Source organism: Alnus glutinosa, chromosome 2 (genome assembly GCF_958979055.1).
Source record: "Alnus glutinosa chromosome 2, dhAlnGlut1.1, whole genome shotgun sequence".
In the NCBI taxonomy this organism is placed as follows: domain Eukaryota; kingdom Viridiplantae; phylum Streptophyta; class Magnoliopsida; order Fagales; family Betulaceae; genus Alnus; species Alnus glutinosa.
Genome location: NC_084887.1, coordinates 18,442,727 through 18,514,815, shown reverse-complemented (window position 1 = coordinate 18,514,815; position 72,089 = coordinate 18,442,727). Strand labels below are relative to the sequence as shown.

The following is a 72,089-nucleotide window of genomic DNA, read 5'->3' as shown; positions in this document are numbered from 1 at the left end:
GGGATTCCACTATTCAGAGTCTGCAAGTCAGAAGAATTCAAGTTCCCTGTCAGCCGTCCGGATGATCGAACCATCCTGTCCGGACGCCCATTTGTCCACTGTTCCATCCGTCCGGACGACGTGTCATCCCGTCCGGACGCTAGACAGACCAGTATCATCCGTCCGTACGAAGTGTTCATTCCATCCGGACCCCATACTGTATCGAGAAGTTTCTGTGCCAGCTTGCATCCGTCCAGACGTTTCATTATCACGTCCGGACGCCTCCCGGTACTCGATCAGTTTCTGATTTCTTTCCAAGTTCCAAGAAAGGGAAGATCAATCAACCGTCCGGACGATGTAGTATCCCGTCCGGACGCGCGTCTCCTTAAGGCAAGAATCGTAATTCAAATATGACCATCCGGACGTCTGACAGCTATGGTCCGAACGCACTTGCATCAAACAAGGAAATTGCCGATTCGACTTCAACCATCCGGACGACTGCCTACCATGGTTCGGACGCGCGCATTGCATATATGGAAATTGCATGTTGAAGAATAGCCATCCGGACGCTCATCCCCCATGGTCCGAACGCTCTAGAGCCTTATAAGGAAATTACTTGCAGCGGACGTGTGACCGTCCGGACGATATGCCATACCGTCTGGACGAGGCCCTTAAACAGGAAAGATTTCCCCGCGAAATTTTTAGAAAATCTTGTCGCACAGTTGCCCGTCCGAATGGCCCATGTCCACCGTCCGGACGGTGCCTAGGTATATTTTTCCTGACGCTCATTTCAGCCCCCAGCCTATAAATAGAGGCCCATGGGCACTGAGAACTGCAAGAATTCAGTGTGAATTCCATTAGAGCTCAAAGAAGTCATCAATCTCTCTGAAGCCGTTTTACAAGTGTGCTGTGCTATAAACCGAAGTCTATCTTAGAGGTCGGCTCTAAGGTAAGGAGTTCCATTGAAGACCCCTTCAGGTAGGAGAACCTGGTTGGGAAGCATTCTTGTTGGGTTACACGTCAGAGATCAAGGTACGACCACTGCATCGGTACATGTGAGTGTTACTGTCTTGTATCTAGCTATGTCTTCTGAATAGTGGAATTCCTGGGTTTGGCTGCCCCGGAGTGGTTTTTTTCTTAATTGAGTTTCCACTTCGTCAACAAAAATCTGTGTCATTTACTTTCCGCTGTGCTTTAATTTTTGTTGACACTTATGCACACACTTTCTTTTTAGACGTCAATTTCATTTTTCAGTTACTATCTTGTATCTAGCTTCGTCTTCTAAATAGTGGAATTCATGGGTTTGGCTGTCCCGGAGTGGTTTTTCGCTTAATTGAGTTTCCACTTCGTCAACAAAAACTATGTGTCTTTTATTTTCCGCTGTGCTTGATTTTTGTTGACACTTGTTACACACACTTTATCTTTTAGAAGTCAATTTCAATTTTCAGATATCTTCAACCGATCGGAGCAGAGGACTAAAGCTCGAAAGTTCTCGAACCCTATATGAAAGCCAAAAGCCCAAGCTTTAGTGCGAAGCCACGGGACGAAGGATAGTTGCTCGGAGAGTCTCCTGACTTTAGCTTTGTAATAACGATACTTCCTTCGAATCCTTTGGTATCAGCCTTCCGCTTCCTCTAGCTTCTTAAGAGTTTACTCCCTCTCGGAGATAGCTTGGTCTCTGGCAGTCTCGGCAAGGTTCTTCTCGGACACGGCCTTCTCCAGAGCAGACGAAACTTTGTCCTTCTCAACTGAGACCCGGTCCTTATTGATCAGGGCCTGCTCCTTTTCTGCAAAAGCAGTGTCCCTTTCAGCAGACAGTTGATTCTTCTCAACAACTAATGAGTCTTTAGCAGGGATCGCTGAATTGAGATCCGCCATGAGAGTCAACTTCTCGTCTCTCAAGGAACCCAACTCGGCCGATAGGCGCTCTGCTTCTTTACGAGCTCTATCTGATTCGGCGTGAGGCAGTCCCTGACCTGAAGTAGTTCCGGAGACTCGGGCCCTGGACTTAAAAGCCTAATGCCTTTCCTTCAAGTTGGACAACTCTTGGGTCAGGCGGGCAATGACCTCGTCTTGAGACACCACGGCATGCTCAAGACGATTGATTTTAGGACGGAGGACAGTCTCGACGTTGGGATTCACACGCATACACTCCAAAAAGTTAGACCAGGCAGCGACGGCTCGAAGGGAATCCTGAAACGGAGAAAACAATTAACAAACAAGAGTAGGAAAAGAAAGCAAGTACTAGTAGAAGGCAAAAGAAAAATACCGCGATTTGGGATTCGACGATGTCTTGGGCGAATTTGAAAGGCGTAGTTCTCCCGACATCCTCAAAAAGCCCGTCAGGGAGAACGGACGCTAAGGCTTCCAGAGGGTCACCGAGTAAACGAACACCCAGGAAGTCGAATGAACGAGAGGCACTGGAAGGACCGGCCTCGGAAGTACCCGAAAAAGAGGTTCCTCTTAAGGGGGTGTCGTCGGGCACCGAGGTACCCGGGTCCACGGTTGTGCGTTGCTCGGGCTCCTCACCTTGGAGGTCCTCTTCGGATCCCGGGGTAGGGCTTCTCAAGAGAACTTCGGGAGAAACCAACCTAAATGCTTCGGTGAACTCCTCCTCATGTGCTTGAGTGCTCGAGGAAGGCGGATATACGGGCAGAGAGTTGTTCCCCTCCCGAGTCCCATAAGAAGCATTTGGAGGACAGAGAGGCTCACCCCGCAACGTAAACTCGGGGGGTCTAAAGTTCTGGGCGGCAAGAGATATCTCGTTGAGCAAGAAATCATCCCCCTCTTCGACGGAAGGCCTTTTTAGGGCTTTGCCTTTTTGGAGTCCACTGGCCTTGCGTTTAGTACCCACACCTTTGCGAAGACGGGTCATGTCCGGGAGGGCGGTCTGCTGCGCCTCGGACCCGAGAACACCTCCTTGGTCCGGAACCCCTGGCGAGGCTGCCTCCCTCAGAGCCTCGGTAGCCGTAGCCCCCTCCTAAGAGTCGGCATTTGGTCTGCCTGCTTAGAGGGACTCCGAAATGCCCATCTCGATCACAACTCCCCCTTTTCCTCAGAATAAGGGGACCTCGGGTTCTTGGACGATTCTCAAGTCTGTAACAGCTCTGCGCGCATGAGATTTGGAGCTACCGGGTATGTTGCTCTGGACTGCTCGGGTGTCGGGCCGAGGGATTTCCTTCCTCGGAATGTCCCTGGGAGTACCGCCGACTTCGGGAGCCTAAAAGAAAGGGTTCTTGGCTCTCGAACTCTCTCTCTGAACCCGAGATGAAACAGCAGCTGCTGGGGCCTTGGCCTTCGTAGCCTTGGGTTTCCCGGGCTTAGTAAGTGGAACTTTATCCATGGGGATTTTGTAGCCCAAGTGGTCGTTTAATGATTTGCTGGTAACAATCACATCAAAATCATTTTACACCTTGTGATGGTTTTTGCAGAAGTCAACCATACGAGTCACTTCTTCTTGTTTTGCATCCGAGATGTCGGGAGGGTTGGTCAAGTCACCGTCCAAGGCTCTCCATTCCCGAGGAATTCTCTGGGATTCAGGAAGCTTCGCAGATTTGGGGCATTCCCACTCCCCCGAGACTCTGAAAACTTGCCTCTCCCATTCCTTATTGTTTTAGCAGACGGGCTTCAAGAAAATAAACAAGGTACCTTGTCGGGTCCGTAGCTTCACAACCCCCTCGGAGTCCATCGTTGGTCGGTATACATTGAGAAATTGCTGGATCGACATCCTTGTCCCGACTATGCTTCTCCAGAGGATGAACGAGGCAAACAGATACCTCCAGGAGTTGGGGAATATCTGGCTCGAAGCAACCCTCAGATGGAGCAGTAATTCCCGAGCAATATCGGGAAAGGGGGGCCTTAACCCCGCCATGAACATCCTTTCAAACAAAGAAACATCGCCACCCCTGATGTGTAACGAAGACAGATCTTGAAAGTGAAGACGGACTGAATTGCCGATGTCGTAGTTTACACGTAAGACCCATTCGTTTTTCACAGACAGAAGGGACACATATCGATTCTCGAGGGGGATCAGTGTTGGAGGGTTGTTCCCGAGATCGATCTCTTCGTCTTCCCCGACCACATTTTCTTCGGCCTCGTGGATGTGGGTTCGGTCGAGGCACCAGCATTATCCTTGGAAGGCATCTTGAGAAGGAGAGAAGGAAGAGATAAGCGGAGGTGTTAAAAGAAGAGCGGAATGGCAGGGAAAACATGAGAAAGTGAAAAGTAAAAAAAAAAAAGAGTGACGGAGGGTATTTATAGATCTCACAGTGACCGGATGTTACCGGTAATTACAACCGGGAATCTGGATGGGCCGTCTTGGTTAAAATAGTCCCATGACCGGAAGACGGATCGACTCGGTTAGTACGCGTGATGCGAGCATTAAAGAGACAACAATAATTACCACACCTGGTGCGGCAGTCGAGGCATCAGGGGCATTTAATGCCAATGTTAGGGCGGCAGACATTAGAATTTGAAATTGAAATTTTCGAAACTCCCCAGCGCCAAAAAAAAAAAATGGGGAGCCGTCTACTGCCTTTCCCGACAAGTACAATCCAGTTTAGCTAGGGAGCGGGATTTCTCGATGTCGGGAATGACTGCTCGGGCAAACGCTAGGAATCAAAGCTGTACTTTGAAGATCCGGCTAAATGATAGCTCCAAAGATCCGGTGGTTAACAAGCATATGAGTATAGATGATTCAAGTATTATAGGGAACAGAGGACGGCACAAAAAAAAAAAAAAAAAATCTTTAGTCTCACATACAAGACAAAAGAATGGGGGGTAACTGTTGGGAAGCCCACCTTTCCCTACAGTCCCATTCACCGACCATGAATCACTCGAGCAATCCAAGGCTTAAATATTCGGACAATCGGCGGGAGTGATGATTATGGCAACTGACCGAAGGACATGTTTAGGTGACAAGTCACTAGGAAATCCGAGATTCAATGGATGCCCATGCTTCTTCGCCAGCAACAAGTCAGCCTGCCAGCCACTGTTTGAGGCGTACACGAGCACTGTGTGTGCCAAGAGGGACCATACCCCTTAAAAGCGGGAAGAGTTCTACTCGACCATGATGGTTGCAGCCTATAAATACCAAGAACCCAGGTATTAAGTTCTAAAAAAAGAAATTATGTAGACAATCTCTCTCTCATACATATCTAACTTAAGTTTCGGAGGAGGATCGCTGGGGAAACCCACAGTGTGTCCTTGTCACTCTTGTAGGTACCTGACGTCACTCCCGAGAAACAGGGCCTCCCACGTCACCGGTTGGAAACTGCATCAACATGTATATCACTCATACATAGCAGGTATTTCAATCAAAATACTGGAAAGGATTTCCAAACCTTAAAACAATTGCGGATATTTGTTTATTATATCATGCTCAAATTCCCAAGACGCTTCCTCTATATATATATATATATATATATATAATTCCGTTAAAATCTTCACCAATGCCTAAACCCTTGTAATTTTTTTCTTTCTTTTTTTTTTTCCCTCTAAAAAAGTGAGGAAAATTTAAAAAAGTTTGACAGGATTTAACGAAAAATCCTAATAGATGAATGAAATTGAAAATAATTGAAAGATTAATACACTAAATTGAGAATTTTTTAAATTTAAGGGGTCATTGTAAATATGATGAAAGTTTTAAGGGGTTAAGACTTAAGAGAGAGATGTTATTGGTAAATGGTTGTTGTCACATACCTAAACATGCAGTTGAGTATGGACATGATCGACAAACAAATTTAAACGTTCTTAGCCCTAGTATAATGGAATAACCGAAAGAAAACTATAACAAAATCAGAAAATAAGAAAATCAAGTTAAAAATATGACATTAAACCATTAAAAAATTAAAATAAAAATCATATTAACTATTTTGATATGAAAAGCTAAGGTTGCTATAAAATGAAAAAAAAAAAATTACATGTCATTTTTTAATTTTTGAAAGCACTTTTTTGGTTTTGTTATCAAACAACAGTAATAACTTCAAAGCTCTTCTCTCTAGGTTTCGTGAGTCTCTCTCTCGCAAGCTAAGGGTGAAGTTTTTTTCTCGTCTTTCGGGATTGAGAGTTTTCTTCTCCATCGTCTGTCTCTTTGTGGTGTCTTCTAAATCACCATGAGGACTACAACGAAGGAGCTATCAAACCTATGGGGGAAATTTTCTCTCATGGAAGAGGAAAGTGTGGAGGTGCAAATACAGGCTTTAGATACTTTGGTGGAGGGGACAATCATGTCTGGTAGGCAAACTCCTTGCCGATCGGGCTGTTCCAAAGGATGTTTTGAAGATTCCAATGCTGAGAGCATGGCAACCTTTTGGGGGAGTTTCTTTTAGAACTCGGGGAGAAAACATGTTTCTCATTGAATTCGAGAATGGATGGGAAAGGTCCAAGGTGATGTAGCGGAGACCTTGGGTGTCTGATGGAAACCTTGTTTCACTGGCTTATTTTGATGGCCTCACCTTCCCCATCTGTACTGGATTTTGACAAGGCACCGTTTTGGGTACGTATGTTCAATCTACCTTCAGCGTGCATGGGAAAGGAAATTGGTTATCAGATTGGGGGAGCTCGGTTGGTATGGTTGAAGAGGTGGATGTAGATGAAGAAGGTGTGGGGTGGGGTGAATTCCTTCGTGTCCAGATACTTCTTGACGTAACCAAGCCTCTTTCTAGGTGTTGGAAAGTCTGTCTTTCCCGACAGTTTCAGTAACCGACCAAGAAAGATCCGAGTGGCCCAAGTATCGGATGCACTGTTAATCGACAAGAGGCAGTGCGTATAAAGCTAGTGGAAGGACGCGATTAAGTGACCAAACCCCAGGAAATCCGGGATTCACTGAAAGCCCATACCATATCAGTAATGAGTTAGCTTGTCAATCATTATTGGAGTGTACATAAACACTGTTCAAGTAAGAAGAAGTGATGTCCCTTAAAAGCCGGAGCACCCTTACCTAGCCATAATTACAATGACCTATAAATAGTAAGACCCAGGTACAAGGTAAAGGACTCTCTCTATCGGTTATTTTCTCTTAATCCCTAGAAACCTCTCTATAAAGATTATTGTGAGACTAATTTGAGCTTCGGAGGAGAACCATGGGGAAACCCACAGCGTGTTCTTGTCATTTTGCAGAGTATTACCCATCCTTCCTTAGCAGTTGAGGTCGTTACGTCTTCAGTCAGGACTACATCAACAGTTGGTGCCGTCTGTGGGAACGCTTGTCGTTCTTGCGAAATATATTTGTACGCCCGGCATGGTGACGACGAGGTCGGAAGCACTGAGAGGTCCGTGGGGGAGTCGGACCAAGAAGCACCAAGAAAGGGGGGAAACTTCCTCCCGATCTTCCCAGACATTGGAGATCCTCAATGAGAGGATAGCTCAAATGGAGAAGGAGATGCAGGAGTTGGAGAAAAAGAACGATGCGCTACAGCAACGCAATGTGGAAGACTCCCATTCGGCAACTTTGCAGCCCAGCAAGGACGGAGAGCAAGATGGAGAAGAACGAGCTGCAGATCAGAGAGACATGGAGGTACAGGGGGAAAGAGAAAAGCACCGTGGTGTCGTCAGACAAAGGTCCTCGAGACGTAAGTCATCAAAGAAGGCGGACAAAAGACTTAAAGAGATTATCGAGAGACTAGAGCATAGGTGTGATTTGCTCTCAGTAGCGGTGCAAACCTAACCCGACGGGAGCACGTCTAAGGCGGGAGACTTGTTCCAGAAATCGGTTTCCCCGTTCATTGGCGACGTGGTCTCGTTTCGTCTCCCCGAGATGTTTAAAGTCCCTGACATAAAGCTTATACCAGGCAAGAAGATCCGGTTGAGCATTTGGATAACTATCGTGCTCACCTCGAGCTACAAGGCACGCCAGACGAGGTGGCGTGTCGGGCTTTCCCGTTGACCCTGTCGGGAAATGCCAGGGATTGGTATAAGAGGCTTCCACCAAAGTCTATCCGGAACTTTGATGAATTCGGGAAGATGTTTCTGACGCAGTTTATGGCCGGAATAGCGAGAAGGAAGCCAGCAGGGACCCTCATGTCACTGCAGCAGGGGCGAGATGAATCACTTAAAGAATTCCTCCAACGATTCAACCAGGCATGGCTTACCACCGAGAACCCTAGTGATGAATTTGTTCACTCGGCCCTTTACCAAGGGATCAGAAAAGACGGACCACTAATGGCCGATATGGCACGGAAACCGACACGTTACCTCCACGAGTTCATGGAGAGGGCCAACGAGTTTATCAACTAGGAAGAAACGCTTTGGGCCCTACTCAGGAAAGGGGCTGATCGGGCTTCCAACTCGGAAGAAAAGTCAAAGAAAAAGAAGAAGGAATTCTATAAAAGGATGGATGCAGCGGAACATGGGAGTAAGAAGAAGTTCCCTGAATATAATTGGACTCCTCTCAACAGGCCTATTGAGGAAGTCCTGACGGCAATTAAAATGGATCCCATGTATGAGAAGCCGACAGAGATAGTTGGGACTCCTAACCCAAGGACAGCCCATCGTTATTGTGCTTTCCATGAATCAAAGGGGCACAGTACAGAGACTTGCATATCCTTACGAGCTTTAATTGAGAATTTCATTGAAAATGGAAAACTAGTTCGCTTCCTGGTGACCCAGCGAGGCCAACAAGGATTCGGCAGGAACCCTCAAACCGAAGAACAGAGGAGTCAGCCTCAAAGATATCGGGAAAAGCGTGGGGAAAGGTTGGAGCGTCCCCGAGATTGTGATAGGGAGCCTAAAGACAGACCTTCTGATCGGGATAGGAGGGGGAGGAGTAGGAGTCAAGCGCGACAGCCCGCTCGGGAAAACCTCCTTGAAATACACATGATATCTTGTGGGTTTGGCGGAGGAGGCGAGTCCAGTGCAGCACGTAAAGCCTACGCAAGGTACCTGAAAGATTTCAAGGTTTATTCAGTTCAAAGGCCACCGAAGATGAGGAAGTACGAGAACCAAGTTATTAGCTTTTCAAATGAAGATCTTGCTAGAGTATCATTCCCGCACTCCGATGCTTTGGTGGTAACCCTGGCTATTGCAAACCATAGCATACACAGAGTTCTGGTCGACATCGGGAGTTCGGCCGACATAATATACAAGTCGGCCTTCAAGCTAATGAGCATAGAACAAAAGGAGCTAGCCCCTATAAGGGGTCCTCTAATTGGTTTTACTGGCAAGCAAGTCCTCCCGATTGGGGCCATTGAGCTCCCGGTCATGGCAGGAACTAGCCCTCGACAGAAGACAATCATGGTGAAGTTCGGTAGTGGATGGATGTTCAGCCTACAACGTCATATTAGGAAGACCGGCCTTGAATGAGCTAAGGGTCGTGACCTCGACTCCTCATCTGTGCAGGAAGTTCCCGACAGACGCAGGAGTCAGAATGGTTAGAGAGGACCAGAGGTCGTCCCGCCTGTGTTATAACGCCACATTGAAGGCTGGGTCTGGACGGGAAGCTGGGAGCGAGAATGATAAATAGCAATTACAGTCGGCGGAGCCGATCGAAGATCTGGAAGAACTTGAAGTTGGAATTCTAGGAAGAAGAATAAAGATCGGCTCCCTACTCCCTGAAAGCTTAAAGGAAGAGTTGGTTGTATTTCTCAGAAGTAATAGTGATGTATTCGCATGGAATCATGAAGACATGCTAGGTATAGACCCCTCGGTAATCGTACACAGACTAAATGTAGACCCTTGTTCTCGGCCAGTCAGACAAAGAATGAGGACTTTTGCACCCGAGAGGAATCAGGCGATCGCTGAAGAAGTCTCGAAGTTATTGAAGGTAGGACTTATCCGGGAGGTTGATTATCCCAAATGGCTCGCTAGCGTAGTACTGGTAAAAAAGGCCAACAATAAATGGAGAATGTGCGTAGATTTCACCGACCTGAATAGAGCCTTCCCGAAAGACAGTTTCCCGCTGCCTCACATAGACTTACTGGTTGACTCAACTTTAGGGCATCAACTCCTAAGTTTCATCGACGCATTCTCGGGCTACAATCAGATACAGATGGCAGAGGCTGATCAAGAAAAAACCTCGTTCATTACCGATCGAGGTTTGTATTGCTATAAGGCTATGTCGTTCGGACTAAAGAACGCGGGTGCAACGTACCAAAGGCTAGTGAACAAGATGTTTGAAAAGCAAATTGGTCAGAATGTGGAGGTGTATGTCGACGACATGTTAGTAAAAGTATACAGGCTACCGACCACGTCTCCGATCTGAAAGAAACATTCGATACTCTAAGGCGCTATAAGATGAAGTTGAATCCGACCAAATGTGCCTTTGGGGTCTCTTCTAGAAAGTTTCTGGGCTATCTTGTATCTCAGAGGGGTATAGAGGCAAATCCCGAGAAGGTACGGGCTGTGTTGGAAATGCAACCGCCAAGGACTACGAAGCAGCTGCAACAGTTGACTGGGCGGATTGCAGCCCTGAATCACTTTATCTCTAGGTCCATCAACAAGTGCCTCCCCTTTTTCAAGATTCTAAAAAAAACGTTTGTGTGGGATTCACAGTGTGATGAGGCTTTTGAAAACTTGAAAAGATATCTGATGAACCCCCCACTTTTAAGCCGACCGGTAGAGGGGGAAATTCTTTATCTTTACTTGGCGGTGTCAACGTCGGCGGTATCATCGGCTCTTGTGTGAGAAGAGGCCGGAGTCCAGAGACCAGTTTACTTCATTAGCAAAGCACTTTGCGGGGCAGAGGAAAGATATCCAAGAATAGAGAAGTTGGCTTTTGCTCTGGTGATATCCGCTCGGAAGCTGAGGCCCTACTTTCATGCACACGCCGTTCGGGTACTGACTGAATACCCTCTGAAGAAAGTACTCTAGAAACCGGATTTGTTGGGTAGGCTTGTCAACTGGTCTATGGAGTTGGGACAGTTCGACATAGAGTTCCATCCGCGGACGGTGATTAAAGGACAGGTTCTGGCCGACTTCTTCCTAGAGTTCTGCAATGTTCCCGAGTCTCAAGACCATGCACAGGTTCCGACATGGGTTATTAATGTCGATGGGTCTTCACAGGGCCAACAAACTGGTGCCGGGGTGGTGTTGCTAAGCCTAGAAGGGCAGAGATTTCAGTACGCCGTCAAGTTAGATTTTGCCACTACAAATAATGAAGCAGAATATGAAGCAGTAGTGGCAGGGTTGGCAATTGCTCGGGAACTAGGGGCCAATAATATAGAAATTCGGAGTGATTCGCAGGTAGTTGTGGGCCAGATCTCGGGTGAGTATGCAACGCAAGGGAGTCGACTAGCCAGATACCTGGAAAAGGTGCACTGTCTTCAATCCAATTTCAGGAGCGTGACAATCGTAAAAATCCCCCACGAGGAGAATACACAGGCGGATATATTGGCTAGAGCAGGGTCGGCCACAGAACAGGAAATCATGAAGATGAAACGGCAAGTCCTTGTTCAACCCAGCCCTGCAATATCCGGGGTCTTCGATTTAATGCAGATAGCCCTGGAGGAGCAGCCAGAACCTGAGTGGGCCTCGGATGTCATCAAATTCCTAAGAGACGGGAACCTACCTGATGACAAAGTGCACTCGCGCAAGGTACGGATGCAATTGGCTCATTACACTATGATTGACGGTGTGTTGTACAGGAGGGGATACTCTCATCCCCTTTTGAAGTACCTTTCAGCCGCCGAAGCTCACTACGTTTTGAGAGAGATTCACGAAGGGGTTTGTGGGAACCACTCGGGTGGTCGAATGCTAGCCCACAAGGCAATGACGGCCGGATATTACTGGCCGACCATGGGAAAGGACTCGAATAATTTCGTCCGAAGTTGTGATAAGTGCCAGCGGTTTGCTCGGATCCTGAAGACCCTCCCGAGAAGCTGAATTCTGTCTTATCACCATGGCCATTCGCTAAATGGGGAGTCGACTTAGTCGGCCCAATGCCGCCTGGGAAGGGCAAAAAGAAGTTCTTAGTGGTGGCTGTGGACTACTTTACAAAATGGGCAGAGGCGGAGGCACTGGCATTTGTAACTGCCAGCAATGTCATAAATTTCCTCTGGAGGTCGGTGGTCTGCAGGTTTAGGATTCCACACGCCTTAGTCACCGATAACGGGGCCCAATTCAATGGGAAACAGTTCCGGAGTTGGTGTGCCCGAGCTTGGCATTCGGAACCACTACTCCACCCCGGTGTATCCCAAGTCGAACGGACAGGTAGAAGCCACCAACAAGACCTTGCTGGGAACATTGAAGAAGAAGCTGGATCGACAGAAGGGATTATGGGTGGAATGCATTCCAGAAGTTTTGTGGTCGTATCGAACGACGGTCAGAACTCCGACTGGAGAGACCCCGTTCTCACTGTCGTACGGAACCGAGGCAGTCATACCAGTTGAAATTGGCTCACCAAGCTACCGAGTGGTACAGTTTGACCCGAACTACATTGATGAGGGGATTTTTTTGCGTCTCGATTTGTTGCAGGAGCGAAGGGATGATGCGCAATAGTGGGTGAAGCTTATCGTGCCCGGGTGGCTAAATACTATAACAAAATAGTGAATGCAAGAAAGTTCCAGGTTGGGGACTGGGTACTCAAAAATGCAAATTTGATGACTAGAGATCCTACTGAAGGGAAGCTGGCCGCCAAGTGGGAGGGACCGTATCGAGTAATTAAGTGTCACGAGAAAGGAGCATACCACTTGAAGTCCCGAGAGGGCAAGTCGGTCCCAAGAGCCTGGAATGCTGAGCACCTGAAGAAGTGTTACATGTAATTTCGGAACCCTTTCTTTTCATTCCCTTTCTGTAAGGCCATGGGCATCTGAATGTAATGATCGAAATCACGAAATGCCATACGTGGACTGTTTTAGAAAAATTGTTTTCGGTTACCCTCACTCGGATAAGGGGGGTAACTCGGCATAAAAATTTTTCTTATCCTCCTTCGAACAAGGGGGTAAGTTAAAGCTTTCTCGGTTACCCTCACTCGGATAATAGGGGTAACTTGGCATAAAAAATTTTCTTATCCTCCTTCGGACAAGGGGGTAAGTTAAAGCTTTCTCGGTTACCCTCACTCAGATAAGGGGGGTAACTCGACATAAAATTTTTTCTTATCCTCCTTCGGATAAGGGGGTAAGTTAAAGCTTTCTCGGTTACCCTCACTCGGATAAGGGGGGTAACTCGGCATAAAATTTTTCCTTATCCTCCTTCGGACAAGGGGGGTAAGTTAAAGTGTTTTTCATTATCCTCCTTCTGATAAAGGGGGGTAAGTTTAAGTGTTTTTTGGTTACCCTCACTCGGATAAGGGGGGTAACTCGGCATAAAATTTTTTCTTATCCTCATTCGGATAAGGGGGGTAAGTTAAAGTGTTTCTTGGTTACCCTCACTCGGATAAGGGGGTAACTCGGCATAAAATTTTTTCTTATCCTCTTTCGGACAAGGGGGTAAGTTAAAGCTTTCTCGATTACCCTCACTAGGATAAGGGGGGTAACTTGGCATAAAAAATTTTCTTATCCTCCTTCGTACAAGGGGGTAAGTTAAAGCTTTCTCGGTTACCCTCACTCGGATAAAGGGGGTAACTCGGCATAAAATTTTTTCTTATCCTCCTTCGGACAACGGGAGTAAGTTAAAGCTTTCTCGGTTACCCTCACTCGGATAAGGGGGTAACTCGGCTATAAGTGACACTACCGCAAATGATAAATGAAATAACTTAGGTAATACCGCGGCAATTACCTTAGTTATTTAGGGGAGAAGAAACATAAAGAAGCATGACGAAATCAATGATCCCTAACGTCTGACAATCTTCTTTGTTCTCAGCAATCTCAAAAGAGTAATAAAGGAAGGAAATAATGCTAGGCCAACAAGTAAATTTATTAATTTAATTTGCTCAAATTAAAGGAAATAACACAAAGCAAAAAATATCTATTCGCCACTAGGCTGGTCGTTTCCCGGATCATCATCTTGGCCACGTTCTCTGTCCGATGCATCCTCTGGATTTGGAGTGTCTTTGCTCCAATAAAAAATGTCGGGGAAATACTCAATCCCGAGGTCCAACAGCTCCGAATAACACGAACTCGGAAGCGACAAGAAGTTGGAACTCACGTTCTCATGGGACACTTGCAGCCGATCCGAGCGAACGACTAAAGCTCAAAAATTCTCAAACCCAATATGGAAGCCCAAGCTTTAGTCCAAAGCCAAGGGACAAAAGACAGTTGCTCGGAGAGTCTCCTAACTCTGGCCTTATAGTGACGGTATTTCCTCCGAATCCTCTGGTACCGACCTTCTATCCCCTCTAGCTTTTCGAGAACGGATTCTCTCTCGGCTACAGCTTGATCCTTATCAGCCTCGGCGAGATCTCTCTCGGACACGGCCTTCCCCAGTGCTAATGATACTTCGTCTTTTTTAGCCAATATCCGGCCCTTGTCACTTAGAGCTCGGTTCCTCTCGGCTAGGGCTGTGTCTCTCTCAGCAAGAGCTGTGTCCTTCGCAGCAAGAGCCGTGTCCCTCTCATCTAAGGCTGCATCCTTCTCGGCGACCAGAAGAGTTTTTTCAATAACCAAAGCTTCTTTGGCGAGGACCGCCGAATTAAGGTCCGCAACAAGGGTCAACTTCTCGTCTCTAGTTCTCTAGAGAGGCATTCCATTTCTTGACGTGCACCAACCGATTCGGTAGATAATCGCACCCGTTCGACGTCGGGAGGTACCCCATCGCCCCCGGTTTTGGAGGAAGGATTGGGAACCCGACTGGGAATAGCCTCGGGAACTCTGGCCCTGGTCTCAAGGACCTTATATCTCTCCTTCAAATCGGTCAATTCTTGGGTTAGTCTGGCAATGACTTCATCTTGAGACACTACGATGTGCTCAAGCTGGCTGATCTTGGGATGAAGAATGGTCTCTATGTCAAGGTTGGTGCGCGTATGCTCCAGAAAATTGGACCAAGCAGCAACGGATCGAAGAGAATCCTGGAGCGAAGAAAATGATGAGAAATGGCCAAAGGAAAAGAGAACAATTATCAAAAGAAAGCAAAGGAAGGGTACCGCGATTTGGGATTCAATGATATCCTAGGCGAACTTGAAAGGTGTAGTCTTCCCGAGGTCTTCAAAAAGTCCGTCAGGGAGAACGGAGGCTAGCGCTTCCAGAGGGTCGCCGAGCAGGCGGACGCCTAAAAAGTCAAACGTGCCAGGAGCATTAGAAAACCCAGCTCCATAAGTACTCGGAGTAGAAGTTTCTCCCAAGGCCTGTCCCTGGGAGCGTCAGTACCCGGATCCAAAGGTGTGCCTTGGCCGAGTCCCTCATCTCGGGAACCACCCTCAGACCCTGAGGCGGATTTTTCTGCTCGGGTATCAGGAGAGACCGCCCCGAGCGCTTCGGCGGTTTCCTCCCCACATGTATGAACACCCGAGGCAGGCGGAAGTTTTGGAGAGGGTTCGCTTCCCTCTCGGGTCTCATCAGCAAAGCTCGAAGGAGGAAAAGGCTCACCTCGCCATGTAAACTCCGGGTGCCCAAAGTTTTGGGCGGCGAGAGATATCTCATTAAGTAAGAAGTCGTCCCCCTCTTCCACATAAGGCTTTTTCGAAGCCCTGCCTTTCTGAAAACCTACGGCTTTGCGTTTGGTCCCGACACCCTTACGGAGGCGTGTTGTGTCAGAATGAGTGGTTTGATGGACCTCGGGAGTACATCTTTGGTCGGGAACCACTGGCGAAGTGACATCCCTCTGAATCTCAACAGCTAGAATTTCCTTTCGGGAGTCGGCACCAGATCCTCCCTCCGAGTTGGCCCTAGTCGCTTGGGGGGAATCCGGTATGCCCATCTCTATCACCACCCCCCCGGCCTCTCGGAATAAGGGAACCTCGGGCTCAAAAACGGCTCCTGAGTCTGTAGCAGCATCGATGCTTGGGGCTGTACGGACATCCTCAACGCCGGTAACATGAGAAGGGGGCCTCCGAGTTCTCGATGTCCCTCTCTGAGCGGCGGATGGGACGGAGGTCGCTGGGGCCTTGCTCTTCGTAAACTTAGGTTTCCCAGTCTTGGTGAGTGGGACTTTATTCTCGGGAATCTTGTAGCCCAAGTAATCGTTCAGTGACTTGTTGGTCACAATCACATCGAAATCGTTTTCCACCTTGTGGTGACGGTTGCAGAAGTCGATCATGCGAGTCACCTCTCCTTGTTCAGCATCAGAGATCTCGGGGGGGTTCATCAGGTTGCTGTCTAAAGCCCTCCATTCCCGAGAAATCCTCTGAGACTCGGTAATCTTCATAGATTTGGGGCATTCCCATTCCCCGGATACTCGGAAAACTTGCTTCTCCCAGTCTCTGTTATTTGAGTAGATGGGTTTCAAAAATATAAATGAGGGACCCTGTCGGGTCCGCAGCTTCACAACCCCTTCCGAGTCCATTGCTGGTCGGTATACATTCATAAACTGGGGAACCGACATCCTAGTCCCGATCACGGTCCTCCAAAGTATGAACGAGGCAAAAAGGTACCTCCATGAGTTTGGGAAAATTTGACTCGGGGCTACCTTCAAGTAAAGCAAAAATTCCCGAGCAATGTCGGGAAACGGGAGCCTCAACCCCGCCATAAACATCCTCTCAAATAAGGAAATATCACCACCCGTGATGCTTAATGCAGACGGATCTTGGAAGTGAAGACGAACCGATTTGCCGATGTCATAGTTCACACGCAGAACCCATTCATTCTACACAGATAGGAGAGAAACGTGTCGGTTCTCGAGAGGGATGAGCATTGGAGGGTTATCCCCGAGAATACCCTCTTCGTTCTCCCCAACTACATTTTCTGCACCACACGGGCAGGTACCGATGAGGTGCCGACTTTACTCTTAGGAGGCATTTTGAAGGATGTTGGGAAAGTAAATGAACGCGCTAGGAGAGAAGCGAAAGAAAGAAAGAAGTAAAAAGTGAAAAGTGAAAAGTGAGGGGAAGGGTTTTTATAGGCCATACCGTGGCTGGGAGTTACTGGTCCTGGTAACCAGAAGCCCAAGCGAGTCGTCTTGAAAAAACAGTTCCCACGGCCGGAAATCCAATCAGCTCAGTTAGGGTGTATTGTGCGGATATTGAGGCAATGGCAATAATTACAGCCGTCAACGTGGCAGTCGAGGCGTCAGGGACTTTAATGTCAACAGTAGGGCGGCAAAATGTTTGAAATTTGAAATTTAGGAGAAACTTTTGAATTTCAAAGCTCCCAGTTGGAATACCGAGAAGTCAGGCCGCACCAGCCAAGCATTCCCCGACACCGAGAAGTCAGGCTTGCCGACCTGATAAGATTGTTCATTGCCAGGAGATACATCTGGCACCAAATATATATATATATACTGAAGACCCACGTTGACGGGGGAATCAAAGTAAAAATTCTTTCGTCCCATGTATGAGACGGAAGAATTGGGGGGTAACTGTTGGGAAGTCTGCCTTTCCAGACAGTTTCAGTAACCGACCAAGAAAGATCCGAGTGGCCCAAGTATCGGTAACCGACCAAGAAAGATCCGAGTGGCCCAAGTATCGGATGCACTGTTAACCGACAGGAGGCAGTGCGTATAAAGCTAGTGGAAGGACGCGATTAGGTGACCAAACCCCGGGAAATCAGGGATTCACTAAAAGCCCATATCATATCAGTAATGAGTCAACTTGTCAATTACTATTGGAGTGTACATAAACACTATTCAAGTCAGAAGAAGTGATGTCCCTTAAAAGCCGGAGCACCCTTACCTAGCCATAATTACAATGACCTATAAATAGCAAGACCCAAGTACAAGGTAAAGGGCTCTCTCTCTCGGTTATTTTCTCTTAATCCCTAGAAACCTCTCTATAAAAATTATTGTGAGACTAATTTGAGCTTCGGAGGAGAACCGTGGGGAAACCCACAGCGTGTTCTTGTCATTTTGCAGAGTATTACCCATCCTTCCTTAGCAGCTGAGGTCGTTACGTCGTCAGTCGGGACTACATCAACACTAGGGGTCGTATGATTACCCTGAAACAAAAAAATCTTTGGGTGGCTTTTTAGTATGAGAAAATACCTAAGTTTTGTTACTATTGTGGAGTAATTAATTAGACATGGTAATCTCGGATGCAGGAAGCTTGGAGGCCGAAGACTTCACAGGGAGGAGGGGGAGTTACAGTTTGGGCCATGGCTGAGAGCCAGTCCCCAAACAGGCGCTCCCGTGGAGGTGAGGGGTACAACACCTCGCTGGCGAAATCAGGCCCGAAACAGATAAATCCCGAGGCCGGAAATTTTTCAAAAACAGCAAGTAGCCAAGCGGATTCCAAGGGTTGGAAAGCTAGCGTTATCCATGGCGCAAAATTAGGAGGAGATAGGATCAATCTAGTAGATCGCTATCATCTCTCTGTTAGAGAATAAATCTCTGTAGCAAGTTAAGCCCACTCCTCTATCTCTGCAACAAGCCATCCAGAGCTGCAAAACATATATGTCACTGCATCAACAAGTCATCCACGCCAGAATCCACTGCAGCAAGCCATCCTCAAATCTGCAGCAACCACTCATCTATCTTAACCCATACCTTCAAGCCATACCCTATCTCAACTCATACCTTCAAGCCTTACTTATTTGTATTTCTCCTTTAGTTTATGTTTTCGTACTCTGGTCTTTAACCTTTGTTAAGTCTATATATTAGACTATTTTGTAATCAGAACATGTAATGTAATGAGCAAGATGTAGTCTTTACTTACTTTGTGTTTCTCTTCTTCTTCCTCTTCTTTCTCTGTTTCTGTCTTCCACTTTAATTTCTTAACACTCTCGGCTAGCTTCTCCATGGAAGATTCGGATAAGAAAATGGATGAAGATAACCTGGATCACATAAATCTCGGTGAGTGTTCCATTCCAAAGAGTGCTGATGCAGAAGGAGCCCAACACGGAAGGATGAGTATCCGAGATTCAAAGAGTTCCTCTCCAAGGAGGACTCAAGTGATATTCGGGAGTCTACTCTCCCCAAGATGAATTTGAATCAGAAATATGTTGGGAGTTTTGACTCTTTGATTGGGAAGATGACATGGGGTGTAATGGGTAATACTTCTCTATCTCAACTGGATTTCACTGGGTTGATAGCTAAGCCACAAGCTGCATTGCCTAGGCTACGTGTTGCGGGTGATAACCCACATGAAGTATTACCCATGCTACGTGTTTTGGAGGATAACCCACAAGTTGTAAAGCCGACGCTACGTGTTGAGGAGACTAGCTCGTACTTGGCAGATGCTAATTATGGTGATGAACCACTGTTACGTGGAGTGGAGGCAATCCTACCCGCACATCCACAAACATAACCACAAGTTGGAAGGCCAAAGCTACGTGTTGAGGAGAATAATGTGTGCATGGCAGATGCTAAACATGGTGATGAGCCACTGCTACGGGGAGTGGAGACAACCTTACCTGCGTACCCACATGTAGGTGCGTCCAAGGTATGTGTTGCAAATACATCCCCGTTTTTGACAGATTATATATCTGCTGTTGAACCAACGAAACGTATTGCAGAATTTCTACCCGCACACAGTGGCGGAGCCAGAATATCGAGTTAGGGGGGGCAAGATTGAAAGAAATTTTTTTTTTAATAAAAAGAATTATTAGAAATATTAAAAAAAAATATAAGTATCAAAATTCATAAATAATTTAATTAACTATCATTTATTTATGCAGTTTATATTTTCACACATAAGTTATAAGCATAAAAAAAATATATATATAAATTAGTTCTCAAAATCATGCAATTTTTTTTTAAAAAAAAAAACTATTTATATATATTACCATAATTATTTGTTAAATTTACTGTACCTGTAAAGAACAAACTTCTTTTTCTGTATTTTACTGAATGAAATGGAAATAATGGATAGAATTGGTAGATGAACATAAGTTACATAATAACACAAACAGGCGTGCCATTTAGAGTGAACTAACTCAGCCAAAACGCACTGTTTTGGCTGAGGATAATGGCTTACAACTGTAAGCCATTATTTTTCTCAAGATGCCTACACTTCACACTTTCTTGCCACGTAGCATCTGGAAATTCTTGACCCTTCTGAGTTCTGACTTCTACATTTATTGATTTATGCTTCACGCATACCCTTTTTTTCCTCCACAAGTCAGTACACTTAATGAAACGGTGCGTTTAAGAACTACTAAAACAGTAGAGCTCCAACGCACCGTTTGGATCTTCTTCTTCGTCACTTAGTCTCATTTCTTAACCTAAAACAGTGAAAGTCTGCAAATTGAAACAATGAAGAAACGTCCTCTGCTGCTTGCTCCTTGCCCAGTTGCCCCCTCTAGTAATGTTTATGCCCCTTATGGTTGGTTTAGGGTGGGCAACCAAGGTATCCAAATAAAATTTACTAGGTGTAAGAAAATTTTTTGTGGGTTGAGGGGGGGCACTTGCCCCCCCTCGACCCCCCTGGCTCCGCCCCTGCCCGCACATGTGACAACTAAAGTGCCACGGCCTCAATGAATGAAGAATCCAACAGTGAAGATCAGTGAAAATGCTCCTATGTTGCCCAGTAATATTCCCGATCCGCTTCTTACCAGCACTGTGTTCCAGAGGAATGTGGAAAAACAGGAACTCCCCATTGCCAGTTGGAAGCGTCGAGCTAGAATGGGTGGGTCAACAATTAACAGTAATAGTGATGGTATTATCAAGGATGGTAAGCAAAAGGTTGATGCGGAGGGTCTTCGAGGTAGTGGGAGGATAAGGAAAAAGGAAAAGATGGTGGCACTGGCAGTGGTATCTCAAAAGAAAGATTTGGTGGAGGCTAGAAATCAGCCCCTCCAACCCCAGTGAATATTCTTAGCTGGAACTGCCGAGGGCTTGGAATCGAAAAATGAGTGACCTTTGCCTGATGGTAAAGGAAAAGAGGCCCAAAGTGGTTTTCCTCTTGGAAACCAAGATGATTACAAGAAGAATAACTTTTCTCAAAGCCAAGCTCGGTTTTGATAATTTGTTTGTAGCAGATTGCAGGGGTCGTATTGGAGGTTTAGCTTTTTTATGGATGACCACAATTCAGTTGGATATTCAAAATTACAGCCTCCACCACATTAATGCTGTAATTAAATCGAAAGGGCAGATGGGGAGTGAAAGTTAACTGGTTTCTATGGGCATCCAGAAGCTGCCAAACGTGATGAGTCGTGGTCCCTGCAACGGCATTTGTCCCATTTTCAGCCTGCTCCATGGTTTTGTGTGGGGGATTTTAATACAATCCTCTCTCAAACAGAAAAACAGGGAGCAGCTCTCAAACCCCACAGACAAATTGAAGACTTTCAGAGAGCTCTAGAAGACTGTAAGCTATGTGATATGGGTTTCATTGGCCCTAAATTCACCTGGAATAATGGCAGGAACGGAGGAGAATACACTACAGAGAGACTTGACAGAGGTGTGGCTAATGAAAAATGGTATGGTATTCATGGTGATGTAGAGGTGCCAGTCCTAGCTAGCCGAAGCTCAGACCATAATCTGTTTTTAGTCTCCTTTCAACCTAAAGATGAAATCAAATGGCGACATTGCAAGAAGTTTAGAGTTGAGGCAAGTTGGAGCAAACATAGTTGAAAATTAAATGCCTTCTAAATTGGCCCATGTGTGTGCACAATGTGTAACAAAATATTATAAATGCGGAATTTAAAGAATACAAATATTTTGTTAACGAAGTAGAAACTCAATTAAGAGAAAAACCACTCCAGGGCAGCCAAACCCAGGAAATTCACTATCAAAAGACAAAGCTAGTACATAGATAGTAACACTCTCATACTCGATGCAGCGATCGTATCTAGCACTCTGACACGTAATCCAACGTGAACGCCTCACAACCAAGCCTCCTACTTGAAAGAGTCTTCTATGGATTCATTTACCTTAGGGCTCCTTCCTAAGATAGACTTCAGTTATGAGCACAGCAACAACACACAACGGCAACGGCTTAAGAGCTAGCAGATCTTCACAAATTCTCCATAAAATATTCTCTCTAAGCTCTAAAGAATTCAATACCGAATTCTGTAAATAATATATGCCTAGAGGCCTCTATTTATAGGCTACAGAAGACCTAAATCGATACTGATTCGGTTTTCTCTAAGCGGCGTCTGGATGCAAGCTGAGGTCATCCAGACGGACAACTGTGCAACCGGCTTTCCATAACGCGCTTCACGCAATATCATATTAGGGCCGCGTGCGGACGGTATTGCACTAGCGCCTGAACGGTTGCACTTTTGGTGCATATAAATACCATAATAAGAACCATGTTCGGACGGTGTTGTCCTGACATCCGGACGGTTGCAATTCTTCTTCACTTCTTGCCTTATCAAGGTTAGCATCCAGACGGTGTTGCCCTGTCGTTCGGAAGGATGTAGCTGTCGTCCCATATACGTGTCTGTGATGGAAATCTAATTACTTGTCAAACTCTGATGTGCGTCTGGATGTGTTGCCATGAAGTCCGGACGGATGCAACCTTGAATTGTTCTAATCTTCTAGACACTGATGGGAGTCCGAACGATATTGCTACGTCTTCCGAACGGTAACTGATGAGCGTTCGGACACTTTACTGGGTCGTCTGGATGGAAACAAAGGATCCAACTTTTCCTGAGTTGGAAATTGCACAGAATCTTCCTTAAACACTTAAATAACCTTCTTGCAGCTTGTGACACTGAAACTTGTCATGTTAAGGCCCTTTCCATAAGAGAGAAATAAACTTTGAATATTTTGAAGATTCTAGAATGTACAACATCTCTGTGAAAACAGCAACATTACTTGATAGTGATTTTGTCAACAAAATGTAACCAATCAAAAACTAACAAACTCCCTCTTTAGCCATTTTGGGACAAAAATCACTTGACAGATTTAAAAATACATTCCCGGTCCAAATAAAAAATACTCTCCATTTTTGTCTCAAAAGGACAAAGGGTAAACAGAGTAAAGAAAAACCACAGCCATAAAATACTCCCCCTCGATGTCTCAACAGGACAAGGGTAAACAGAGTATATATAAAATCCACTGACAAAAAGTTCTAAAATCCAAAAACAATAAGGATAATAGAGAAGTGTCTGCGAATAGCCCAAATAATCAAAAGTTTAGTAAAACAACTGGTAGAGAGAGGAACCAAAATCCTCCAAGTACCAAATCATGCTGATCCACGGAAAACAAGTAACGGAGAGATATCCGTACATAAGCTGGATTTGTACTACTTCGGCTTCTGGCTCCTAAAGCCAAAAACCATAGACTGAAAAACCTTCAGTCGCTTGATTTTGCAAAGCCTGAAACTGGTTATCTGCAGATTGACATCCTCTAAGCAACTAGTCTGCAAGATAAATGAGAAGATTCACTACTGAACATCTAACTAATACAGATCTAAGGAAGATGCTACGGAAGGCTCTACATGAGCTGGGGGAACAAGCTCATCTAAATCGTGAGACCTTTGAAAATTGAATATATAACTTCAACAACAGTTTGTTTTCCAAAGGATCCATCTGTCGGATATTGTGCTGGGAGCTGCTGGACAACATATTCTTGAAAAGATTAAACAGAAATCTATCTAGAAATAAGACCACAAAGAAATATTAGTTCCTGTTAGTTCTAAAAAGAATGTGGTATTATGACAACTGTCAATGGGATGCGCAAAAATTACAAAAGCAAATATAGCAATCCAAATAGTACAGATATATCAATATCCACCTAACACATAGACAGAAAAGGATTTTCATGCACAATATCTCAAGAAAATATTTCAATCAATAAATATTCCAATATTTTAGAAAGCACAAGAACTTAAACGAACAAGGGAAGACACAGCAAATACCATGGAATGAGAAGAGATGTGCAGAGAATGCCAACATCTCTGGAGAAATCTGCGAGACAACCACACAACATGACATGATAAATCAATAAAAATGCAGCGGTGTGTGGATGGCAGAGAAAGCAAAAAAATGAATAAAAACCTGTAAGGATCGTGTCTGGACGTGATATCAATGCGTCTAGACGGTCCACTTGCCAGACTGGCAATCGATAAGTCTGCATGCGTCTGGACTGTAAGCCAAGTTCGTCTGGACGCTTCACACTGAAAAGCAAAAAACAGAGGAAAATTTGCAAAAAAAATAATTTTCCCTAAAGTTAGCCTTAGAACACGCATGTATAAATAACTAATAAAGCAGTCAAATAGTAATTTAAAAATATGCAAAGATATACTTGAGAGTTAATTATTCAATCAGCAAAAATTTCCCTGCAGATAGAAATTTTAATTAGATTACTCAACTCATGCAATGCGTGTGTGTGTGTGTGTGTGTGTGTGTGTGAAAGCTTTCTCAATAAGATATGAAGTTCGCTGATATGATTTAAAACAACTGAATTTTCTAAACAAGAGAGAAAATCAATGTTAGATCAGTCAAAACTCAGACCTTATTTTACAAGGGCCTAGCCACCCTCATCTGATACACTCCCCTTAAGATGCAGCACTTTTCTTTTACTTAGTCATTTAGTGACCGTCTATTTTCGCAATGATTGGGTCATTGACTGTTTCTATAGAGACAAGCTCAAGAACATATTTATAGCACAATAAGCAGTGGATCTTTTTAATTATCCATATTTATTGATTTTTGAATGCTTTTTATCACTTGGTGCTGCAACCAAAAAAGAATGCCAGAATTTATGGGTTCTAGGTTCAACTAGCGAGTTGGTCAATTTGACCATCTTAGCAAAAAAAAACTATCCCTTATCAGAATTTCCAGAAGCTAAAATTCAGAGAGAGAAATAAAATGTACCTTAGGGGAACTTTGGATAGTGCACAATTTTTCATCGCATGAGAAAAGCAACTTTCTATCATTAAGATGCAACAGGAAAACTTAACAGATATCAGGCATAAACTCCCAATCATATATAAGCATATTTAATCAATGAACAATGAACTAAGATATCAGGCAAAATACATGCAATATCTAAAAAGTTATCAAAAGAAAAAATAAAAATTCTGCATATTCTCCCCCAATTTATTATTATTATTTTTTTATGTTGAAAAAAAAAAACAAAAAACATGCTAGATGAAAAATAAACAATATCTAGTCCTAGCATGTGAGGTAAAATCAAACATGATCACACGAAAGGTTCATAATTTACCAAGACAGAAAAGCAGCAACCAGATGTGCTTTTTCTGTCATCCCCAAATAGTACATGCAGAAATTTCTCAAGACAACAAGAGAAAATCTGAGGGATAAAATAAATGGTTCCTCAAACAGAATGCAAGGTATGAATAAGATGTGACATGATAAACAATGCAATGCAAACATACCTGACATGCACTAGGATTTAGGAACCAAAATCCTAGGCATGGTGAGACTTCACCTTTACTATGTGAGTCCACTCCCCCTCAAGGGGGGAATGGTCTCATCATTTTTGACCCATACCTGCTTGATCTGTGGAGATGGTTTGCGGGTCTTGTCCACGTTGGCCATTGTTATTAGCATACCCTGCATCAGGCTTAGTAACCCCTCATAGCCATGGTTGCTATTGAATTTCTGCGGCTTTCTCTTGTAGCGCCTTAATTTGTTCTTCTTTGGTTTGCCATTCTAATTGGCAAGAACAAACTTCTACTGATGCCATGGAGCCTGATGTGCCATCAGAGGTAGAGTGCCTGATGTAGCTCTTGTTGGCAGCTCCCTCTGAACCTTCAACTTCTGAGTCTGAAGTTGTGAACATTTGGGTCGGATGTGACCGGTGATGTCGCAATGGTGGCAGGTGGGCAGTCTTCTTTTGTTTGAATGCTTCTTGACATTCTCACAAATAACATTGTCCTTACCTTTTATATGTCTCCTATCTGGAGGTATATATTTGGATGAGGAAGGTTTTTCAACTTTTCATTTCCTTGGAGCATCCTGCTTAATCCAAGATCTATGGGTTTTTAATAGAAAACAATTTGGTCTAATATGACCAATCTTCCCACAATTATGACAAGTAGAGACAAACTTACCATGAGCTTGTGTACCTGTATCTTTGAATTTAGGCTTTACACAATTATTTAAGCAAGAATTTTCAGAATTATCCAAACAAACAGTATCTACTATCACATGTTTAATAACAATAGAATCTAATTCAGAATTAGAATCATGTGAAGTAAAAGCACTCAAATCATCAACAATTAAGTCAGGCTTGTTAAAAATATCCGAATGAATACAAAGCATGCTCTTTAAATTATCATTAGAGAATTTTTTTCAAGAGATCTTTAGATTCTTTATTTTATTCTCAAGTGTATCAATAATGTCAAATAACATGCTATTCTTAGATTTCAAAGATTCAGTCAAAGCATGTGATTCAGACAATTGAATGATTAAAGACTCTTTTTCTTGCTTAACCTTTTTGAGCTCTTTATTGGAATTTTTAGGATTTTTAAACAGTTTAAGAAATTCTCAAGGAGCTCAGTATCAGAATTCTTTTCAAATAACATATAAGAATTCATGATAAAAGAAGTCAAAAAAAAATATGGATCACATTCAGGAGATTAGTCCAAAAAGAGTGTACCTGCTCTGATACCAATTAAAAATTAAATGATTTCTAAATTGTTATGTGTGTGTGCACAATGTGTAACAAAAAATTATAAATGTAGAATTTAAAGAATACAAATATTTTGTTAACGAATTGGAAACTCAATTAAAAGAAAAACCACTCCGAGACAGCCAAACCCAGGAAATCCACTATCAGAAGACAAAGTTAGTACATAGACAGTAACACTCACATACCAGATACAGTGATCACATCTTGCACTCTGACACATAATCCAACGTGAACACATCTTAACCAAGTCTCTTACTTGAAGGGGTCTTCTATAGATTCATTTACCTTAGGGTTCCTCCCTAAGATAGACTTCAGTTATAAGCATAGCAACAGCACACAATGGCAACGACCTGAGAGCTAGCAGATCTTCACAAATTCTCCCGAAAATATTCTCTCTAAGCTCTAAAGAATTCAAAACCGAATTTTATAAATAATACATGCCTAGAGGCCTCTGTTTATAGGTTACAGAAGACCTAAATCGACACTGATTCAGTTTTCTCTAAGCGGAGTCCGAACGCAAGTTGAAGCCGTTCGGACGGACAACTGTGCAACCGGCTTTCCATAACGTGTTTCACTCAATACCATATCAGGGCTGCATCCGAACGGTTGCACTTCTGCTGCACGTTAATATCATAATAAGGACAGCGTCCGGACGGTGTTGCCCTGACGTCTGGACGGTTGTAATTCTTCTCCACGTCTTGCCTTATTAAGAATAGCGTCTGGATGGTGTTGTTGAACTCTGATGTGCGTCTAGACGTGTTGCCATGACATCCGGACGGATGCAACATTGAATTGTTCAAATCTTCTAGACACTGATGGGAGTCTGGATGGTATTGCCACGTCGTCCGGACAGATGTTGCTGACAAATGAGCATCTAGACGCTTTACTGGGCCGTTCGGACAGAAACAAAGGATCCGACTTTTCCTGAGTTGGAATCTGCACAGAATCTTCCTTGAACATTGAAATAGCCTTCTTGTAGCTTGTGATACTGAAACTTGTCATATTAAGGCCATTTCCATATCAGAGAAATAAACTCTGAATATTTTGAAGATTCTGGAATATACGGCATCCATGTGAAAACAGCAACATTACATGATAGTGATTTTGTCAGCAAAATGCAGCCAATCAAAAACTAACAATAGTGACTATAAATCTACCATTCAGAAGGCTTGGAGGGCAAAGGTGACGGTGGCTGATAAGTGGAAAAATGTTAGTAGGAAGCTCAAGGGTTGTCAACACTCCTTGCAACAGGGGGTACGTAAAACGAAACATTAGACTGAGGGGCGGATCCACCAGAAAACTAGTGACCTTGCTAAGCTCCAAATGAATGCCTCTAATCAGACTATTGAGGTAGAGAAGCAGATTAAGGATGAATTGCACATCCTTTTGGAAGAAGAAGAGTTGAAATGGCGACAACGTGCGAAGGAGACTTGGTTAAAAAATGATGATCAAAATACAAAGTTTTTCCATGCAAGTGCAAACCAATGAAATCGTAGGAATCTGATTTCTTAGATCATTGATGGATATGAAGTTCTTTGTTCAACACAGAAGGAGATTGAGCACGGTTTTATTCACTATTACTAGGATCTGTTCAACTCTTCTAGGCCTCAGAATATAGAGTTGTGTACTCAAGCTATCCAAAGCTTGGTTACGGCACCAATGAATCAGTGACTTATTCCAGAGTTTACTGTTACAGAGATCAGGCTTGCGTTCCACCAGATGACTCCTTTCAAAGCCTCTGGTCCTGATGGTTTCACAGCTGACTTCTATCAACATAACTGTGCGACAATACAGGATGAGGTTTGCAGTGCCATCCTTTTATTCCTTAACTCTAGTTGGGAATCTGGATAACAATATCAATTCCACAAATATTGCCCTCATTCCCAAGTTAACCAATCCAGTAGTTGTATCAGATTTTCACCCTATTAGTCTATACAATGTACTTTATAAGATCATAGCAAAAGTGCTAGCTAATAGACTAAAGGAGTGTCTGCCTCATATTATTTCTCCCCAACAGAGTGCTTTTATCCCAGGCTGGCTTATTACTGACAATGTTTTAGCTACTTACGAAATTCTGCTTTCTATGCAAACACACATGTGGAGTAAGGTGGGTTTCATGGGCATCAAGCTGGATATGAGCAAAGCTTACGATAGAGTGTAATGAGATTTTTTGGAGATTGTCATGTAGAAAATGGGTTTTTTTGAACAATGGGTTAATTTGGTTATGTCTTGAGTTAGAAACGTGTCTTATGCAATAGTGATTAATGGCCAAACAGTGGGGGATATTAAGCCTAGCTGAGGGCTTCGCCAAGGAGATCCGCTATCACCATATTTATTTCTTATTTGTGCAATGGCTTTAAGCTCCCTTTTACAGCAAGCTGAGCTGAGAGGGAGCATCACTGGGGTTCCCACGTCAAAGCATGGGCCGAGAGTTAGTCACTTATTATTTGCAGATGACAGCCTTCTATTCTGTAAGGCTAATTCAGTGGAGTGGAAGAGGCTTATGACTATCTTGGAACGCTATAAAGCAACTTCTAGACAGAAATTGAATTTGCAAAAGACCTCTCTCTTCTTCAATCGAAACATTGATGCAACTAGAAGACAGGAAATCATCTCCCTTTCTGGGTTACAGGTTACTTAAAGGTATGATAAATATCTTAGTTTACCGACATTGGTGGGGAAGTCTCGTTCTCAAGCATTTCAAAACATCAGAGATAAAGTCTAGAACCGTCTGAATAATTGGAAGTTAAAGTTTCTTACACATGCTGGGACATAAATTCTCTTGAAGGCGGTTATCCAAGCCATACCCACATACAATATGAGTGTCTTTAAACTCCCCCAGAAATTGTGTAAGGAGAGAAATGGTCTAATGCATAAATTTTGGTAGGGGCACATGTAATGTCCAGGACATTTTGTAATAACTATAACACGAAATTTGGGTAAATAATTAATTTAAGTTAAATTAGTGTCTTTAAAATACAAGAGAATATTTTTAGGTCCAATGAAAAAGAAAAGAATTAAAGAATTTAAATAAGGAAATAGAAAATAAAACAAAACAAAATATAAAAGAAAATAAGTAATTAAATATAATATATATATATATATATATATATATATATATATATATATATATATATATATATATATATATATATATATATATATATATATATATAAAGTAGTAATTATATATGAGAAATGATTCTCGTACACGATTGTTACAACAACTCTACAACAACTTACGTGGAAAGTAAGCTTTTAATCGTTTTTTTGAATTTTTCTTTTCTTTTCCGTCAAAACCGGTTTGAGGGGAAATGAAATTTCATTTCCCCCCAACGCTGAACGCACCCCCCCTCTCTCTCTCTGAATTCTCTCCGTACAGTCCCCGTCCCAAATCGGCCTCTGGCGTCCATCCCCGGTCCTTCACCGGAGTTATCCTCCTCCGTCTGTCGGAAACCGCCGCCCGCAGCCCCTCTCTCTCTCTCTGGCCGGATCTGCCTGCTCCGTCCGTCAGAAACCGCCGCCCCATCTCTCTCTCTGTGGCCAGATCTGCCTGCTCCGTCCGTTGGAAACCGCCGCCCGCAGCCCCTCTCTCTCTCCCGCTCGCTACGGTGCCGGTTGTCCCTGTCCCTCCGGTAACTCTATTTCTCTCTCTGAAATTATTGGATGGTGTGGGTATTTTGCTCAATATGCTCTGATTTGCTTACCAAAAGAAAAACTTAGGACAAATGTTAATTCAATCTGCTGATTATTTTAGCAAAACTGAGGTTTTGGCTCATTCAAGATGAGATTATTGTAGAGTGTGTTTTGCAATGATTTTGCTATTAGGGTTGACTAAAAGTGCCTTTAGGGTTGATATGTAAAATTCTGGTTTTCCATTATATTTCCAAAAGAAATACCATGTTGGATTGCAATAGTAGATCAAACTTTCATATTCATCGCTTCTGTACCTCCAGTTTTTAGGATTTTTCCAACTTTTATTTCTCAAACAAGGGAGTTTTTCATGTTCACTCTGAGGAGACTCAAAGCATGCTTGCTTCTTTGGAGTTCAACACAGATGATTGGACTTGAAAACTATCAATCTCACATATGTTTCAATCCTATCTGCCTGTGAAGCTCTGTGTTCGTAAGAAAAGCAATTTTTTTGTCAGGAATTTCAATATCAAAATTTGTGGTCACCTATATGGCTATATATTACCCATCATTGATTTCTTCAAGGTTTCAAAACATTAGCCAGGGAAGCCATTAATTTGCAACAGATGACTTTCGATATCAAGGCACAAAAAAGAGATGGCATTGGTTAAAATTGAGTGGACATTAGTAATTGAGTGGTAATTTTGGGTTTGACTAATTGACACTCGTAGGTTCATATCACTACATATGTAGCTGATTCCTACTCAAAATAGGGTCTTTAGCCCACTTTTTGAAAGTGAATCACACAACTCACACAAGCATTAGTTATGTGTTATACAAAATTTTGAATGCATGGTGCATGAAATTGAATCAATTTATGTTTGACTCCCTAAGCATTTGAAACATTCCTTGTGTTCTTTTGTTAATTAAGACATTGAGTTTCAAATGTGAGTGTTTTTGCATTCAAAGATATGCTATTGATTTTTCTTTTTTGATCATTTATTTATTGGTTTGTGCTTCCATCCACAAACTTTTATGTGCTTTGCTTGAGTTGCTTGATGCACTTCATTTAGGTTATGCATTTTTTTTTATTCTCTCTCTCTCTCTCTCTCTAGCAATAATAATGTTAATTTTATTCTTACATGTGAATATCTGGAGGAGTTTTGGGAGTTGTCATCTTCATTAGTATTGAGTATTGGTGAATATTGAACCGAACAGAGTAGTGCCAATTTCATATTTACTGAGTAGTGCCAATATTTTTGTTTGCACATTGTTGAACAGATGGCACTGAAATGCCTTTGTCGTCTTGTTATTTCAATTATTTAGTTTATGCTTTTACAAGAAATAATTAAATTTAATTGTTTAATTGTCTAATAGTTTATGCTTCTACAATGATTATTATTATTTTTTTTTTTGCGTAGGCCCGAAAAAATGTCGGTAAATAGTGATGCGTCTAGTACCCCTCCATTATGTTACTGTGGAGTGCATGCACGTTTAAGGTACTCATGGACTAGTGACAACCCCGGAAGAAAGTGGTACGGCTGTATAAAGTATAAGGTAATTTTAAAATTAATTAATTGTGATTTATTTTTTCGTTAGTAGTTTATGACATTTATTCTTATGTTTTCACGCAGAAAGCTGGAGATTGTGACTTTTTTAAGTGGGCGGATAACCAAATGACTTCTTATGAGAAGAGATTGGAGGATCATATAAGAGACATTGAGGAAGGGAGACGCCTTTGTCATGTATTTGTCATGTATTTGGGCATGTGGATTATCACCAATGGCATCATAACTACTCTTAACTTTCGAGTACTCTCGCTTATTATCTTTCCTCCATCTGTCAAAAATATATCTTTGTGGCAAAGTTGTCATTTTCTTTGTCCGTAACACGGAAAGTGAATGCTTACATAAGATGCCTCTTACTTCAAACAATGCACATGTGCACTTCACTTCCAATTCATCTTCATTGAAGTAAACAAGAAATGTCTTTTCTATTAAGTGATCTCCAATGGCAACATATTCAACAACTTCAAAGGTAGAAATCGCACCTTCACTTTTGAGAAGAGAGTTATTACAAGACATCATTTTCACAAACCGCTCATGTACTTCTTTGAACTTCGCATTTGTGTAAACAACTTGAAACTGTTTCTCTAATTGCAAGGTGCTTATACATGGGATTGTGTGATTGAAAGAATCGAAATCAGCACGTGCCTCACTCTCGACCATTCTCCTTAAAGCGTTATCATATTCATCAACAAATTCTTTCAATGTGGTTCGTGAGTGCACGTAACCATCAAAAAATGCATTCATACTTTCACTTCGCTGTGTAGTACTCATTCTCGCCCAAAACGTATCTTTCATATATGCCGGCACCCAAAATGTCTTATCCATATATAACTCATTCAACCATGCATTATCATGAAGATTATACTTCTCCAGAAGATCTTTCCAATTTTCCTCATATTCTTCACATGTTTGAGAGTCATACAAACATTTATTTATGGCACCCTTAATGCCATCAAAATTAGCATGTGATCCAAACTTTTCAAGCAATTTTTTCATAATGTGCCACATACAATATCTATGTCGACTTTCAGGAAAAACAATAGCGATTACATTTTTCATAGCTCTATCCTGGTCTGTCATAATTGCTTTAGGGGCTTGGCCATTCATGCACTCCAACCAACATTTAAACAACCACACAAATGTGTCTGTATCCTCTCTTGAAATTAGTCCTGCCCCCAAAAGTATAGATTGACCATGATGATTCACTCCTACAAAAGGAGCAAATGGCATGTCATATTTATTGGTCAAATACGTTGTGTCAGACGTAATAACATCTCCAAAGAAATCATACGCTGCCCTACTCCGTGCATCAGCCCAAAAAACATTTTGTAACCTACAATCATCGTCCATATCTATTACGTAGTAGAAGCCACTATTCTGCTTTTGCATTCTTCTGAAGTAATCACAAAGTGCTTGAGCACCACCTTTACCAAGATTGAGTTCTCTTGCCTTGTTAATATAATTCCGACAATCTCTCTCTCCAAAGGAAAGATTCTCAAACCCCCCACTTTCAACAACTAATGAATTGAAATTTTTACACAAACGTATTCCTGCTCTGTCATTTAGCTCAAGCCTTCTTTTCGCAGCATCACTAATTTTCTTATTGCTTCTAAAAAATCTCGCTTTGCCCGGGCTTAACGAATGATTATGAGTCAACTCAACTTTACTCAAAAACCACGTTCCATCATCACATAAATTTGCACAAATCCTGGCACCACACCCTGTTTTATTTGAAACTGGAATTGGCTTCGCACAATCACTTGTTTTAGGTCGCTCTGCACCTCCACGAGTACATATAAGCATTAAGTAACCTTTTCTACCCTTCTTTTTTCTCGAGCTTCTCTGCGCTATACCAAACCCAGCTTGCTTAGCATACTTCCTATAATAAGAGCAGACTTCGTCTAATGAACTAAATGTCATTGATTCTTTCAATTCTTCAACTTTCTCATCATCCTTTAACACCACAGGTAGTACCACATTTTCTTCCTCATCATTCAACTCTTCATCTGAAATAAATGTCATTAAATCCTTCGACTCTTCAAATTTTTCACCTATATCTATCCAAAAAAGTATACAAAATGTGTTTATAAAAAAGCCTAGAATAATAATAAAGAAAAAACAAAACAAAACTATAACTCAAACAAAAGTGAAAAAACTAACCATTTTGACGGTCATCTTGATGGGTTAGATCATCATCAAATTCACTCTCATTATCCAATCGTGAACTTGAAGAGTCCATTTAGAAAAGTGCTATATTAAAAAGTAATATAAGTTAATTGAATGAAAAAACTAAACTACATAAAAGCTAAGCTAATAACCTTAAAAGCATGTAATTTGACAATATTATACAAATTAAACTACATAAAGGCAGTCATAGCACTAGCTTTTTAATGCCTTCATTTTTCCTCATGGAAGTCTGACAATAAAAAACCATAGAAACCGCGAGTATTTCCTCATTGTACAAAAGATGGGGCACTTTTCACTAGACATATAATGACATTGAACAACTAATACAACAATTGTTCATAAAAAACAAAAAATAAATAAAAATTGTTTAGGATCTACTCAAACTTAAATAGACAAGGATCCAGGCAAAGTCACATATGATGCCTAAACCAACCAGACTTGCGAGATAAGTACATTCAGATTTACTAAAAAACAAAGATAGAATTCTGCTGTTTCTTTAGTTCAGCTCATATAATAGCCACCACAGCAATAATCATATCAGCCAAACAAATCAAAATGACAGTGCACATTATGGTGCTAAATATTATTCTCAACAAGAGTGTCGGGTACAAGCTAGTCCAATTTTACTTCATAAAACTAATTACCCCTTAACTGCAACAATGACAACCAACCTATGAAAATGTCACATAAAAATATGCTAGAATAAAACACAGAAACATATAACAGAGAAAATCACTAACGCAATGACTGAATTAATTAGTAAACAAATTATGTCAATTGTCATGCTAAGTTCCAATATTGTACCCAATAATTCTACCAATATAGCAGTCAGCAGTATAACAAGCAGTAACTGCACGCATCAGCAGCAGGTTGGAAATTCATCAAAGACTATGCAGTGTCAATAATGTGGATTTAAATACATGACTTGTCTTATTGGCAATATAACACTGCATAACAATAAAGTGAATATGCATTAGTAAGAATAGGCAAATTTGCCAAAATTTTGGTTAATACTCTCACATATAAGCCCCAGAATTTTCTACAATGTCATAGTGAGATACACAATTGTAAAATTAACGTCGATGTGGCATCACAATTTTCTAGATGTTTAAACGTCTACCAGTGAGTCAAGAAGTGTGTCAACCACAAATCCAAATCACCCATTCGGTTTTTAGCTTAAAACAAACTCATAAATTCTCACAATATTCATTCGGCCATTAACAGAGGAAGAGGAAACCCAAAACAACCCCAAATTTTTTTCAATAAATTTACACCCATTCGGTTCCTCACTTCCTCTGCCGGAAATCCTCCACAAACCCAAAAATTTCTCAATACCCATTCGGTGTTTCTAAGAAAAATCCTCCAAAACAAACTAAAAATGAAAATCAAAGCATTACTTACCCAAAAACGAGTTCCTCCTTGTTTGGGTACCGAGACAACGCCGGATTTTCAAACTCCCTTGCTTCACCGGCGTCGGGCCAGGAACCATCGGCCTCCGGCGACGTCGACCGCCCAACGATGGCTAACCCACCGAGGAATGTATGCAATTGAAAGGGGTTCGGATTAGGGATCCGGCCAGAGAGAGAGGGGCTGCGGGCGGCGGTTTCCGACGAACGGAGGAGGGAACTCCGGTGACGGACGCCGATTTGGGACGGGGACGGACTGTACAGAGAGAATTCAGAGAGAGAGAGGGGGGGTGCGTTCAGCGTTGGGAGGAAATGAAATTTCATTTCCCCTCCAACCGGTTTTGACGGAAAAGAAAAAAAAAATTCAAAAAAACGATTAAAAGCTTACTTTCCACATAAGCTGTTGTAGAGTTGTTGTAACAATCGTGTACGAGAATCGTGTACGGAAAAGCTTACTTTAGAAGAACCAATGCTCCAGTTGAAATAGAAAGTGATATTCCTATTGTCCTTTTTGCCACCCTTGTTTTGTGGAAGGCACCCCCACCAGGTTTGTACAAAACTAATTGGGATGCTGCTATTGTTATAAAGAATGTGCATATAGGGGTATGTATAATTGCCCGTGACTCTTAAGGGCAGGTTGTGGCCGCTAGCAACTTTACTCTTAGTGCTCAGGCAGATCCTCTTGTTGCTAAGGCTTGGGCTGCTTCCCATGCGGCTTTATTCTCCAAGGAAGTTGGAATTATGGATTTAGTTATGGAGGGAAATGCATTGCAAGTTGTCAATGAGATCAATGAGGAGTCTCCTTCTCTTAGCCGAATCGGGCACTTCACTGAAGGTATCAAGTCAGAGCTCAAATCCCTCCGTTCATGTAGTGTTATTCATGTGAAAATGGAGGCCAATTCTACTGCTCATATTCTAGCTAAGGCAGTTGTGTTTCATGTTCGAGACTCTATATGATTGGAGGAAACTCTACCTCAAGCCTTTGACATTGTTCATAGGCAGTCTGTATGTCCCTAATCTTTTGACCTTTGGATCTCATATTTATAAAGAGGTATTCTATTATTATTATTATTTTTTTTTTTGAAAAAAATTAAAAAAAATAAAAAATAACTTCAAAGCACTTCAAACACGTAGTTACTAAACACCTAAACAGGTTTTTAGTGGCACTATTTTTTTGATAAAGCTGGAAGACAAAAGTTTTATTGATTAACAATTTATTTTCCAATACAATTTCAAACAAAGCCCGGATCGAGGAGGGACCAATTTAAAACCGACAGACAAGAATGTTTTCTAGGGTTATGGAGCTTTGTGTTTTTTCTTGTTTTTTGTTTTTCAGGCAGGAAGGCTAACACGAGACGTCTCATAGGGAAGCAGCCTCTCTGTCCATATCGCCGACGAAAGTTTGACTGAGCTTTCTTCTTCTATATCTACTTTTGAGGTTAGATCTATGTTTTTCTGTCAGTTCCTACAAGACACGCGCAGTTTCTCTTCCGATGTCGGCTTGTGTTGGGTGCTTTCTGTAATTGTTTTTTTCTCTGTTTTTTGAGTAGTTTTTGAAAGTCTGTCTGTTAAATTTACAGATTTTATTGGACTTTTTATGGCTTGTTAGCTAGATCAGCCTTATTTTATTTGTTAGAAGTACTTTATTGTTAAAAAGTGGCTCAAATATCTGTCCTTTTAATATTTGTTTATTTGTAAGAAGCACCCAATTCAAAATTTTTTAACTTAGTGTGTAGGGTGTCGATGTGTCTCTATTTATTGTATTTGCCATCGGGCCTCTTCAGATTAATGCATGGTAGCTTCGGTTATTTTGTTAATAAAAAAAAATAAATAAATAAATAAATAAATAATAAAAATAAAATAAAAATAAAATAAAAATAAAAATAAAAAATAAAAAAAGAAAGAAGAAGAAGAAGAGAGAGCGCACGTTGCCCAAACAAAATCGCATCTTACAATTGTAGATGGAATTGACGTTTGTGGCCCAACAGAGCACAATTCCAAACAAAGCCCGGGTCGGGGAGGGACCATATAAAACCGACAGATAAGAATGCTTTGTTGAACATTTGAAGTCATGAAGAGTCAGAAATTGGCACGTGGCCCAACACAGAGACAAAAATAAGAAAAAGAAAAAGAGCACGTGGCCCAACAAAATCGCATCCTACAATTGTAGGTGGAATTGATGTTTGTGGCCCAGCAGGCAGCAGAACTTGAGTCACGCCGCGTCTCGCACAGAATGACATGATTCGGGTACCAATGATCTTTCGGATGTTAGATATTTCCCTTCCATGAAAGGAAAGTTATCTTTTTGAAAGATTTATTACATAAATATCATACTAATTATACTAATTGATCATTTGAGTTTGGATTAGAAAAGATCTCATAAAATGGGCAATTTAATTCTTATTGCTTCTACTGAATACTTCACTCCAATTATCGTGTCACAGGTTATATGCGAGCGTGATTTAAGTTTTAAGATAATATAAATGGTTAAATACACATTTGATCTTTATGTTTTGAAAATTTTATTTTTTTAGTTTATAATTTTTAATTTGCATTACAAATTATATTTCAGTTTTGAAAAATAACCGAATTAGTCCATCAATCAAGTTTTCCATTAAAAAAACTAATGGTTCCCACGTGTCAATCTCTGAGATTGAAACATGACAATACATTAAAAAAAAAAAAAAATTAAAATTAATTAAAAAATAATAAAATTAAAAAATGTGAAAAAAAAAAAAACAAGGGGATGGCTCTTGGTCGGTTTTGGGGTGGTTCGGCCACTCCTTGACAAAAAAAAAAAAACAAAAAAAATAAATAAATAAATAAAATAAAAATTCAAGATTGATTTTGGCTCTTGGGGGTAGCCGGACCACCCCCATGGTGGGCAAGAGGTGTGGCTGAGCCACACCTTTGTTTTTTTTTCTTTCTCAATTATTTTTTTAATTTTGTAATTAATTTTTAAAGATTTTTAATTTTGTATATAGTGCCACGTGTCAACCTCAAGTGACACGTGCACAGACCGTTAGTTTTTTGACGTATGAAGTATTAATTTGGTCTTTTCTCAAAATTGAGATACTATTTGTGATGCAAATTGAAACTCAGAGACTAAAAATTAAAGTTGTCAAAACTCAGGGACCAAAAATGTGTTTAACCGTAATATAAAGTTATATTGATTTTACAATCAACCTCTAGATTTAAAGCACATACTTGAGATTATAATTTATGGGATTTTTTTTTTTTTTTTTGTTATTAAGAAATGAGTTACCACAATGCTTATTATTATTATTGATCCAATAGTAGATGAAACTGTGACAGCATGAATGGTAGTAGAATTTTGTAGAAATTTGGAAATCCAACAAGTAATTGTAAAGAGAGATACTTTAGAAATTGTGCATGCTTTACGGCATGAAAGTTCTTGTTGGAATTGGTATGACCAATTAATTGAAAAAATTTAAAACAATGTTGAATGGTCTTCAATTATGGTTTGTAGGGCATATTACAAGGGAAGCTAATGAAGCAGCTCACTGTTTAGCTTAAGCAACTATTCACCAATTTATAGGACGGAACATGTGGATGCGATTATTGGCTATGTCCGCATCAGCATAATGCGATTATTACTTTTAAATTTCCGGATGATGCGATTACTAACCGCATCCGCTTGGTTGTTGTAGTTATTATCTACTATTCACGTATTAGGTAATCGGCCTTTTAGACCTATTTTATTTGGAAATATAGAGACCATCGTAGAGATGGTTGATGGGACATTGGGAATACAAAGACCGTCGCGAGAGGAAGACGATAGTTGCTTGCTCTTGTTCAATTAAAGTATTGCGTCATAGTGTAAGCGTAAGTATGTTGTGAGACATGAGAGAAGAGAAAAGAGAAAAAAAAAAAAACCTAAATATAACCTTATACTAAATTCAAAATGGCATTATTTTGATGAATTTATTATATACATAGGTAGAAATATTAACAGCATCTGCATTTTCTAGAATTATTATTTGTATTCATATATGCGAATAATAATTTTTGCTAACCGCATCCAGAAATTTTGATAACGGATATTTGTGGTTAATATCTCCTCCCCACAAATTTCTAGAAAATAATATGGAAGGAGGAAAGTTCTGTTTTTATTCAAAGTATTGTAATGATTCTTACTGAATTACCCTAACGAAAGAGTGAAAGTTTTCTTAGAAAAAAAGAAAAAAATGGAAATACAGCAGATGAGTTGATGTTATATAATTAGTATTGTTTTTGAAATCCCCTTGACGAATGACGGTTGGGTACATGCCAAGATTTTTCAGGATTCAGTGAACAACTGGGGGAGGAGGCGACCAGTCTAGCACAGCACCAAACCCATTCTTGTTTTTAGTTGTTTATAAATATATATATATATATAATAAGCCACCGATGCATCAATGGCCAAAGTCTTTGTTAATCGTTATTTGCCAGAACCGATACTGGACACATTTCTCAAATCAAACACTCAAAATTCCTGTCTTGTCCGACCCCAAACAAGTCAAAGCAACACGAACTCTCGCGCTCTCTCTCTCTCTCTCTCTCTCTCTCTCTCTGTGAGTTCCTGAGATAGCAAGACATAGAGGTAGGTCTCTGAGTTGCCGTGCGTTTGGCAAGAATAAGATGGTTTTGTTGGAATCAATAGCAGAAGCCAAAGGTTGCTTTCCTAGGAACTTGCTGATTCTCAATATTGCTCTGGCTTCCATCAACGGCTTTCTTGCTACCATTGCATTTTCTCAGGTGTCTTTCGCATACCCTTTTCTTTGTAATCTCTATTCTTTGTGTTTTTTTAGCTGTATTAGGCTCTTGATGAAAATGGGGTTATCTTCTACTTCTTCTTCTTCTTCTTTTTGGTTTTTCTTTGAGCATCAGTTTGTAGAATATCAGAATTGGTGTGCGTGTATCTGTCCTGATTTTGAATTGATTGAATTAAGTAATTATATAGAAGCAGTTCTCCTATGTTTGGTTTCTGAGAAAGAAGAAGAGAGTGGACGGTTTGGAATTTTACGAGAATTTGCTTTGAGGTTTGTAGTGGTGAAGCACTTTCCATTTCTTTCATTCTATCTTGTGTGGGTATTAAACGGAGCATTAGACTATTTCTTGCCTTGTTGTTAAAGAATGACATGAGAAGAAAAGAGTATCTTCTCTTGATTGAAAACCAAGAAGCGAACAGCGGGTTAGTGGTCTAATGGGAATTTTGGGTATTGGTAGACGACTTGATTCTTCAAGATTTGTGTGAATGGTTAACAATTCTGCTCAACTATCAAAAAATTGAGATGGGACTTGAAACCATTATGCTTTCCATCAAATACAGAGCAAAGGTGGCACTTACTGTATTTTTTCATACTAACGTCTTTTTTCTCTTACTTGGTAACTTATGTTGTTAAGGTGAGCTAATGGAGGTGTCTTTAGCCCTTCACTAACAACTTTTCTTTTTTCCCTTTTTCCCAATGAAGACTCTATGTTGCATAATTTGGAGTGTTTGATACAATTGTGCATTTGTTAAAAGATATCTAGAATGCATTAGAACTTTGGAGTCTTCGACTATATGGTTCATGGCAATAAGCTGTTGACACGCTTGTTATACTTCCATAAATGAGTAAAGAGATTCCTTTTACACACGCAACGCTATGGTTTACATCCTTCCTCTATTTGTTTTGATTGTTAAAATTTGAACCTAATACCGATATTGACCCCATCCCAGCCCTTTACCACCTGAGTGATGCCTAGGATCAAATCTATAGTTTGTGTTTGAAGGAGATGCCCCAGAGGTCATTCATGCTATCAACCATCTCAATATCAGATGTTCCCTCTCTGATCTCTTCCATTTGTACTCTGGACCGGAATCTGTTCCGGCGTTTTTTGAGTGGGACTCTTTTGCTTTGGCGTCGTCTGTGCATGCCTCTTCTTTCCCTTCTACGCACGTATCTGCGCTTTCTTTCCCTACCACTTCTATCCCTTTTGCGCAAGTCTCTGGGCACGATCCGGAATCTGAGGTGTTTCCTTCGAATCCGGGCATCGTTGTTGTTGGGTCAGATTTTCCGAGGGCAGCAGCGTTGGGTGAACGGCTTCGGCTCTCGCTTCTTGTGATGTCGGAGTCTGGAGTGCCTATCTATCAGTTGGAGTCTAAGTCGGTGTTGAGGTATTCTCGGAAGTGGAAGGATGCGCAGCTTAACAAGAGCTTGATTGCTGAGTCTTTGGCGGCATTCACTTTCTCTCCTCCTCCGTTGGGTCCTCTTTCTTCGCCTCCTATGGAGACCGTGGCCGCTAGGGAGCCTTCGGTCAGCTTTGTTAGGTGTGGGTTCCTTCTTCCCCGCCATTTTAGGTGGGAGGATCTTCGAGGGGAGGTGATTCTAAAGAGGCTGTTGGTTCTCTCGGGGCAATGTTTGATGTTAAGTTGTGCCTTCAAGCTATGGAGATTTCCTTTGAGGGGAACAAGAAAGGATTTCTGAATGTTATGGCTCAAGTGGTTGAGGGGCAACGTCTTGAGGTCCCTGTCTCCACTCCTAATACTAAAGAGAATAGAGAACTTCATAACCTTGAGTGCGATATCAATTATGATGCTAGGAGTCTTGGTTCTACTCGGAGTAAAAGCAAGAGGGCTTTGTTGTGATGTAATATTGCTGAGGGTTTTTGGGCTGGTTTTTACTGGGGTTTTTTGGGAATTTTGTTGTGGTTGGGTCTTTGCGGGTTTTTTTCTTGTTTTTTTGCCCTTTTTGTTTTTGTGTCCTTTTGTATACTTCCTTTATGCTCAGGGGTGCCTACACTTTTTATAAAATTTCTCTGATTACCTATCAAAAATCTATCTCAATATCAGACTAGCTAGGAGTTTCCCTTTGATTTCTGATATTACTAGTTCCACTTGTTTTGTTAGGCAAGGGACTTTCAATTGGGTGAGTAGAAGTCCTAGTAACTTTGGCAATTGGGTTAGATAAATTGCCATTTAGATGCCAGTCCTTTTGGAGAACTTGTACCAGAGCAGTACTCCTCATTGTGTAAGGTCACTGACTTATGACAATCGTACCCTTCCCTTTGGTTTAGTCTAATGGATATTTCCAAGGGGGGGCATTTGCAATCTACACTCGGTCTTTCTATTGGGCAAATTTACTTGATTGTCAAATCAAATGAGGCATACATAATACCCAATCAGATAAGACTTACATAAATTTTCTATATGTATATGCGATTAAGTTCCATGGATCACGCCAGTCATCATAAAAAGGGGTTTGAACCTGGGATTTGATGACCATAACAATTTAGTTTAAAAAACTTGTATCCACATCTGTGCTTATAACTTTTCTAGAAATTATTATGAATGTATTGAATGCTTGAAACTCATGTTTTGCTGATGTTAAGTACACTTGTATCTCCTGAAGTAGGTCTACTTGCTTTTCTATTGTTGACATGGCATGCATTATGACTGATTTTGCAGTTGGAACATCATGTATGTCATGTACAATTGAATATTCCTTTTTCCACTTTGGCCGTATGATTCTCTAATTGACATTTGTTTTTAATACTGGCCAAATGTTTGCTGCATACTGGGTCTGTATCCAAACAGCACCTCATTGGCATTTGTTTCATCGATGTTTTGAGATGTTGTAAGGGTTTGCACATTTTTTTTTCTAAGCAAATAAGGAAAGGGTTAAAAGGATTAAAACACTGCAAAAGGGGTGGGCTCCCCAACATCAGACCCAACAAGAAAATTACAGTGCATGGAGTACAAGCTAAAAGTAGGAAATAGGCAATAAAATGTCCTGGTCCTCTCACTACAGGCCACAAAAAGCGGTTTAAACACCAAGTCAGAAAAAACGGGTAGCTTTAACCCTACCCAAAATCCTGCAAGGTAACAACAACACCACCTGGAAAGAGTCTGTTGAAGAAAAAGCATTGTAAAATCAATAGGATCCAAAGAGGAAAGATCACTTCAGATTTTGGTCCAAGAACCCAAGTAACATAAAGTCACAGAAACATAAAAACAGCAAAAAACCCAAAAAATAATAGCTTCGGCAGCAGGCGGGGTGAAGGACGGAGGCGCATGGGAGCTGACCGGCGTGTGAGATCCACGCGCTAACGCGTGGATGTCGGAATGAGCATCGGCCGGTGGCGATGGGAAATTGGAATGCCAGTGGATGCAGTGAAATGGCGTGTTGTTGGCTAGGTCTGTCGGATGAAAGTAGATCTAGATTTAAAGAAATCCAATCTTAAGGCTACCGACACGGTGGAGGAGGTGGAGCTCGTGGCGGAGAAGGAGACTGACACAGTGGTGGAAATTGTTGCCGAGGTTGTGATTTTGAGCGGGATAAGTCGCACAAGACGACGGATAGAGCTTCATGAGAGGTGAAAAGGGCTAGAGAAACCTCTAGCCAAGCAGTAACAATAGGAAAAAGCTTCATAAAGAGAAGAGGAGGAGAGGAGGGAAGAGATGGTCTCCTCCCTCCTCCCAGCGATGGCTAAGTTTGGAGAAGAGAAGTTTGAGTAGAGAGAGAATGAAGCAAAGTTTGAGTAAGGGTTTGCACATTTAACATGGAATTTCTTCTCTGATGCTTGTTTCTTTTTCCTTTTCTTCTTAAGATATATATATATATATATATATATATATATATATATATATATATATATATATATATTTTAAAGTTTTTAGTGTTCTTCCTTGGTACATATATATTACAGTGGCCAATCAGTCCATGTTATTGGTGTTATATGGTAGAGCATGCTCATTGTGCTGAAAGTGTTGTTTTGTTTAATGTCTTCCTTTGTTTCCTGTCTTGTGATGTATCATAGCACTTTGTTTTGCCAGCTAATCAGGATTCATATGCGGAATCAACAAAATGGATGGACACGCCAAAAAGTAAGTGATGCCTTTTGTCACTTCTCGGACTTCTTTAACAGTTAAAAGAATAAAAAAGAACCTTGACATATAATAAAGTATAACAGTTTTAGTATATTGTAAGCATTTTGAAGTATAAGCTGGACTGTTGTTAACTGCAATTACAATTTCCACTTCTGGCAGTACATAGGAGGAACTCTATGGGCAGGTAGTTGAAGTGGGTAGGGTGGGGAAAGTGGTGATAAGTTGAAGTGAGGTTGGGGTCTGTCGATGAGTATTAGAAGGGCTTGGGAGGCAATCTTCATCACTTTTGAAATAGGTGATGGTGGTGGAATGCAGTTTTGGCATTACGTGTTTACGGTATGCCCTTTGAAAGTAGTACTCTTAGAAATTTCCTTATTATAGTGCATAGAGATGCAACATGGAGTAGTTAAATGCGGTTGTCCAAGTAAAAGATATGCTAGAATGCAAGGATTTTTAGGCCATTGCAGGATATAGGAGCTTTAAGTTAGTTGTTTTTTTTTTTTTTACTTAATTTATTATATTGTATTAAAAATCATGGTGTCGTTGATAAGATGAGATGGATGTTTTCAGATCTTGAAAGTTTGAGGTGGGGATTGGGTGCTGTCTACACTTGGGAAAGAATTTGGCAAGTGAAAATTTACCAAAAGTGTCCTTTTGAAAATTATAGAGTTCAGTTTTGAATATTTACTGGTTAGTGAGTAATTTATTGTTCAGATTATTATTATTTTGGGTTAGGTTGGAATTTTGTTATTTCTTCTTACTTTTTTCTTTTTGAAGTCGTTATTTCTTCTTACTAACAAATGTCTTTTAGTACATGTAACTACAGGTAATTTTTAGGAGGATTTTGTTGAGTTTCTTTCTTTATTTGTGCACTAGTCTCTATTTTGTGACATTTTATGTTCTCGGGTTATATTGCCACAGTGATAAATTGATTTTTTATTTATTTTTTTCCTGCTTTTTTCTTTTCTATTGTTTCTTTTGCTTTCAGCTCTCATATGTTGGTACTATTTTATATGTATCAATTATTATTATTATTATTATTATCATTATGTATCATTAATATTGTTATTATAATTCTTATCATTTGATATGAATTATGTTGTGTTTCACTATTTAGAAATACTCTTTTACGATAGTGAATGTTACTTTGCAGGTACTCCATCTCATGATTGGCTCTTCCAACTTGGGTAAGGCTGATGTTATGGTTCACATCATGATAATTTGCCTTATGTAGTATTTTATCAGATTGGTTCACACCATGGTTCTAAACTCTAACGCTGGTTAAATTGCATAATATTAGAAGTATTCTGGAATTGTAGAAATGTTTCAAAACATATTCTTGAATAGATTAATCATATGTGAAGCCTCATTTTCAAACTAAGCATCAATCATTTTAAAAGTATAATTAAATTTGTGGCAATTAAGTAGCATGCTTAAATTTTCCACTCTAGTATGGTCCAACTTTTGATGCTCATGCTTAAATTTTGGACTTGTGTTCTCCTTTTCCCCCCTAATTAGGGGTCGCTCTTGTTTACTTATTGTGTACTTGAGCTGTGCCCATCTACAGTTTCTATTAAGATTGATTTACTTATAAAAAAGGTTGGTATCAAAACCAGCTTATTAACACCATGTGGTATTGGAGTATTACAGTGCAACTAAAGCATTGATGAGGATGTTAGGGATTTGAGTGAAAGAGATTGTGATATCCCAAATTGTGAAGTGCATGGATAGGTTAAAGTCTCATATTGAATGTGTAGATTGCGAATGCATTGTATCGGTATGTGCTAAGTCCCTCAGTGTTGTGTACTAGGTGGAACTGAACTATATAAATGATTTCAAGAGATTTAATAGTTATTAGTCTTTTTGGATTTATAGTGCATATGTGACTGACACTTCCTTTGGTTGTGATGAATCAACTATCCTTTGTGGGGCTTGTGGCGTGAGAGAAATTCTAGGCTTTTTGAGGATGTGGAGGTTCAGGTTAGGGCTCTTTGTAGAAATGTGCTTAATAGCCGCTTTGGGTTGGAAAGAGATGCTTGGTGGAGAGGTGTGATAGATTCCAAGTTTGGTAGCATGTGGGGTGGTTGGTGCTCCCGGGAGCTTGTAGGGGCTTTCGGAGTGGGGTTGTAGAAAAATATAAGGAAAGGGTGGGAGACCTTCTCCGGTTTTACCAGATTTGAGGTGGGGGACGGGGAAAGGATTAGATTTTGGCATGACTTGTGGTGCGGAGACTCGGTTTTGAAAGAAGTTTTTCCTGATTTATTTGGTATTGCTCGGGTGAAGGATGCGTCAGTGGCAGACAATATGGAAGTTTTGGGCGGTTCAACTCAGTGGAACGTGAGCTTTGTCAGAGAGGCGCATGATTGGGAAGTGGATGTGTTTGCTTCTTTTTTCCAGGTCTTACATGCAACCAGGGTGAACAGAGATCGGGCAGACAGACTTTGGTGGGTGGCTTCCAAGAAAGGTTTATTCAAGGTCAAGTCTTTTTTCAGTTCTTTGACTTGCTCTGGTGATTCTCGGTTCCCTTGGAAGTGTGTGTGGCGGACTCAGGCACCTCCAAGGGCAGCCTTTTTTACTTGGTCTGCTGCACTAGGTAAGATCCTTACTGTGGATAATCTTAGGAAGAGGCATTTGATCATTGTAGACAGATGCTGTTTATGCAAGAGAGACGGGGAATCTGTGGATCACATTCTTCTACATTGCGACGTGGCGTCAGCTCTGTGGAATAACATATTCTCTCGGTTTGGTATTTCTTGGGTAATGCCTAGAAGAGTGATAGACCTAATGGCAGGCTGGTGGAAGTCGGGAAGACCTCTGAGTGCTACAATTTGGAAGATGGTTCTTATTTGCATTTTTTGGTGCGTGTGGAAAGAAAGGAATCGAAGGTGTTTTGAAAACTTGGAGGGTTCCCTGGAGGAGGTGTTAGAGTCTTTTTTGCTTACTTTGTATAATTGGTCGATGGCCTTTTTGTACCCTCTTTCAGTCAGCTATGCTGATTTTATTGTTTGTTTTTCTCTTTCTAGTTAGGAGTTTCCTTTTGTATACGTCCAGTGTACTGAGGGGCGCCTTACGCTTTCAATAAGACTATTATTACTTATCAAAAAAAAAATGTGCTTAATATGTTATATCTTTGGGTGTCGGCGTATAGCGTGAGTAGTATGCCGTACGCTGATATTTTACTTTCTTGTTCGTTTCGGTCCTCTAATTAGGGGCTCCTTTGTATACTTCCTGTGTATTAGGGTTGCGCCCCTCTGCGCTTTTCAATGAATTTTTACTTATAAAAAAAAAAACTATCACACCTCAAACCCAACACTTGGAGACAATATTTTTACAAAACAAGCTAGAGCTCTAACTTTCTACAAGCTTGAAGTGATGTGTCCTACTTTTCTTTGCATTGATGCACTCTATATAGCCTTGAGTAATTCCTTCATCTGCAATATCTAGTTCTTGGTCGAAAAGTGTTGTCTCATGAACAATTCAAAGGAGCAAGCCTCTTGTGTCTCCACATCTTTAGTCCCCTTTTCAGGAGTACCATGCAATCCTTGTCATTACCCTCGTAGCAACCTCCTCTTACATGTCAGAGGCATCAAGGTTATTTCTCTTTCTCGATGACTCCCCCTTGCGAACTCTGAAGTTTGATCCATTCTGATCTTGTCCATTTATGAGTGGGTTCCATTCCATTGCAAGTGAATTTGATGGGTGGGATCTTCAAAGTATGGCTTTTGTGCTTGGGGAGGATGGAATATTCATTTGAGTCTGATGGGGATTTATTTATTTATTTAATTTTTTTTTAATCTTTTTAGTTACATCAATCCCTAGAGATCTTGAAACCACTGCAGTAACAGTGAAGCAACAATTCCAATTCCCAGCCCAGAGATGTGGGTGTGGCTTAACACCACGTTATTGTTCAATTACTTTTAATAATCAATGATTGCATTCCCTTTCCTTGAATGTGAGGATGACATTTCTTTTCCTTAGAAGAGTATTAGGTAGACCAAGGTTTCTTTGAGAATGGCTTTTTTCACTTGTTTGGCAACCCTAGGAAAATCCTTACCATTGACAATCTTAAGAAGTAGCATGTCATTGTGGTCGATAGGTGTTGCATGTGCAAGAGGAATGAGAAGTTTGTGGACCATCTTCTTCTCCATTGTGAGGTTGCTTGCGCCTTATGGAATGCTTTCTTCAGTCGCTTTGGCTGTCCTTAGTTATCCCTAGTTGTGTGGCTGATTCCATAAAAACTGCCCTCATGAGCCGCCGTAGCTTCCATTAGGAAACCTTTCTTCCACCGATTCGTAGACACACTTAAAGCAGCTCATAGAAAGTTTGAATGCTAAACTTGTAATACTGCTGGAGCACTTTCACATGTTTTTTTTGGCCAAATATAATTGAGGTGGTTAAGTCATGGGATTTGATTTCTCTTTTGGCAGGTTATTTTGTATACTTTGTATCTACACTTGTTGCTACTTGTGAGGGCTGGCTTTGCTGGTCTAATGGTTGCGGATTTATACTCATGGGTATGTTGATAGGTTGATATATGGCTTCAATATCTGTTTCAATGTCGCCTGTTGAGGCTCTACCTTTGGTTCTGATTATTGAAAATATTGCTGCAGCGTACCCCAAAATTTTGTTTCTTGCAGCATTTCTCCTCCTCCTATCCTTCTGGTAAGGTTTATTATATTTGTAATAAAATATTCTTATTTTTGGATTATATTTGTAGAAATTCAGCCCTCTAATGTTAGGAATTAGCAATCAGCTTTGTGGTTATCAAATCTGTGTTTCTGACTGTGTCTCTTTTTGTGAGCCATGCACTTCCATTGACATGTATTATTGCTTGTACATTTGGCAACAGATTGTTATAATGCTTACAGGGTACATTTTAAGCTCTTGCCTGTTGTGCTTGTTCCTATTTTTGGTCGAATCTCTCTATCAATTTCTGCCATGTTCCTATTTTCTTCCAAACATAGTATCAGAGCCTAAGATTTGATCATTTCCTTGCTCTGGTAGATCGATCTCTTCCATCTCCCTTTTCTGGAGTCTTGTTTCAGCACTTGCTTGTGTTGATTGGTAATGAAGGTATGAAGGCAATTGTGTATACTATTGTCTTCATCACCGTCGTTGTCATCAGTGTTCTAGGGTTGGACAACAGATTTGACTCATGCCTGCTGAGTTTTCTCTGTTTCCCTGACGTGAAGGTACATTCCAAGGAGATTGTTTGTGGTGGTCGCCGGCGATCCAACTTATCGGTTTGATCACAGTGGCCGAATGCCCGAGTATTTGACAGTTTGTTGGGTTTCAATGGCATCTAAGTATTTGCCATAATGGTCGTTGGTAGTTCCTGAGCATCGCCAATCAAGTTTCTCGCCGGAGGTGACAAGGAAGACCTTTGTTTGGTTGCGGTTGTTGGCTATTCCTTATCCCGGATAAGCATACTCTTCGATCTGTCTTGGAATAACTGAATCCAGTATTGGCCTTGGGCTTCCAGATTTCAGTTTGTTTTGGGCTTTTCGGTTGATTGAGTTTCTTGACTTGATAGGGCCATTCGAGTTGGGTTTTTTGGGTCCAAGAGTTGCTGGGCTTCATTCCGATTCGGCCCGTAATGTTTGGATCAGGGTTCAGTCGGTTTCTGGTCAACCATACTTTCCAGTGGTGACACATTTCAGAAATCTCGGTTAGTACGGACTGATTCCGACCGAGTCTTCTGATTTCGGCCGAGATGGAGCAGATTTCTGCCAGTTCCACATCAGTAGAATTTTGGTTGGTACAGAACCCATTTTGGCCGGTACAGAGTGAATTTTGGTCAGTACAGGCATTTTCTGGCTGAAACAGTAGATTTTCGGCCAATTCCGTAGAGTTTCGATCGGTATAGAGTCAATTTCGGCCGATACAGGCGTTTTCAGCCGGTTCTGTGTATTTTTGGTCGATTCATGCATATTCCATCTGGTACAGTGTATTCTTCAGCCGGTTTCAGTACTCATCCAGCAGAGTTGGCGGATCATTTGGTCATAAAGAGGCATTTTGGGGTAGTTCCTCGCCTTTAACTTTGTCAATTTGATTCTCTATTTTTCTACTTGTTAGTTGACACCATGACTGCTAAACTTGAGCTTCTCTCCTCCACATCTATATTTAACTCTCTCCTATGACCTCTATTAAATTTAATGGTAAGAACGAAATTTATTGGTTACGATCTGTAGAGGTATTTTTAAGACGAAAGGGGTTATTTGATCACTCTTATCTGACAAGCCGAAATCTATTGATTCCTTGACTGATGTGACCAGTTCATATACTACTACTACCTCGATACCTTCAACTACTACATCTGCTTAAAAAAGTCTTTGCGATCAGGAGAATGATCAGATCATGTTCCTCATGCTCACTAGTGTTGAACCCAGTATTGGGTCTACTCTATTGCACCTTCGATCTGCGAAGGCTATTTGGGAGTGCTTGCAGCACGTTTACCTTGGAGCAGAGAATGTCACTTCTTGTATGAAGTACGCAAGCAATACTTTGGCCTTGAACAAGGCACTCAGAGTCTGGAGGAGTATTATTCTCAAGTCATAGGTGTAATGCCCCCGATAATTATACATTTTATAATTATTTTGAGACGCTACTCCTACACTTCGATAATAAACTTGTAGCGGAGGGTGCTATAAGTTTTTCTTTTTTCTGTAGCCATAACATTATATAGACAATATTCACCAGAGCACTAAGCATAAAGACATTTATTCATAACTACTTCACATCACTTGTTCAAACTACACATCTTACATACATATCAAAATCTATCATCATAATTACATTATTTTCTATATATACAAGAGGGCACGTATGCCACCAAACTAGACCTGGTCACATCATGGCGCTATTTCCAGTTGGACCCAAAAGCTATACAAGTCAAAAAGAGTCTCTAAGGATCTACCTCCTCTATTGCAAGGCTGCAATCTCTGTAAAACAATGTTTTACAGATAGAAATGTGAGTCCACGACTCAACAAGTAGACGTCATTCAAGAGAGGTATATGAAGTGAGCCATTGTTAAAACATGAAGACATTCTTTCGTAAAAATTTTAACGTTTTACTAAAACCTGAAAACCTTTTGCTGTAAGACATTCCTTTGGCAAACTAACTTTCATAAACATCCTTTCTCAAAACTCTCTTTCGTAAAACTCTCTTTTGCAAACTATTCTTGTAACACTATTCTTTCATAAAACTATCTTTTACAAAACTCCCTCTTGTAACCTGTTATGAGATGACGTGGAAGGAAGTATATTGCATGCAGGAGTTTAGGCATGGAATGCAGTTAATATTAGTATTTCGATTTTGTTGGTTAGTTGTTAGATGGATCACTATGATATCTATCGCAGTCTTTCATATATCTATTATAGTCTTTCATTTGATGTTTGTTATTTAGTTAGAGTAGGAGAATGGGTTCTATAGATCAATATCCAGCTTAGTATCTAGAGGACTTATCTGATCTCCAAAGCTTTGTAGTTTTCATAGGAGACTTATCACCAATCTGTGAGTGATCTTCTCCAAGTGTTTCTTTATTTAAAGTGTTAAAAGTGATAATAAAAGTTAAGCAAAATTAATCCTAAGCCTTGTGTTTGAAAAGGTCTAGGTTCTCTCAGAACCTATCAATTTATCTCGTTACTTGTTTGAAAAATCATTCACGTAACATTTTGGTATCAGAGCTAAGTTCTTGCTCAATGGCAAATCCAAGAGTTGATCAGTTGGAGCAGCAATTTGCTAGTATCAAACTCTATTTGAAGGCTTGATGAAACAAATGGAAGAGATAAATCGTTCCTGTAGCTCGGCCATGCTAAAATTAGCCAAATTTCAAGTCCTAACTCCATTGCCATAGATTGTGTCAACCCCACCCAAAGGGACCCCCAAATTCCAATTCCACCACCATCCAATCGCACCAACAATCATCACACCGTCTAGCACTGTTCAACCATACCCAGCCTTAGCTATCGTATACATGTCTTTCTAACTTTAAACATCGTATCTCATTACTATCATTAACATATTTTGTATAGACATATTTCTTGTAAAATGTAACTTTCATAAGCATAGCTTTCATACTGTAAAATACGTAAATCATAATATCTCCATAATCTTAAAACATTTCTCAGCAGTAAAAATGCAATATGGGCTCACATGTAAGAAAATCATGTGATTTCATACTTTAAGGAAACTTCTATTTTTTCATTTACAATTTCATGCCATAAACTTTTATCTACTCGCGAAATGAGTTTCTTACATTCTTTAGCTTAAATCCATTGTTACTATGCTTCCGTAGTGTTTCGCTCATCACTTGTGATTCATATTGTACCTTTAGTTGTGGTTCAAACTACTAAATCCTAAGTTCTACTTTACATCTAGCCCTCGATTTCTCCTCCTCGAAAATCCCTTATTTTCTTTCATTTATGGACAATCTAGTTCGAACGAAAAGAGAGGAAGAGAAATACTCTTATTCCATTATGTTATTTCATACGGTTACATAGGTTTAAATAAGAGAGAATAGATAGCTTAATATGGAAAGCAAATATTAGGAGATTACACTCAGAATAAAAGAGTAAATAAAATCATAGTAAAATCACGGAGATAATAGTTTCCATCTTCAACACTCCCCCTCAAACTAAGGCACATATGTTTTTTTTTTTTGATAAGTAATTGCAATTTATTGAAAAGCGCTAAGGGGCGCAACCCTTATACACGGGAAGTATACAAGAGAGCCCTTAAACGGGTCAAACAGAAAGTAAGTTTAAAAAGTTTACAAAAGAAAAGACACTCAAACTATGATGTGGCGCTATCCAAGAATATAAAGTGTTGAGCAACCGCTTCCGTAGCTCCACCATAAGTGTCTCTATATCTTCAAACAGACGAGCATTCCGCTCCCTCCAAATACACCACAGCAAGCAAAGAGGAGCTAACCGCCAAACCTCTTTCGCATGCCGACTCCCACTTGCCGCCCCCCAACTAGTCAATAACCCCAACACCGATTGTGGCATAACCCACTCAACCCCAAATAAAATAAGAACGTAGCTCCATAGGGCCCGGGCTACCTCACAATGAAGCAACAAGTGATCAATAGACTCCCCACTCTTCTTGCATAGACAACACCAGTCCATTACTATTACATTCCTCTTTCGCAAGTTATCATGCGTCAAAATTTTGCCCAAAGCTGCTGACCATACGAAGAAAGCCACCCTAGTTGGAGCCTTAACACGCCAAATATTTTTCCAAGGAAAAGAAGGAAGAGATGGGCCATCTTTCCTACAGAGCTCTTCATAGAAGGATCTCACCTCAAATAAGCCTTTTTTAGAGGGATTCCACACTAATTTATCACCCTCACCATGACGAATCGAATTAGAATATAATCGGTCGAAGAAAGAGAGGACCATATCCATCTCCCAGTCCTGGATTTGTCTTGTGAAGAGAACATTCCACTGAATTACACCATTATGGACAATCAAATTATCCGCCACCAACGCGTCTTTGTTCCTTACAATACAAAAAAGCGCTGAAAAGCATTGCTTCAAGGAACTATCCCCACACCACCGGTCATGCCAAAAGCTAATATTAGATCCACTCCCCACTTCAAAACGAACAAAATAGCGAAAGTTCTCCCACCCCCTCCTTATATGTTTCCATACACCCACTCCAAAGGAACCCAAGACCTCTTTCGAGCACCACCCACCCTTAAGGCTCTGAAATTTGGCATCAATCACCAAACGCCATAAAGCCTCTCTCTCCCTACCATATCTCCATAACCATTTACCCAAAAGCGCTCGATTGAACTGGATGAGATTGTGAACTCCAAACCCACCTGCATACAAAGGTGTACAAATTTTGCTCCAACTCACTAGATGGAATTTTTTCTCATTACCAATGCCTCCCCAAAGAAAATCCTTTTGGATTTTATCAAGACGATTAGCCACCCTCACTGGCAAAGGAAACAAAGATAGGTAGTAAGTGGGAATATTGGAGAGCGTACTTTTAATAAGAGTCAATCGGGCACCCTTCGACAAGTACATCCGCTTCCAACCCGCCAACCTCCTTTCCATTTTTTCAATAACACCATTCCAAATAGAGATGGACTTGTAAGAAGCACCCAACGGCAAACCCAAGAATTCATAGGCAAAGAGGCAACCCTACAACCAAGAAGATTGGCCAACCTTTCGACATCCTCTACTCCACCAATTGGGACAATTTCTGATTTTCCTAAATTTATTCTCAACCCCGAAGCTGCCTCGAAACCTAAGAAGATACATCTCAGATGGCGAATTTGTTCTTCTTGGGCACCACAAAAGATCAAAGTATCATCAGCAAACAGCAGATGGTTCACAACTAGGGCCTCTGAATCTCTGGAACACACTGAGAACCCTGTCAAATTACCCTGGTCCAACGCGGCAGTCAACATCCGACTCAACACTTCCATAACCACCACAAACAACAACGGAGAAAGAGGATCTCCTTGTCTCAATCCACAAGAGCTATTAAAGAAACCCGAAGGGGTTCCATTAACAAGAATAGAGAATCTCACCGTTGAAATACAAAAACGTATCCAATCCCTCCATTTTTCCCCCAAACCACATCTCTGAAGCAAATATAGCAAGAAATCCCAATTCACATGATCATAAGCCTTCTCCAAATCTAGCTTACACAGGAGTCCAGGTTCCCCCGATCGAATATGACTATCCACACATTCATTTGCAATAAGCACGGAGTCTAATATTTGTCGACCTCCAATAAACGCATTCTGAGTGTTGGAGATAATCTTGCCCACAACGGACTTAAATCTGTTGGCAAGGACCTTTGAGATAATCTTGTAAACCCCCCCTACCAAACTAATAGGGCGAAAGTCTCTGACATCCATGGCACCAGTCTTCTTAGGAATCAAAGAGACTAATGTAGCATTCAAGCTCTTTTCAAACTTTCCTCGAGCATGAAATTCTGCAAAAACATCCATAATGTCACAGATGTCAGAGACTAAGGCACAGATGTTTCACATGTTCAGCTTGCATAAGGCTGAATGAAGAACAATACTAGACTTTCCCTTTGTCAAGATATCCCAAAGTTGTTCTCTTGTCTTCACATATGGTGTGCATATGATACCTTCATGGAGTTTTTCTTTAATAAAGTGTCGATGAATTTCAACATGCTTGGTTCGATCATGTTGGATTGGATTGTGACTTGTGAGCAATACTAATTGCCACTTTATTGTCACAATACAATCTCATAGAATCCTTGGAATCAAACTCAAGCTCCTTTAAGAGTATCTTCAACCATAATATTTCACACTCCATGAGCCATGACTCTGAATTATGCTTCTACACTAGATATGGCAACCACTTATTGTTTCTTGCTACATTATGTAACCAAATTACCTCCCACAAATGTACAATACCCTGACGTGGACTGTCAATCCATAATCGAGCCAACCCTATATGCATCTGTATAGGCTTCTATTTTTAAATGATCTTGTCGAGAAAACAACTGACCTTTACTTGGGAGCAACCAAACCAGCCGCAAAAAGAAAGAGACCCAACAAACCCACGAGACCCTAAAAACCCAAAAACCCAAAAGACCCAAGACCTATGAGAAGTACTCATGTGAGCCTTGCTTTTCCGATGTCAAAAGGTTGCATAATCATCGCCATAATTAATGGAACTTTTCAAATTCAACACATCCCTCCTACCTGAGGTCTTTTGGCGCGCAACTATTGATTCCCGATGAAACTCCTCTTCATTTACGCTGAGATCCAGGATAGGAAAAAGTGGAACCTCATCCTCTTCACCATTCATCGCCCAATCTAAAGGCATATCGGGCGGATAAACACCCAAAGGGAAAGGGGATACTCCATCCTACCCATCTTAGACCTCATTCCCCTGATCCCACACAACAACCTCCTCAGACGGATTAAAACTTACTAGTCACTTTTGAGACTGGATCAGACTATTCACCCTAAGGTCCTCACCCTTTTCAGTTGTTGGAGAGACACAACAACCCAAATGAGGGGGAGCCCCTACCACCTCATCTTCCTTTTGAAACTTGCCCTGCCAGACTTGAGTTGAGAAAACCCTACGTAAGAAACCCATTGCCTGAGGAGTTTGATTAATAACAACCTTCACATAAGCTGCCTCGTCAACAACCTCTGACTTCGAGCTTAGACTCCATAGGGAACAAGGGTACCCCCAACTCTGACTCAGGAGTGGCTCGAGAGAGGAAAAGGCATCCCACCAGTAAAACCTAACCTCATCGCCACCATAGATTCTAAAAATAATCCCTCATCCATTTGCACAGCTCGACCTTCCCTAGCCTTCCTATAATAATTCTGGAACGGCTTTAAGATCAATGCCATTGGACGAGAGCGATGTAGCTTCTCTCCCAACTTAGCAGCCCCTGAGGAAGAACCACCGAAGAAGAGGTGAACCAGAGCAGGAGAAGACCCCTCAGGCTTGAGAGAAGCTTCCAAAGACACCATAGCTGATTCTTGCGCAAGCAGAGATGCCGAAAGAGTAGGACCAAAGCTCATCGGGTCAAGCCCATCTTGAGCAGTGGAATCCAAAACCACATTACCCAACTGGTGAACCTTCGAGAACATCTCAAACCGAACCTCCAGCAACCCTAGCACCAAGTCAGACCCAAAAACTTCCTCCGTTAAGATCTCGGGCGAAGAGGTCTCATTTGAAGCTCCACGGGTTTCTGCCAAAACTGAAGGTCCACGCCCAGCATCTTTGGGCCGAAGAGAAGACCTGAAAAAGAGCTTAAAACCCTGACCTGAAGACTTGTAAACCGGTTTGAGGTGGATACTGGGCTTCTTGCTATCAATCTTAGGCCTGAAACCATTGATTTTAAAACCCCAACCCACCTAACCAACCCATATATCCTCTGACCTGGACCATCTCTAAACGAGAAAATCCTAGAAACATCTTCAACCAATAAATGACGAAATTGCCCTTTGTCTCTTTCGTCTTCTTCGCTGTGACACTGGATAAAACTGCGGAGCATGGTTTGGGAAGTTCTTTAAGGATGTAATGGATTTTGGACTCCATCGTTGTCAAACAGATCACTCCTTTGTTTTTCACTTATATACTGATGTTGGATATATCCTACTTGTTTATGTGGATGGCCTTGTGATCATTGGAGATGATTTCGTAGGCATCACCAAGTTGAAACAATTTCTACAACAATGTTTTCATACCAAAGATGAGGACTGAAGTTGCAAGATCTCATACAGGTATCAATTTATCTCAGAGGAAATATGTGCTTGACATCCTCGAGGAAACAGGATTACTTGGTGCTCGACTTGTTGAAACCCCTATGGATCCAAACCAAAAACTATTGAGAGATGGAGAATTATTCCTAGATCCTCGTAGATACCGTTGACTGGTTAGAAAACTCAATTATCTTATCATCACAAGGCTAGATATTTCATAAGGAGTTAGTATGGTGAGCCAATTCTTGGAGGCTCCTAAACGACACTGGGATGCTGCCATTTGTATCATTTGGTATCTGAAGAAAACTCCTAGCCATGGCATGCTGTGTAGAAAGAATAGACATCTTAGGGTCGAAGGTTCACTAGTGGAGATTGGACAGGATCACCTTTAGGCAAAAGGTCCACTACAAGATATTGTACATTCTGGGGAGGAAACCTAGTTACATGGAAAAGTAAGAAACAAAATGCGGTCGCCTGAGCAGTTCAAAAGCAGAATATAGCGTGATGGCTCATACTGATAGCGAGTTGACTTGGTTACTTCATTTTCTCTAGGAGACTGGCTACCCAGCACTCACTCATATCCCACGTGGTTGTGATAACCAAGTTGCTCTACACATTGCCTCCAACCCGGTGTTCCATGAGAGTAACAAGCACATTGAGGTGGGCTGTTATTTCATCTGAGACAAAATAATGAGTGGAGACATATAGACAATGTTTGTAGAGTTCAAGGATTAGCTTGCTCATGTTCACAAAGTCGTTCTGTAGGAACCAATTAGAGTTCATCTAGCTGGGCGTATATGACATGTATGCTCTAGCTTGAGGAAGAGTATTAGAATACTATCATTTGTAAGCTACCATTGGTATTCCTTCTAGAAAGTTGGTTGTAGAAGCTCTAGGTGAGGTGTCCCCATCAACTATAATCTTGTCATTTCCACTACAAATGTGTAATTGTCTCTCCTATAAGTATGAAATGAATGGAATGAATGCAGAGGATTCTCTCTGTCATTTTCTACTATTTTCTTATTTTGTTACAAACAGATAAAATGGAAAATCAAATCATCTTCTGTCATTTCCCCTAAAAATTTGTAACTGTCTCTCCTATAAGTATGAAATGAATGGAATGAAGGCAGAGGATTCTCTCTATCATTTTCTACTATTTTCTTATTTTGTTACAAACATATAAAATGGAAAATCAAATACATAATGGTACATATCATTAGTTTTATTGATACAATCTGCAAAATCTACAGGAACTTTTATCACTCTAGAGTTGGTATGTTTGGTTGTCATTTTTTGTGTGGACAGCAGCCTTAGGAAAGATCTTGACGCATGACAATTTGCATAGGCGAAATATAGTGGTGGTTGATTGGTGCTCTATGTGTAAGAAGAGTGTGGAATCCATTGACCACCTCTTACTTCACTGTGATGTCGCATGGGATATCTGGAGCTATTTTCTTATTTTGTGTGGGGTGGAGTGGGTTATGCTACAACATGTGCTGGATTTGTTGAGTAGTTGGGGCAATTGGTTGGGTCGTGGTTTACTTAAGTAGATTTGGAAGTAGGTTCATTTATGTGTGATGTGGGGGTCTTTGACATAAGCAGAATGCTTGGCACTTTGACGGTGTAGAAACGCCGGTGTTGGAGTTGCGTCGAAATTTGCTTAATACTTTATTTTATGGGTCTCGGCTCATTATAGCCCGAGTCGTGTTACTTTTGCAGAGTTTTTAATTTCATGCTCTTCTATTTCCTCCTTTTAGGGGCACTTTTATATACTTTTTGTGTACTAGGGTTGCGCCCCCTCTACTCTTTTTTAATGATATGACATTATTTATAAAAAACAAATAAAATTGTTCGGTATATTATATTTAGCATGACACAATTGAATTTATAAGCTATACATATGCTTCTATGCATGATGATTTTACAGGGTTGACCTTTGCCATCAGGCAAAAGATGAAGAGGATGATGATGATGATGAAACTAGTATCCAACAGGCCTTGTTGGAAAATTTGAAGAGTAAACCTAGGTCATCAAACACAGATGGTCACTGGAGATGTTGCTCACTCCACGGCATTCATGTTGGAAGCAGGCAAAAATTTGTGATTACAGTATGAGAAACAGATTATGGGTTTATTATCTTTTTCTGGGTATATTAGTTGCTTGGTTATTACAGAATATTTTTATAACCTTTTCTGGATTAATCTAATTTTGGGGCTCGTTCTCCCACTAGGTTGTTGTGCTTGTTTTTGTATTAATGATGTCATTTGCTGCCATAATCTGGATTGGTGTGGGCAAGAATCCTATCAATTCTGCAGTGGTTGCTCGGGTATGTATTATTTAGTTGATTATCATGTGAAACGTAGCCTTAGCATTCATTCCCTAAGTATACCAATTGTTGCAGACTCCATATATCTTTTTAGTTCAATTTGATTGTCTTATATTTATGGTAATTACTTAAACTCGCATGTGACATCTAATTAAGCAATATGGTGTGAACGAAATATAGTTCAGCCAAAACCTGGTCTTTTCTTCTTGCTTAGACAGAAAGACTTGGACCAACAGCTTGCATGATCTTGTTACAAACAATGATTGCATTTAAAGATTCAGTGTGAATATCAGCTTTGGGATAAGTTGTGTAGCATCATATACTTAAGGTTTAACTTAATTGGGTTATCGACTAATTTTAACGGCTTCATGCACTGTCAATGTCTTTTAGTCATGAAATTAAGTATTTTTTTTCCTGTACTTGATTTTCAAAAAAGACGATGAATATATTTCTTGATCAAAGTATAGGTGAACAGCTGTAATATGAAGTAGCACAATTTATCATGCACAATTTTGTAAAAAAAAAAAAAAAATTCAGCACTGTGCTTTTGTTTCCCTGAATACTGTAGCATAACTATATAACATCTTTCCTTTACTGCCTGCTTTTTACTTGGTCACCTGTTCATTATCTGTTTCAGATAACATCTGTACATATATGTGAGAAACTGATTTTAATGGAGGTGATTCTCTGTCTTCTCATGGGATGGTGCCATTTTCTTTTTTGGAACTTATTGTTAATTGAATCTTTTAGGACTTAGTGAACCCTCTGTGCTCTGCTGTGTATGTCTATGTTTTTGTCAATCTATGTATCAGTTATGGATCAAAGAGTACATGATACATTAAGTTGTCAACCCTTACTTAAGATAAGCACATTATTATTTCTTGATTTCCGTGTTTGACTATTTATCCTTTCGCCTGTTCTTGCTTGTGCTAAAACATATTGGTTGGTGCATGATTTTATCTGCATAATAGGTCATACTTAACATTGACACTACGGCTGGCACAAAAAGAAAAGCTTTTTTCTTTATGAGTTGTTTTGATGTATGTATTCTTCTGCTATGACTAGTTACTATTGGACAATAACTTGAATTATTGGGCAGGTATATGAAGATTTGCTTGCTGTAGCATTCCTTTTTCTGGGAGGAGCATTAGGTTGCTACGGTGAGTACGTTTCATTTTTAGGACTTTTTTTTTTTTTTACTTAGTTTACTTTGCTTTACATGGTGCTGGTGATTAATGACTTGCTGTTTTGGAACGTGCTGGCAATGCTTAAATCTTTAAATCTAGGGCATTAATATATTCCATGATGACCATGACTTATGCCGTTTGTCTGAGTGCCTAGTTTCAACTCTAATATTTTTTTTTTTACCCCTTTTCTTAAGCAGCACAACATTGTGTTCAAATCATGGGCCCAAAAGTGTCTAATAATTGTTACATGTTGAACCATATTTGTTTTGATTTTGGTTCGATTCTTGTTTATTAATCCTACTTATGCCATCATACTTTTTCCTTTTATTATGCCAAAATATGACATGCCATTGGGGATGTGAAATGGCTATTTAGGTGAGATTTTTGATTGGACTGCCTGAGAAGCTATAGCGGCATTTGCTTGACACTTTTTACAGATCAAATACTTTTTTATTTTTATTTTTATTTTTTATTATTATAGGATAATCTAGGGTTGTGTAAAGCATTAATAGCATAGTTATCTGTATTTCAAGTAAGCTGATCTTAACGTGGTACACTAGAACTTTAGAATGCTAATTTCAGTGATCTTAGAAATCTATTATCTGTATTTTATATCTCCAGTTTGTAGAATTTGGACTTATTAATGGTGTTGTTTTATTCCTTTTTACTGTTAGTATTCATCTTCATTTAAATTCCAGGGAAAAAATGCAAAATCAATCCTTGTGGTTTATCTGATTTACAATTAGTTTCTGTAGTATCAAAATGAACTTAAAGGTCTTTGGGATATGCCAAAAAAATAATTTACTTCCTGCAGTCAAATTCCGTTACACAACTTAACGAATTCTGTTAATACGCCACGTTAGAGCCAATAAAATGACGGCACGTAACACTCTTAATAAAAAATATATATATAAAATATGTATAAAAAATTAAAGAAATTATTATTGTTAAAAAAAAAAAAGAAAAAAAAAAGAAAAAAGAAAAAAGAAAAAAAAAGAGAAAAAGAAAGGAGCCACCCCCTTGGCTGGGGTGACCAGCGAGCCAACCCTTAAGGTGGCTGGGGGTGGCTCACATAGGGGTGACTGTGCACCACCTTTGACTAATAACATCTCTCCCGATCCAAAGATTTATCTTCCACTTGTCTCTCCCTCTCACTCTCTCACCATCCCCACTCAAATTTCAATGTGATATTTAGGATCAGAGCCTCTCACAAAATCAAAATCCAACAGAACCCACCAGCCCACATGATAAAATTCAAGCACACCCACTATTCATATCACCCATTTCCTTTCCTAGTTGATCAAACTCACTTGTGACTGGCTTCACTTGGCTTGTTGGAATGGAAGCAGTGGGTGCCGGCATTCATGTCATCCCTCAAGACCCTCTTCACAGGTGCTTTGGATTGCGGCCTTTGCCTCGGTTTTTGTGTGGCAGAGGAACATTGTGGACGGATTTTGGGTATTTGGGCATGCCTAGATTAGGCCCATGCCGAGGCTGAGGCTTGTGGCGTTCAATTTGACGGACTTTGGAGGAGTCAGCGATGGAGTCATTGTGAACACCGAGGCCTTTGAGAGGGCAATCTTGGCAATCTCCAAGTTGGGGAAGAGAGGTGGTGCGCAGCTCAATATGCCTCTTGGGCAATGGCATCCGGCCACCCCTGGGGTTGGACTGTGAGCTTTTTTTTTTTTAAAATTAAAAAAATTAGAATTTTTAATTTTTTTTAGTTGATATATTTTTATTTGTGTGACATGGCAAATTAACGGAATCCGTCAAGTGTTTTGACAGAATTTGATTGCTGGGGAGTAAATTGTTTTTTTGGCATACTTCTGGGACTTCTGAGTTCATTTTGATACCGCATGGAGTTAATTGTAAATCAAGTAAACCACAGGGACTAAAAATTCTAGTTAGGCAATCTTAACAGGACTACTCTCAGCTTGTAGTGGCACAATGTAATTGTAATTGGTGTGCATGTACCTGTTCCTGTATGGTAGTGCTATTAGGTTTCAAGTGGGTAATCTGGTATGCTTGTCTGAAACTAGGAATAAAAAGATCGACTTTTTTCCTAAACTTTTTTGTTGATAAATAAACTTTTTTGTTGGAAGCTTAAGTTGATAGGAAGCGAGAAATTTAGTAATTTATATTGTAACATTCTCCTCATGTGTGGCCTAAGACTCACTTTCAATGAGTGAAACCTAACACTAATTTTTTATTTTTTATTTTTCAATTAAATGAGAGGGATAGAGACGATACAGGAACCGAATGTAGGGCCTTCTGATATGATACCATGATGCACGACTTCTCTCAAAAGTAAAGGGGAGTTTGAAAGAATGATTATAGAGGACAAGGATCTGAGAGTGTCTCTGGATTGGGTTGAATGGTTTAAGGATTCACATAGTCAACCTTCTGTTGTTAGGATTTGGGCTTTGTAGCATCAGTATGTCCATCTAACATGCTTTTTGTTCACATTTTCTCAGTTTATAGGATTTTTGGTTGTGCATCTTAGACAATTGACAACCTTTGTATATTCATGTTTAGTCACATGTACACTCGTGCAAAAAAGTAGAACTTTGCATATTGGAATTTAACTTTTCCAATATGCAGATTTGGAATTGAATTATGAAATGTCTGCTACTTAGAGGTAACATGAAAAGTAATATCATGTCATTGGGGATTTTTCTTTTTCGTTTTTCTTTTGTTTTGTTTTTTGTCCTCTCTTCAACCAGCTCCTTTCAATCTTTTTCATATTTTCCCCTCATACCAGAAGCATCTAAGTAATACAAAAATGTTACATCACTAGTTGTCCCACTAGCTTAAGCGGACAAGAAAAGATGAATTTTTAATTATTTAACTAATATTCCGACACTCCCCTTTGTGTGCGGGCTCAAACTTTCCATCAACAAGACCGAATACTTAAAATATTTAATTGAAATATATGGTAAATTACGGCATCAAGATTCAAACTCAAAACTATTGCATTGGTACAAAACCTTAAATTGATAGAAAATGATAAATTTAATAATTTAATTAATATCCGAACAAAAAAAATTCTATAGGTATCTATGTGGATGTACATATCTTTAAGACATAATCATATTTTAGAGATATTTTTAGACCAACTTTGTCCTCTGGATTTGTAAAGCTAATTCAGTGCTTTCATGTGTTGTCTCTGATTTAACTTTGTTCCTTTATCTTGATTCTTTTATTTATGTATCAGGTCTTATGCTGTTCTTTAAATTGAAGAAAGTACGGTCTGAGAAAGCTTCATCAGAGATGTGGAAGGTATTCTACTGATAACTGTTTATAATTATTATTATTTCATTGTTATTAGGAGTATTATATATAACCTATTTTTTATTATCATTACCTTCTCTTAGTTATAGAATATTTTCTCAAAAACTTCATACTCAATACTCAACTGCCTCTTTTAAAGTTTAAAGAATGTTTTTGTAGATCCTTTCATTTTAAAATAGCAGATTTGTTTTGTATTGAATAAGTTTTAAAATCTGAGAAAATTTGTTACCGCATGCAGGTTGCTGGTTTAGCAGTTGTCTCTGTTGTATGTTTTGCGGCAAGTACTTCAGTTGCTCTTCTGACAGATATTCCTGTAAGATAGATTGGCTACAGATCTTGCTTCTGAGCTTAGCATTTGCACTGTCATTCTTACTTCACTTTAAATTTTATTGCAGCTTTTTTACCACTGGCATCTGAAGAAAATAAATGAAGTAAAAGCACTTGCTCTTCTGATTTTGTACTACTTTATAGGTATTTTCATCCGCTTTTTGTGGATCAAGCTGACGAATGAATATTTGAACATTATACACAAGTGGCTATTATGATAATATTTTGGCAGCATAATTTTATCCGTTGTACACCTAAAATTTTACATTAGCCTTTGCTTTGTAAGTTTAATGACCTCAATTCAGAACCAAACGGAATAGGAGCTTATGACCTCTATCAACATTTTCAGCTAAGTTTTCCATTTTCTGTTCTTCATGCGTGGGTGGTTTCTGTTATACATACTTATTGTTTCCCTTGAACATTTTGGAACCCACACAATTCATAATAGTTGAACTTAGAGACAGTGCCAATGATTGCTCATTAATTTATTAGTCGTTGAATACAAAAAAAAAATAAATAAATAAATAATACTGGAATAACTTCACTTAAGGGTACCGAACTATCGGCCTATTTGATTTAAGGGTTCTGAACTTCAAAACGTCTCAAACTAGGGTATCCAATTTTTCAAACGTCTCAATTACAGGTACTCCGTTAGGATTTGCTGTTAAATCCTATCAAAATTCCTAAAATACCCTCCCTTTTTTTTAGGAAAAAAATTGCTAGGATTTAAGTGTTGGTCAGAATTTAACGGAATTTGCAAAAATACCCATGCCTGAATCTTTGAAAAATTTTATAAATATTTTTAAAAAATAAACACTGGTATTTTGGAAATTTTGGCAAGATTTAACGGCAAATCCTAACGGAGTATCTGTGATTGAGATGTTTTGAAAGCTGGATACCCTAGTTTGAGACATTTTGAAGTTCAATACCCTTAAGTCAAATAGGGTGATAGTTCGGTATCCTTAAGTGAAGTTATCCCAAAAATATTCTTGGACTTAATCCTCATCATTTGGCTATGTTTTTTCTTAGAATAATTTCCTATTGTTAAAGCATTGATTATCTTCACCTCCCCATCCCAATGTAAAGGAATATAGCAAATTGAAGAACGAAGTAAAGAGGTCCACCTCCTAGTCATGCACCACTCTAATAAAATTAACGTTCTACTGATAAGAGTCTCTAGAAGACTACATATGATCTGCCACGGAAGCATCTTTACAATGAGCAATACTAAATAACTCAGGGAAAGCTAAGAGGACCAATTCCCACACCACACATCATGCCAAAATCTAATCCTGGTAAATTAGCCTTGTTTTGACAGAGAATTTGATAGTGGCATTCCATATTGGGGTCAGTTAACTAGTAACATGTGAAATGGATAATAGCAAAACTTGAAGTCAACTACTTGTAGGTTTTTTAGTTTGAAGTGAAAGGAGAGCAGAGAAGATGTAGATTTCATGGTGGAAAAACCCAGTAACATTGTATAGGAACAAACTCTAGCCAGTGGGTATTCGCCTCTCAAATTCCCCTGAAGTTGGAGCAAAGATAGTTATGATACCTATCTTGCTTATAATGTCATTTGACTAAGCCTTTTAAAACTCTGGTGATAAGAATTTTATCAAGTTGAAGCTTGAATTTTTTAAATGCTAGGGTGATAAAAATTCGGTCTATTTCAATCATCGGCCATAGTTAGCACATCAATCATACCCAGAAGCTCAGAATAGTTTTTCTCTAGGTACTTAACCAAATAGGATAGTGCAGTTCCTATAGAAGACATCGCTAAGCTGAGCAAAAGGGTTCTTCATGAAGAAAAATGAAAACTATTAGCCTCACATGATATTTGTGAAAAAGTGATAGTCTGATAATGAGCAAATTGAACTCATAATTCATTAATGCACTTGTAACGCATTCATATGAAGTGAGGATGTGCTTTTATGAGCTTGTAAAACAATTGGATGAACAATGGATTGTAGCATTCTTGTGAACAGAGCAATTGCTTTACTTTTCGATGTGGTTTAACTTCAAATTGGTATTTCTCTTAGTAGGAAATTTTAAGGAAACTTTCATTTCTTAATGTGAATATATAGTTATGTGTTTGAGTTTTTTTGTTGATGGTACAGTAGTTTCTATTTGTTGCTCTAGGTCACAGTCTTTGTTTTTTGGATCAGAATTTCTATCAAGAATGGTAATCAGATCATGAGGTATTTCTTGCTAGGTTCTTGTGTGCCCTCAGCTTTTGTGTTATGGATCATGAGAGAATTGCCACCACCAATAAAAAAAGTTCATAAAGAAGAACAATCAAGAGCAGTAACTTTTATCAGCTATGGAGCTGCAGTCCCACAGCAACCTCTGCGCTGGGCTACTGCAACTAGTTCAAAGAACCAGGTTTCTCTATTGCCCTATTGTTTCTTTTGGACTATAATTATTTATTTGAGTTGTTACCAAACTTGACCTTCAGGATGTGTTTCATTGCCTGAGTATTGGAATTTCTAAACCCTTTTTTTTTTTTTCCAACTAGTAAAGATTCCCAAGAAAGTTTTGTATACATTTGTTACTCGAAAATTGACAAGAAATGGACAAATCTACTACTGAATATGTGGGACCACATATAACCAATATGTGATCCCACAGATTAAATGATGAATTTATAAAAGAGATGGATGTGTAACATCTCTCTTAGTTTAAATCTTCTATGTTTTTAGATCTATGGTAAAAATTTACCTTCACCTCTTACCCCTCTTTTAGATGCCATACCAATGCCCCTATGCAAGAAAACCACTGTTAGACTTTAATCTAGTCATAAAATTCTGTTACACATGAACTGACTTGTTAGGACGGCAGCAGTGTGGTAGTTTCCTACCTGGTGCATATTCTTGTGGGGCAGTATTATTATTATACAATATACTCCACTACACTGGAGAAGTTCTTCGAGGCATTTCGGGCTAACTGAACGCAACACATTCCTATCTTTACACTGTCTGAACTCGATTTGGAGATTAGCATGGAATAGTTTGCCTGTTTCTAATTTTTCAGAGTTTTTGGAGTTTTGTTCTTCTTTTCCTACACTGTAGGGTTTGTGTACTTCCTGTGTACTAGGGTTGCACCCCTCTGCTCTTTAAATGAATTTGCATTACTCATCAAAAAAAATTGGAAATGAAGTTTCTTTTTGTTGACCCAGTACTAGATACAGACTAGTGACATTTGTTGATTAGAGGTATGATATATGGCAGAAGTGGAAACAGAGCAATATTCTTCGCTTGTCAGTATGTTTTGGTTATTATCATTATAATGTGTATTACCACCATGCAGGCATCAAGGGCAAGTCCCATATGAGTAAATCTTATGGAGGCGGAATTCAGAAAGCGTGGTGCGTTGGTCTAGAAAAAGAAATGCTGGAAACACAAACCTAGCGTACGCAATGAGTTGTAACTTGGGCGGTGCATTCCAAATTTATGAACTAGCTGCCTCAGCCTTCCTTCCTTACAAAGCACTCAAAAGGCTGATGATACCTACATACCTGTGGCTGCCACTGTTTTTCCAGATTCGGTGCAGTGTACATAGTTGCTTGTGGAGGTTACTTTTAACTTTTCCAAATGGAAGCTTACGTCATATTGTAAATCATCCTACGATGATTGGTAGATACATGCAGCCACTTAAACCTATCTTGGATACTAAAGTTAATGGTTTGTGTTAGGTTAATGGTATATAGAAGACAAAACAGTTAAGACGTGTAAAGTTGTTGCAATATTTCCTTATCTTGAGTTTGGATGAGGGATTTTGATGTAGAATTTTACTTTTAAGTTGTAATTTAGAAATTCTAATGTTGATTTTCCTTCGTCAGGTTAACAAATTTTTAACTTGGGATTTTCAAATATCCAAAATCCAAGTTCAAAGTCCATTCCGAAGCGATTTTATTATAGAAATCGGGGATAAATGCATTTTTGGTCCCTATGGTTTGAGATTTTACGAAATAGCTCTTTGAGTTTTTAAAAAGTGATTGATCACTTCCCAGGTATATAAAAAAAAAAATTTAAAAAAAGGTCATTATTAGAAAAGTTGATAGAATTCATTAATGTGTCACAGTAGTACCAATTACAGTGAGATGTATCACTTACAAAAATAATATATATATATATAATTTAAAAAAGTTGTCAATTTCTATAATGGTGAAGACCTATTTAAAACCCAATGCACTATTTGACAAAACCACGTGAACTAAAAATTCATTTATCCCAATAAATTATACCAACATTACCATTTTCATGCTAACACAAATATTTCACATAGCCACCACTATTGTTGTTGTCTCCTCTGCTGTCGTCAACACCACCACTACCTACCACCATTGAAACCACTGTCACCATCATCACCGCCATCAACACTATTGCAAAGCCATTATCATTATTATTATTACTTTAATTATTATAGTACTCTAATTTCTTACTTTCAAAGACAATAACTCGGTTCTCACTTCTTGAAATCTCTCTAAGACTCCTAGTCTTCTCTCTGCCTTTCCCCTCTTTGACCGTCGTTCCACCTTCTGTCAACCCTTGCCCTACCCCCCTCCTTGCCCTTCCCTCCCTTCCAGGCTCTCCCCACACCTTTATCTTGTTTTCCTTCCTTGTTTTACTTTTTCCCTACACTCTCTCTCTCTCTCTCTCTCTCTCTTCTTCGCCATCATTAACCTTCAAAACACAAACCCGATTACACCTACAATATTAGTTTAACAAGCAAACAATAATCATCAACAAAACACAATAAAATATTTTTCTTGATGAAAAGGTAAACCCTTGCATCCAGAGAAAAACCTCTTCGGAGCAACCAAACCCAAAAATCACTAATAACCATATAGTAAACTTACAATACAATTAACCTTTACTACACCATTTGTAGGACGACCCGTTGTTCACAGTCTCTACTCCAACAAGTCCCACGTTGGTCGATCTTCACCTAGTCGAATCCTTACCAATCCTTACTAGTAAACTATGGATGTGCAGTCCTAGGACGTTATCTCCTTATTGATGTAGTGTAATCAAATCACTTGTAGTGTAATCAAATCACTTGGAGTACAATTGATCCACACGATGATCTCTTGGAGTACCTTCTTCAAGAGACTTGTGTAGTATCAAACCACGTTCTTGGAACCCGATCTCTCACAAACTCTCCTTGGAGTTTCTCTAAATTTTGTGTGTCTAAGAGATGAGAAACTTTAGAGAGAAAGCAGTCTTTAAATAGAATGCTACAATCATGCAGCGACGGCTTTCGAACACGATAAGTGAGCGTCCGAACATGTAGTCGTCCTGTCTGAACATGCCTTTTCCAAATCTGCGCTGTTTACAGTGTCATTCGGAGACTAAGGACTAGATATCCTTGCCAACGTGATGTTTCTGGGACCTCATTCGTCCGAACATATCTTCTATTCATCCAGACACCAATGAACTCGAGGTCTGTTTGCTCAGTCGTTCGGACTCCTCTGGTATCGGGTACTTTCTGGAAGGGCCTTTGCATATGGTTGTCTAGGCTCTGCTTCTCCTTGTCTGAACGCACAACTCTATACTAATCTTCTTTCAGCAGTTTCTTTTTCTTCTCCTTTATCCCCAAAACATAAAATAAATTTTTGGTCACCGAATGAGGCAATCTATAAAACCTAACACAAATAATATTAATTTTGTAATTAAGAAACACCCTATTTCAGCGGAGAAATACTCTATTGTCAATACAAGGCACGTTTAATCACTGTGATCAAGCAAGAACTATTGTCATTATTAATGCTATCTAGGTATCTTATACCAAACACTAATAATTTGCTGCTCTTCCCTTAGCCTCTAATTGTAAAATGATAGAGTTCCAAAGGAAAAGTATCATTTTAAATTAGTCAAGTGTACACCATCATACTGATTCAGTGTGATTGATAAGTGTTGAATATTGCATATTCAAGTCCTTTAACTCGCATATGTTAGGCCCTTAGTTTCATTGTAATATAATGTTTTGTGTTGTTTTTGTGTTTTAGGCATTCTTAGGTGTCTAAGGAAAAATACAAGCAAATCCATCACTTTTTAAGCTTCAAAGCAAAATCATAAAAATCTGCCATGACATGTTGAGCTCAAGCTTAGGGTGTCAAGAGCACACAATTAGGCCACCCATGACAAGATGAGCTCGATCACACAACAAGCTGGGTTAAAGTGCACTCGTACTGACAGATGCAGCAATAGTCCTTTTTCACCTTGGATTGGGAATTCAGAAAAGGAAAAATGTTGTCCATCTCCTACTCGGATTAAGGGACTTATTTACGATCTTTCTGGGATTCCTAGGGTTTCTGGGCCTCCCTTAATCCCTATAAATAGGCCTCTAAGCATTGAAGAAAGACAAACTGCTACCTAGAGCAAATTCAGAGAAATACTTCTTGAAACTTGAAGAGTTGAAGAGAAGTAATCATGGCAGAAGACCATCGCAACAGCGTCATGAGCAACTAAAACCCTTCGTAGGGTATTGATGTAGCTCTATCCAAGCACATTAGTTTGATTGTATCTTAATTTAGAGTTTTTCAGTTTATGCTTGTTGGTTGTATAATTATAAGAATTGCTACAATTTGATTTTGTTCTTTGTATTTTAATGCAATTGTTCTAAAATTCCAAATCAATATTGGTGAAATTCTTCTCTTGTCTTAGAAAGCTTTTTACCTTTATTTGAACTCAAATCATTATTATTTTTTGTGAACATGAGAATGATGATAATACGACGAGTTTAATTGGCATATGATCAAGAGGATTAGATAGACCATGTCTAGGGAAGATGGATTGTACTACACCATATTTAGTGTTATTTAGGTAGACGATCTGTGCTAACTGAAGATGAGTTATACTATTCCATTGATTGTATGTATCATATTAAAGACGTAGCTAAATCCATACCTAGGTAAGACGGGTCGTACCGCATCTTAGTGGTTAGGTGGACGGTCTGTGCCAATCGAAGATGGATTATATTTATTCTTTAATGAGGTAATTTCTTATTTATTTATAACATGTATAGAATGAATTTCTCTGATTAAATACGATTAATCATTGATGTTCGGATAGAAGTGAAGTCAATACTCTACTCTCTCTCTCTCTTTTATATTTCAATTATCTTATGCACTTTAGTCAAAAACAAAATCAACAAATCTTTTCTTTAGTTATTTTTAATCTTCATAAACTTGATAACAATATCTATGTAATTCTTGAGGTTCAACACCCTCTCTATAGCCTTATTCTACAAGGATTGGTTCTATTGCAAGTAGTAAATTATTATTGATATAGTTTTGCTTTAAAAATACCACATCAATGATTGTCAAGTGACTCCAGTAAGGGGTAGTCGCCCATGATCTTAACCACACATCTTATATCCTTTAGGAAAGTCTATCCTTGTAACCCGCAAAGTGAAAACACCCTCCTTAGGCGAAGAAAGACTCTAATGTCAATACAAGTGCCTTTACTTTTCATTAGAATACACCTATAATGGAGGTCATGAGACTCAACTCTTGAATCTCTCCCACTCGTTATTTTGAAAGATTGGGTTTTATTGAACTAGTCGTAATCTTATTACAACTATGACCTTGCCTCTTTATATCATTTCCAAAAGTGGAACATTTTCCTAATCACATTAGAAATGCTAGTTC

General features: G+C 40.1%; 3 protein-coding genes across 5 annotated transcripts; 2 read left to right on the top strand and 1 right to left on the bottom strand.

Moving 5' to 3' along the window:
• The first annotated feature begins 8,310 nt into the window (after positions 1–8,310).
• LOC133860331 (uncharacterized) lies at positions 8,311–9,279 on the top strand. Its single transcript, XM_062295958.1, has one exon. The coding sequence runs from the start codon at positions 8,311–8,313 to the stop codon at positions 9,277–9,279; it is 969 nt and encodes a 322-aa protein (XP_062151942.1).
• Positions 9,280–31,649: 22,370 nt separating this feature from the next.
• On the bottom strand, positions 31,650–33,861 carry LOC133860330 (protein FAR1-RELATED SEQUENCE 5-like). Its single transcript, XM_062295957.1, has 4 exons — positions 33,783–33,861; positions 33,290–33,679; positions 32,673–33,139; positions 31,650–32,564 (listed from the first exon to the last, which is right to left on the bottom strand). Exons 1-4 carry the CDS (start codon positions 33,859–33,861, stop codon positions 31,650–31,652), a joined length of 1,851 nt encoding a protein of 616 aa, XP_062151941.1.
• A 5,761-nt stretch (positions 33,862–39,622) lies between these two features.
• LOC133861447 (tobamovirus multiplication protein 1) lies at positions 39,623–68,242 on the top strand. Of its 3 annotated transcripts, XM_062297240.1 has the most exons (13): positions 39,627–39,973; positions 44,034–44,084; positions 45,241–45,274; positions 48,515–48,601; positions 48,698–48,749; positions 59,235–59,415; positions 59,538–59,633; positions 60,733–60,793; positions 64,035–64,099; positions 64,350–64,424; positions 64,507–64,582; positions 66,651–66,820; positions 67,745–68,242. In XM_062297240.1, exons 1-13 carry the CDS (start codon positions 39,857–39,859, stop codon positions 67,766–67,768), a joined length of 1,089 nt encoding a protein of 362 aa, XP_062153224.1. In that variant the 5' UTR covers positions 39,627–39,856; the 3' UTR covers positions 67,769–68,242. The 3 variants fall into 3 exon arrangements, with proteins under 3 accessions (XP_062153226.1, XP_062153224.1, XP_062153225.1); XM_062297242.1 differs by lacking the exon at positions 67,745–68,242 and having other exon boundaries at positions 39,623–39,973; positions 64,507–64,542; positions 66,651–66,815; XM_062297241.1 differs by lacking the exons at positions 39,627–39,973; positions 44,034–44,084 and adding an exon at positions 44,248–44,423.
• Positions 68,243–72,089: the final 3,847 nt, after the last annotated feature.

Excerpts from the sequence above, each read along its gene's own strand:
- LOC133860331 (XM_062295958.1), top strand. The coding sequence starts at position 8,311 with ATGGATGCAGCGGAACATGGGAGTAAGAAGAAGTTCCCTGAATATAAT.
- LOC133860330 (XM_062295957.1), bottom strand. The coding sequence starts at position 33,861 with ATGGACTCTTCAAGTTCACGATTGGATAATGAGAGTGAATTTGATGAT. Across the intron at positions 33,140-33,289 it reads TGATGGAACGTGGTTTTTGA|TTGTTGAAAGTGGGGGGTTT; the intron begins GTAAAGTTGAGT and ends TCAATTCATTAG. Across the intron at positions 32,565-32,672 it reads AGGATAGAGCTATGAAAAAT|GGTGCCATAAATAAATGTTT; the intron begins GTAATCGCTATT and ends GATGGCATTAAG.
- LOC133861447 (XM_062297240.1), top strand. The coding sequence starts at position 39,857 with ATGGTTTTGTTGGAATCAATAGCAGAAGCCAAAGGTTGCTTTCCTAGG. Across the intron at positions 59,634-60,732 it reads ATTCTGCAGTGGTTGCTCGG|GTATATGAAGATTTGCTTGC; the intron begins GTATGTATTATT and ends ATTATTGGGCAG. Across the intron at positions 66,821-67,744 it reads CAACTAGTTCAAAGAACCAG|GCATCAAGGGCAAGTCCCAT; the intron begins GTTTCTCTATTG and ends ACCACCATGCAG.